The sequence below is a fragment of the Dendropsophus ebraccatus genome, chromosome 3 (genome assembly GCF_027789765.1).
Source record: "Dendropsophus ebraccatus isolate aDenEbr1 chromosome 3, aDenEbr1.pat, whole genome shotgun sequence".
NCBI classification, from domain to species: Eukaryota; Metazoa; Chordata; class Amphibia; order Anura; family Hylidae; genus Dendropsophus; species Dendropsophus ebraccatus.
This window is the reverse complement of record NC_091456.1, coordinates 131,770,350-131,831,297: the sequence shown is the minus strand read 5'-3', so window position 1 is coordinate 131,831,297 and position 60,948 is coordinate 131,770,350. Positions and strand designations below refer to the sequence as shown.

General features: G+C 42.4%; 1 long non-coding RNA gene across 1 annotated transcript; it reads right to left on the bottom strand.

The window, feature by feature from the left end:
• Positions 1–3,833: 3,833 nt before the first annotated feature.
• LOC138787331 (uncharacterized) lies at positions 3,834–38,110 on the bottom strand. The gene is made up of 4 exons (XR_011362343.1): positions 37,975–38,110; positions 34,024–34,087; positions 5,001–5,123; positions 3,834–4,101 (listed from the first exon to the last, which is right to left on the bottom strand). It is a non-coding gene; the product is annotated as an uncharacterized lncRNA (long non-coding RNA).
• Between the last annotated feature and the right edge of the window lie 22,838 nt (positions 38,111–60,948).

The following is a 60,948-nucleotide window of genomic DNA, read 5'->3' as shown; positions in this document are numbered from 1 at the left end:
TCCAGCACTTTCATTTTTCTATCTACAAGGCCATGTAAGGGCTTGTTTTTTACAGGAGTAGTTGTACTTTGTAATGGCGTCTTTTATTCTGCCGTAACATATAAATTGGTGTAATCGTAAAAAAAATGCAATATGGTAACTTTTAGGGGTGTTCCTGTGTCTACGTTATACACTATACGGTAAAAGCGACATGATATCATTATTCTATAGGTTTGTCCGAACACAACCATATGCAGGTTTACACATATTCTCTAATGTTATTTATTTTTTTTTTTTATGAAATCCTTTTTTCTTTTGCAACTAATTATCAATAAAATGGCCCTATTGAGAACGCTTATAACGGTTTTAGTTTTTCACCGACGGGGCTGTATGGAGTGTCATTTTTTTGCGCCATGATCTCTACTTTTTATTAATACCATATTTGTGTAGATCAGACGTTTTGATCACTTTTTATTACATTTTTTATATATATAATGTAACAAAAATCGGTAATCCTGGTGCTTTTTTCCCTCTTCGTTTACGCTGTTCGCGATGATGATTGTTATATTTTAATAGATTGGACAATTACGCATGCTACGTTATATGATATGTTTATTTATTGAATTTTATATGTTTTATTTAAATAATGGGAAAGGGGGATGATTTTAACTTTTATTGGGGGAGGGGCTTTGGGGTATTTTTAAAAACATTTTAACTTTTTTTTTAACACATTTTAAGTCCCCCTGGGGGACTTTTACATTCAATTATTAGATTGCATATACTGTACAATGCTATGCCATAGGCATAGAATTGATCAGTGTTATAGGCGTTATGCTGATTGAGCCCGCCTGTGGCAGACTTAAACAACGCGCTGATCGAACTGCACAGACGGAGGTAAGAGACCTCCAGCGGTCCAGATCGGTAAGTGACAGGGGACGGCCCCTGTCGCTTACATCTAAACGCCGCAAATGTGGTGTTTAAGGGGTTAATGACTGCCTCACTGCAGCCGGCCCCCACCTCATATGAAGCTTCATAGCACAGGACGTACCAGTACGCCCAGGGTTATCTGGGGACAGGCACCCAAGGTGTACCGGTACGTCCTAGGACGTCTAGGGGTTAATAAAAAAAAATATATCAACAAGGGAGCATAGTCTGTGGTTAGTTGGGGGGAAAAGAAAAATAACCAATGTTTTTTGGACGGAGCCATGAGTAAGGACGTTCTGTCTAAAACACATCGGTTATTTTTCTTGTGAACAATGATGTTTTTAAGAATATTTTTTAACATGTTCTAATAAAGACTTTGGATACATACACATAGTATACACTTCAGCCAGGATCCCTAGTGGCACCACAAAAAACATTTTTCTGCGGCCACTATTCACTGAAGCCCCCAAGCCTTGTGTGAGCTGACATGTACAACATTACTTAGGTAAACTTACTATCACTGTATATGCACAACTTTTACAAATAGTCTTTTTCTGTATGTTTCATTTTTGGAAGTCTTGTGTTTGCACATTCATGTACTGTTATACTGTACATAGGGAAACAGATATCCAAACAGATTTAGGTTGCATCTACTAAGAACTCATAAACAAGGAAACATAAGACGTCTAGCTTGCATCAATACGAACACCAAAGAGTTCCTATTTGCACTTCTTGGTAGAACACATCCAGTTGAGGATGTAAATGTAACCCAGTGACAGCATGGCTGAATAATCCTAGCTCCTGTTATGAGGATTTAAAGATTTATGCCTAAAACAGCTGTCTCTGCAGGTGGTGAGTGCTTGGCAAAATCATGTTTTCTCATGAAGTTGGGTTCATCTCCTGCATAGATATATAAATAGAAAAGGCACCATTTCTAACTATGACATTACCATATGAAATGCAATGTAAAGGGCCGGATAAAGCCTCAAATGCTATAAAGCAGCAAGAATTGCTTCCTGCAGATTATCAGAAATGCGCTTACTCCTCATGTAAGGATTATAATACATTCTGTGAAGTGTAATAACTCCTGATAATACCAAATTCTACAAAAGTGGATAAACTCATTTCATGATGATTGTTATCATTTGTGCTATTAAAATTTTCAGTCATTGACATAAAATGTGCAGATAAAAAAAGATAAATAGGTTACATATGAAAACACAGTAGCACCACCTCAACCCATGTAAGGGCAGATACAAGGGTACTGACTACTGTATTTCCCAGTTTCATAAGCATCCAATGTACAGAAAAGACGAGCCGACTGCTTCACCCCATATTTAAAATCGCTTGATGCTTTGAACAAATTTCCAGCAGATGTGGTAGGTAAATCTGCAATATCTGAATGTAAACCTGCCTGTCTGGGATAAACATATATCTATCCTAAGATAATAAGAAAGGAAATACTAAATTGGAAAACTAGATGGTCTTTTCTGCCCTAAATCTTCTGTAGTTTAATCTTTTATTCACATCATTTTGATGATAGAGGAAGACCCAATAACTATTTGTTACGATTCCAAACTTTGCAGACCAAGTATTCCCATTAAATCTGTACACCTTACCACATAGACATCAGGCCATAGAACAGACCAGTTTGGCAGATTGTGATTTTTTTTTCCCTGTTCCCTACCAGTTGTGGGCAAAAGCACCTTGGCCCAGATTGATTAATACTGTCTAATAATCGTACAAGACAGTCTAAAGAAGCACCACATTTATCATTTTATAAAGATGTTTTATGAACATAGTATATCATATTTTTAGTCTGTCTAGTCTAAGTTGATAATAGTAGTTGTGCAAGAATTCGAGAGGATTTTTAACTTTGAGGCAATGTTCCCACTACAGGAACGTGTTGTTATTTAGTGGTAAAAAAGCCATAATGATCCCGATAATTATTTCTGGCCATCATTATGAATAGATGGCGGCATTTTGCCGTTAAATGATGGTACATTCCCGTAGTGGGAAAATAGCCTGAAAGTGTCATTCATCTACCCGGTGCTTACTTTCTGTACACACACACTTACCTTCCTTGCCTTTTATCACCCATGGTATCAGAGAGCTACAGTCTATGTGATTGGCTACATTGGGTCTAGGGTGTCACTAGAAGAGGTGGGCATATCTTCAGGGAAAGTAAACAGAGGGAGCTGGGAGATGGTAGTTTATTATTTTGCAGCAGGCGGTCTGATCATACAATATTTGAATACCGGTGGTTGAAGTATGAGGCAGCCCTAGGGAGTCCAAAAAAACATGTTTACAGCCATAGGCTATGTTCGCACTACGTAAAACTACAGCCGTTGTTGCCGATGGCAAAAACGGCCGTAGTTTTTGCGGGGTGGTACAATGCCTTAGTTTCAATGGGATCCCGGCCAGAGCGTATACACGCCGTATATGCTCCGGCCGGGATCCCATGCAGCCCCGCAAATAACTGACAAGTCAGTTTTCTGCGGCCGCAATTCAATGAATCGCTTCATTGTGTGCAGGGGGAAGCTCTGATGCGGACACGCGCTGATGCCCCCGCATCAGAGCTCTGCGGCCGGACAGATCATCCGGCCGGTACTTAAGTACCGGCCGCGATGATCCGGGCAGAGACCGGCTGTTCCGTGACCCGGCCGGGGTCGCGGAACGGCTGGTCTTTTACTGTGTGTGAACATAGCCCTAAACTGTGTCCATGTGTTCCCGGAAGCTCTAGGGCTGCATTCAACTTCATCAGCCACTGGTATTCAAATGATCGGACTCGAGCATACTCAAGTTGCACTCATCTCTAGCAGGGAGCAGTTAGTGGTTTCTTTATTAAGTCGGAAAACCCCTTTAATGGTGAAGGTTTAATCTATGTCACTAAAGAGAAAACTGAGAAAACTGATATTCTGCTCCATTAATTGTATTAAATTGTAGCTTAGCTGGAAGAAAGACTGAACAAATAGATGAACATTAATACATCAACTGGTATATCAAAGGATTTTCAAAAATAGTTACCTATCACCAATATGTTGATAAATCATTCAGTCCAATTTTGATTTTTCAACAACAAAGAACTCAAGCATATTAGAACAAATCCAATCAGGTTGCCGCATGGTATCCAGTTTTCCTTGCCTTTTTGTTGCTAGGTATTTGTTACTTGTCATGGTATTAGGTTATGTTCACACACTGTAAATATAAGAAAGTACTACAGTAAAATACATCAGTATATTGATCAGTATTTTTTCAACGAAAGTCAAAAAGACTATAGGGGAGATTTATCAAACATGGTGTAAAGTGAAACTGGCTCGGTTACCCCTAGCAACCAAATTTCATCTTTCATTTTCCAAAGAGTCTGTGAGGAATGAAAGGTGGAATCTGATTGGTTGCTAGGGGCAACTGAGCCAGTTTCACTTTACACCATGTTTGATAAATCTCCCCCTATGTGTTCATGCAACGTGTTTTTTTGGCCATTGTGGCCATTTTGGCAGCTGTGAAATAAAAAAAAAATCCTTGAATTTAGGAATAATTTACGCTAGAGTCTTCACTTGTCCATGAGTTACCTACATATGGTGCTGACAGCAATCTCATTTTTTCTTTGGTGGCTTCTTACATCCCCCTCTCTGTACATCAATGCTCTACAGAATTTTACACCAGCAGGAGACTGCAGTAATTGACATTATGTTCTTTTTTAATTAACTTGACAGGATTTAATCTAAGCTATAAAGAGTAAAATGGCCTTATTTATTTTACTTTAAAACTGTGATTCAATAAATCAAGATGCTACTTTGCATCCCTTAATTAGACTGGTTAAAAATAAAATAAAAACATTAACATTTTTTAATGACTTGACTTCTAAAGTATATATTTATTTATTTTTATTAAGTAATACTTGATGCCGGTCGTAGTCTAATGAAACAGCTGATTGTTCTTTTCAACAGAGAGTCAGCAATGCAATTATTTATCTGCCATTCAGTGTCTCTGAAAGCCTGTATGACAAACCCTATGTATTTATTAACATTTACCACCCTGCGGTTTGAGACTCACCTAATTCTAAATCTGCCTAAATGGATAGTAAGAGACCTTACCCTAGAGTTGAACTAGAAGTCTTTAACAGTGTTCTGTTTAGACTGTTGATTGTTGCCTGTGTACTGGTTCCATTTGTGATAGATTCCTTCTCCATCTTAATGTCTGGCTTGAGATGCTCTACCCTACCATTGAAAAAAAAGACACTGCAACAAATAAGCCAAGTCAGGGCCCGTTCACACTACAGAAAATAGGCGGAAATTAAGAGCAGAACCCCTGCCTGCAGACTCCGCACATGTCAATTCTTTGAGTGGACAGGCGCGGAGAGTGGAGGCATGCGAGGCATCCCATTGAAGCAAATAGCAGGCATGATTCACCACGGAGTCCACTTGCAGGGGTTTTGCTTGGAATTTCCACCTGTTTTCCTTAGTGTAAATGGGCCCTTAGGGTTATTGGAATCTATAGTGTTTAAACACAGACTTTGGGTCCTATTACACTGGCCGATATTAAAGAGGTGAGCTCTTGCTTGCTCCTTGTTCCCCGCTCACCGCCTGTGCTATTACATGTGCAGACATCGATCAGGGAGAAGCGGGGGGAGCAGTGGAAAGGGCTGCCCGGATGATCTTTAGATTGTCCGGGTGGCCCATAGAAAACCATCAGACCACCGATCCTATTACATGGAGCAATGTGCAACAGACCGTCGCTATTGTTGTTGTTTTAATAGAAAATGTTTTAAAGCGACTCTGTACCCACAATCTGTCCCCCCCAAACCACTTGTACCTTCGGATAGCTGCTTTTAATCCAAGACCTGTCCTGGGGTCCGTTCGGCAGGGGATGCAGTTATTGTCCTAAAAACAACTTTTAATCCTGAAAGCTGTGTCTAACGGCCGGGGCCTACATTTGAATATGCATTAGGCTGGCACCACCTCTCCGTCCTTCCTCCCCACCCTCCTCATCATTAGGAATGATCCAGGAACATTTACTGCTGTTTGAGCTTCGCACAGGTGTGTAATGGCCCAGAACGGTATTTATTGTCAGGCGTCTGGAGATGTATTGTTGCTATTGGCAACCTTAGACAGTCTGTATTAGGGCCTATGTATTTGCTGCTCTTCCTTAGCTCTCTTGTAGTGGTATTGTTTTCTGCTATGTATTTATTTAATATGTTGTTATGTATTAATTGCTAATAATACAAGTGTTGAGCTTGATCAGTGCTCCTCCCCTGCAACCTATCACACTCTAGTGATTAGAAAGGGGGAAGTTAGCTCCGCCCACCTTTTACCCAGAAGGGCTGTGCGGTCTAGTCAGTGACATTTGGTAGTCTGGCATTGCCAGAGTCACATCTAACCTCCCTACGTCACCTCACTAATCCTGTCAGACTCCATCTTCAACCTCCTAACCTGTTTCCAGTCAGCCATAAGGACTAATACGTGTCTTCAAAGTCTCAGCAGGACATCCTCTGTATTTATTAGTGCCTGCTGTTGGATTGGTGAAGTGATAGAGGGTCTCCCATTCACCGTTCACATCTTCCTGGCTTCCAAGTCAGTGTGTCCATGCGTCTTCCCCCTACATGATAGCGAGTGTTCACACGTACCTTATAAAGGCTGGAAAACCGCAAAGTCTCTGGAACAGGTCTGTCTACTGGAAACCCTATTTATCCACCAAGTCTAAGCTTTAGTAGCCAAGGTAACCCTCCCCCTGAAGCTAAGGATTCTGATCAAGCCAACAGTTTACCGTCATCAGATGCCCCTGTATTGGATTGTACATAGTTATCCTTCAAGTAAAGTCTTAATATACTTTCACCGCTATTGTGTGAAGACTTTTATTAAAAATTTTATGTCCCTGTGTGTATGCTGAAGAAGACAAGGGCCCCAACACCCTCGGACCCCACCATGACAGGAAGGTTTCAGATAGTGAGCCTTAAGGTTGCACTACACCACCCTGCAACACAACCCCTCAGCCTATCTCACTACATAATACCAAAGGGACATTATAGGTGTATTTCTGATCCAGTTTATGTCCATTATGCACACAGGTGGGGAATAGGAAGCAATCTGCCTGGAGCATTCCTAATGATGAGGAGGGTGGGGAGGAAGGACAGAGAGGGTGTGCCAGCCTAATGCATAAAAAAATGTAAGCCCCGGCCGTCAGACACAGCTTTCAGGAACCGGACAGCAGGACAAGACAAGACAGTGAGCCCTAAGCTCAGCCCCGCCCACTGTCCTCTACCTACTTGCCACAATCTGCCCTAAGATGGTGGCGAGCAACTTGGCGGTGGTCCCTGCACTAGCTAGGTGGAACACAAATACAAGACAGACAGACAAAACACAATGAAGAATAGTAAACAGTCCGGGTCACAACAATCGGGCAGCAAAAGTACAAAATCACAATCCTATAAACGTAGTCAAAGTCCAGGCAATATAGTCAATGGCAGGCGGCAAGCAAGGGAGGTCAAGGAATAAGGCAAAGATCAGGGATAGCAAAAACACAGAAGATACAAGCGGGCAGAGACAAGTCAATAACCAGCAATAAGTGCACAGACTGAGGTTTGTTATATAGGAGGCCAGGATTCTGGTCCAGAACGTAATTGGACCATCCCCCTGATCTCCAAGCACAGACACCTGAGAACAAGACAGATCCACTGGCAGAATGACCTGTCAGTCACAGCAGAACCAGAGCACAGATTAACCATGACATGGCCAGACAGAACTCAGCAGGTGAAGTCGGGTGTGTCTCCCAACCCAGGTGAGCAATAAACCAGAGTTCACACACAGCAAAACAAAACACAGAAACAGGATACAAGAAAATCACTACCTTCTCGACCGAACAGCACGAGCAGAGGGGCGCATAATGCTTTGCAGAGATACCATCCTGACAACAGCGCTGCAGGTTTAAAAGTTGTTTTTATGACAATAACTGCATCCCCTGCCGAACAGACCCCAGGACAGATCTTGGATTAAAAGCAGCTATCCGAAGGTACAAGTGGTCTGGGGGTCAGATTGTGGGTACGGAGTCGCTTTAAGATGTTGATCAGCTGACATCGTTGCTTTTTAACATGACCCATTATAGCAAACGATTATCAGCCATTATGCAGGCAGCTATATGCTGTTACTCCAATGACAATCGAGAGAAAAACAGTCTAAATATTAGGAAACACCCAGTACAATTTCTACCTCCTAACTTAATTTGCCTATTAGTTATTTCCTAAACTTTGCCGGTATTTTTCTGACAACTTTAAAAATGTCCAAAAGCTATTTTTTTTACTGACTCATTGTAATGTTCTATTAAATATGACAGAATTTGTAATTAATTGAATATGCTAGAGGAAATAAATTAAAGCTATGTAGAAAGGGAACAGCTAACATTGCACAATTCAGGGCTGATGGTCTACTTGGCCTCCTTATAGCAGATAACAAAAAATAAAAAGCCTTAAAGTCAATGACCGACCATACTACATTTCAACTGTATTGCAGTTCATGTGACCAGTTTAGATAAACTACAAATACTATATATGTAAGCATTCCTGAATAGTCTCTAAAATAGTATATAGACTGTAAAAATCAAAACGGGAAGTCAAAATACTCTTCCGTAAGTAAAATACCTGTTAAAGGTTCCTTACATGACGGAGCCTTTTATTTATTGCATTGCTAGTAAACTAAAAACAGAAGTATATAAAAGAGACTGCATATAAGAGAAATTTAACCTGTTTACAATCCATAAATATAGAGCAGACATTATTTCACTTATCACAGATTCCGGTGCCCAAATGCAGGCATGTACAGTATATGGAGACGGTATCATTAACGTCCAGGACTGCAGAAAAAAGACTTTATTTATATTGTAACTATTTACTATATTGGGCGTCAGAAACCAGTGCACAGCAGCAATCAATGGTAGAAGCTACTGTATTAAGATATTGAATAGTCAGCAGCTGACAGCAATAAACTATGCATTTATTGTACAGAGAGGAACATATTCATAAGAGATTGGTTTACCAAAAAAAATACACAGTACTAAACCTGGGGAAGTATTGAAAAAAATTACCTTTTAATATTTTGTTGACTGTATAAGAACAGAAATAACATAATTTTATAGGACAGATAGTTACATATGTGACAAAGCCAATTATTTATGGGTTTTAATTTATTTATTTTAATAACAATGGGCTTTATATCGAAATGAACTATTTTTTTTAAAGGAGAAGTCCGGCCAGACCCATTTTTTAGCAAGTGCTGCGGAGGATAAAAGAAATAACATGCTCTTACCTCCCCCGCTCCAGCCCTGGTGGCCACAAACCGCCGCTCCGCTCCCTGGGTTCCTGGCCACGTCCTGGTCTGACTGGGGACCCGGGTCATGACGTGTGAAGTCCATTCAGCCAGTCAGTCACAGTAGTGGGATCTTGCCTCAGCCACCGACTATCTGAGCGGACCTCACACATTACAACCTGCGTCTTCTCTAAGACCAGGAAGCGGTCGGGGGCCGAGGGACAAAAGCAGCGGTATGCGGCCACCAGTGCTGGAGTGGGAGAGGTAAGAGTATGTTATTTATTTTATACTCCATCTCCCTAGCACTTGCCACAAAAAAAAATGTACACACTGTTTGTCACTTTTTTTTCACTATTTTTGCACTTTGATTTTTCCCACTTTTTTCATTGTAATAGCAACTGCAACTAAACAAAACTATACCCTATCAGACTCCCACTATTGTAGCTGCAATTATTCAGTCGTTATAGCAAAGTTCGTTTTAGGTTTGATTCGTACGAATCCGAATTTCACGAAAGTTCGCCGGATCGAACCAAACCGAACTTTTTAAAAGTTCGCTCATCCCTACTACTGACCCATTAATCTATTTGATTAAACTAATAACACCATAGCAAGCATTCAAACCCATATGATGCCAGTGCTGTTTATATTCATCCAAGTCTGATGGTGGAATATGGAAGAACAAACAAAAAAAAATAGTCAGCTTATTCTTGTTGGTAGTGGAGATAGTATGCCTCCGGAGGAGCACGGTAGTAAATGGGTCAACTCCCATGCAAAAAGATGTCCAGCTCCAGCAGGTGCATTAAAAGTTGTTTTTTTATTCCAAAAACAGAATTAAAAAACATGGATATCCAGGTATATTGCTGATGTATTTCAGAGCATAAGCTCCTTAGTTATGGCTGAGATCCAATCCTTGTCAAGGGTACCTCACACATCACCCTCTTCTTACATACAGGGGCTCCAGACCCTGTAACAAGGCAGGTTACCCCGAATCCTAGATCTTCCTGGCGATTTAAGAGTAGAAGTTTCAGTTTTAGTTAATCTGTGGAACTGTCTCGTCTGAGGAGGAGAGAGTATAGACTAGTCAGACTCTGGAGAGTGAGTTATCTGGTGATTCCCATAAGAGTTCCAGAGCTGCCTAGAATACGTTTAGGGGAGTAAAAGACATGGGGACAACTTATCCACACAGAAGGACTATTGATGGCATAAGAAGGAGGATTTTCTACAATTAAGTCAAGCCAGCAGTTAGCTAAGTGCACTATTCAAGCTGAGACTCTGCTGCAAGCCACTAATGTTCCTAGAGGGTCTCCCAGATAACTAGCTCATTCCGGTGTGGGGCCTGCATCCCTGATCATGTGTCACTCAGTATCCACAAGATAGCCCAGGTTGACGTCCAACACTGTGGAAGCAGGTACTTTTCTATCACCACTTCCAAAGTGGTCAGAGTCCCTCTTGTTGAGAGCCTTTGGGTATATATAAACCGTTTCCCTCGAGTAACCACCCTGTATCAAACGAAAGTTCTACTTATACACTTCTCAAGCCTGTTACAGATAAACCTTATACAAAAGGATCTTGGATAGCAGGTCACATCTACTGTACTGCTCACACTACTTTGCAAGAACCACTTAGGTTGTACTGTTTACTGGGTTTCTTCAATAAAAGCTTTAATTGTTTAAGAACTGGGGTGTGTCTTCAATACTGCACAATGTACAACACTCACTACTTTACCTTACCGCAATGACTACAACTCCTAAGAAGTGGTGGTGCTGAGTCAGTGTATCCAGGGGTGGTTACAGATTGTCCCACTCCTGGCCACCGTGACAAGTGTGGTCACCGCAACAAGAACTGTATAGATTCCATAGATTAAACTAAAGTAGGTGGATTCTCTCTCATCAATCCAGAACAGTTTAGGATAGTGGTCCCATAGATGTCTGTGATATCATCATATCATCATAAGTAGAAATTGAGAAGCCAAATTGACCAAAGAACCAATGAAACATAAATGATGTAATTCACTTTGAATAAATATAATGTAAAAATACTGAATTTTTTAAGGTCTTTTTAGTTTAAACTTGCTTTACAGTTTGCAGTGTTCCTAGGTATAATGTCTAGTGAAGTACATAGTGTTAAAATGGCCTGAGCATGAAGGTGTGTTAAATAAGTGATGCATGTTCATAGTGTAAGTGTAGCTTAATAAACACATTTTACTGCATATGTTAAGTGATCAAATATTTGTTCAACTACCCTTGTACTATACTAAACTTGTACATTTCTTCTTTTAGGAGGCTATTATAAGTAATCACTTGATTGCTTAGATAAATCTGTTTACTACAAAGGCATTACGGTCATTTATTAGATCAGCACTCCGCTGGTGCAGCCTTCCACAGCCAAACTGTACCAGCAGATCAGTCACCTAGCAGTCCTTATTACTCATGGCATTTAAAAAGTTATAGAGAAACTGATCGCACGGATATGAATATGAACACTACACTACACTACACTAGTGTTGCATTTATGCCTTTAGCGATGCTGTGTGATCCGCAATCGTCAGTAAAAACATCATTTATTTCAGTCTAACGGTGTCACAGAGGTGGGTCTATGACACTTTCAGCACATGCCCTGCTCTCCGGCCTCCTCTAGATCCAGCTGTCAATCATTCTGGAGTCTTCCCAAAATAAAGAACATCTTTACCGAAGATGTTAGATTACACAGCATCACTAAAGGTATATATGTGATGATCGTTTGATTGGCATCTGGAAACTGGCAGCACAAGTATATACATCTGTGCTGTCAGTTTTCCTTTAATTGACCAGCATTAGAGTGATCTCCAATGTTGGTCATTACAGATGGGTGTTGGCTACAGATAGGAGCCAACAGCTACCAGATATGGTGTAAGGTCAGCTACTGGGACTTTGTTTCACTTACCCCCTGGGAGCTGTATATGACCATGTGGTTGATTTTTTTTATTATTGCTGTTTTAGCAATTTTCTTCATTTTTTGCATATTTTTTCATCTCCTTGATTTGATGTCTTTCATATTACAGGATATTCATTATTTCACATTGTTTGGTGGCATCTCTATAGACAGCTCTCAGTGCCATTAGGCTATGTTCGCACAACATATTTTTCGTAATTCTACGGCTGTTTTATACCGATTGCAACAACAGCCGTAGTTAATACGAGAAAATACGTTGGCCGGATGTCTATGGGATCCCGGCCGGAGCGTATACACATCGTATGGGCTCCCGTCGGGATCCCTCGTGGCGCCGCAAAGAACTGACATGTCAGTTTTCTGCGGCCGCTATTCAGTGAATAGTGGCCGTAAAAAACCATGTCAGTGCACACTATGAAGCGAGCGGCTGTGGCTGCAAGCTTCATAGGGTGCTGTGGGGAGTTCTGGGAGCTCTGAACTCTGTGGCGTGAAAGATCATTTGGCCAGTACTGCAGTATTGGCCGGGACGATCTTTTTAGAGACCTGCCGCTCTGTGACCCGGCCAGGTCACGGAACGGCCGGTCTCTTACGCCATGTGAACATAGCCTTATTCTGGTTGGAGGGGGTGTGGTTGCACATTGAACCTCACCAGGTTCTATGCTTGTTTTTTATGTATGGTTTTAAGTGTTTTTAAATGTTTGTATTCAGCAGTTATGCTAAATAAAATTCCTATGTGTATTTTTTTCTATGTTGTGGTGTGCAGCCTGTTGTTTTTTAGCTCCCCTTTGGTTTTGTTTCTATGTCTCGTAGTTTGAGCTAGGGGCTAGCACTCAGCTTTATTTCATTTTTAAATGGTGCCCGCAAGGTCTTTTGTCTATAGCTAAGCTACTGAGCCCACACCATACTCCCCCACCTGGCCCATATCATAATTGTAAGCCATGGGTTGGGAGAAGATTTAAACATGCTAACTTTTAGCATTGTTAAGTACAGCTCAATACAGTATTATAATAACAAACCCACAAGTGCAAGGTTAATGTGCACAGATCAATAGTTTCATATGTCCATAGCATCATTGCTTTAGTGTCCAGAACCTCGAACAGCGTATTATACATAGGAAGAAACCCAGGGTATATTACAACAAGTATATTATCAAGAATTTTTTAGGAAACAATTTGTATAAATCATTATGGACTGTGACGGACTGGCTGAACTCTACAACCATTGATCATCATTATTTAAGATAAGAAAACATGATAATTAATTGTTGGAGATCTCCTTATGTAAAGTACTGCCTTTGTCCTGGCTCATTTCTACAACCTAATGGCATAATCATTCTCAAGTGCAGTCATGCTGTACAAAACACAGCAAAGAGCCAAGAAGAGATATTTTCTTTCTATTAATCAAACAGGTTAGCTGATCGATGATGGACACATGATCCAGCTGAGGTAAATTCGGGAGGTTTCTGTAGACATGGAAGTCATAATGCAGACAAAAAAACTCATAAATCTTTTAAATGAAGTGGCTAAAAGTGTAGCATTACTTTTGCTTCTGATAAGTTATATGAACTCATATCAGTCATAATGCTGGTAAGGACAGTGTTAAAACAAGATGACTGTAACTTGCTGCTACTGTAACTGGCTCCACTTTTTGCATTGTTACAGCTAAGTATATTCATTGGCTTACTGTTCTTTAGTGATAACATATTGTCAACAAAGACCATCATGCGCTCAAAGTACTGCTTTAAAAGGAATCTGTCAGCTCTATATACATATATACAGTAACTGAAAACAAGGGCAAATAACTGATAGGGGCATTAAACAAATGATATGTTTGCAAAGTTATAATATCATGTTTTCCCTTTTCACCCATGACAGCACCCATGGAGAGCGTCCACCTCCTTCTCGTCAGACAGGAAACAGTCACCAGGAAATTTCCATAAGTAGGCCGGACTTCCCATCCTCCCCAGTTTAGTTTCCTGTCTGGCGAGCAGGAGGTGGCAGTGCAGGAGCACCGCTACAAGCACCAGGTATTTATATTAAGGGCTGAGGTTCCCCCGGCGGTCAGCTTACCATGTTTCCGGGGATTCGTGATGGCTTAAGTCCTTTAGATGAAGGCCGCTTTAAAAAGACTGCTGGCCAGCTTTCCGGTCACTCTGCTCAGCTCCCCCGTTGTTGCCTTCGACAGGGCTGGGACGAGGACGGCTTCCTGGCGCGCCGGCAGTGGAGATCGGGCCTATTCCGGGAGGCGGCAAGGCCGAGGCCTGCTCTCGATGGGGGTGGGCGGCCACCGTGAGGTCGGGGGCGGAGTCACCTCTGTTGGCTGAATGAGGACCATTCAAAAAGGGCGCCAAAGGGAGAAGACAGCAGCCAGCTCATTGTGTCGGCAGTGCTTCGGGTGGTTGTCTTTGACTGCTACCCTTCCTGCTGTCTGGTCGGGTAAGAGGGGATTTTCCCCATCAATTTTTCTTTATATATATATATATATATATATATATACGTTATTTCTTAGGGGGAATCTTCCCGTAGATCAAAGAAGAAAGGATGTTTGATGTGTAGGAAGCCCCTTCAGTCTCATTACTCAAAGTCCTTATGTAACCTATGTTTAACTAAAGCGATGCAAGAAGAATCTCCATCCTTTATGAAGAACATTAAGGGGATTATTCAGGACGAAATTAAGGCTAATAGCAAGCCCAAGAAGTCCTCTTCTAGATCTAGTGCTTCCTCTAGATCTACTGATCTGACTCCGGCTTCTGATTCAGAGGTGGAAGAAGAGGGCGAATGTGAAGGTTCAGCTGAATCTTCTCCAGAGGATTTAGCTGGGAAACCCTTATGTGCTTTTGAATCGGTAGACTCATTAGTAAAAGCAGTCAGAACCACCATGGGTATAGAAGAGACTAGAGTAATATTATCTGTTGAAGATAAGATGTTTGAAGCATTAGATCCTAAACGGAAAATAGTATTCCCAATACATAAGAATGTTTCTGCATTGATTGAAAGTGAATGCAAAAAACCTGATCGCAAATCTTTTGTCCCTAAGCTGTTAAAACGTAAATATCCGTTTGATGAAGAGAAGACGGCTTGTTGGGATAAAGCCCCGAGTGTGGATCCCCCTGTATCTAAAATATCTAAGGGTATGTTCACATGACATTTTTGGCCTCACGTCTGGCTACACGGCACAAATCAGTGATAAAAGTATGCTGCTGTGCAGCCCGACGTGCAGCCCGAAGTGCGGCCGGCGGCCACATTGACTTAAAGTGTCACTGTCATTATAACATAAAAAATCTAACTCTCTCAGTTAACAGCCTGTCTCCTGTAGAGTGTACACCTCAAATTTGGCGCCATTCCGATGTTCCTAAGTGGAGATATAGCCCTGTTTGTGCTGCTCACCTATCTGCATTTGGTCTTTCTGGAGGGGGCGTGTCAGTCCTCTGATGACATCACCTGTCAGCTGATGCTGAGGAGGAGTCTGGGAGTGAGCACAGCCAGCCAGCCTCCAGTCCACACCCCTATACAGCTCCTCAGCCAATCAGCTTTCAGCACATTCTCTGTGTGTGTTAGTGATTTTCTATAGAAGAGAACGGCTCTCCAGGTCTTCTTAAATCTGAAACCAACGTCCCTGAATCCTTCCTCCCCCAGTCTTCCCTGAATAAAGCTATACACATCTCCTCTACCTGCCCGTGCTGTCTTGCTCTATATACAGCATTCTTCACAGCCTCCCCATCCAGTGTCATGTAAGCCTGCTGTACAGCCCTGTCTTTCTGTGCTGTCTGTAAGCAATAAGCAAGGCTGCACAGCATTGGAGAGCGCGCTCCTGTAGGCTGTCAATCAAATGACAGGGGGGAGGGACGGGGAGGGACTGTCAGGAATCTGACTATTTTTTCTAAATCAGTCTGTCAGGAATTTTAGATTTCAACCAGTGAAGGCTAAAATAGGAAAAAAACGCCCCCTGGTGGAGAAAATGTATAGCCATGAATTACAGGGTGTTAACATGAAAATAAAAAAAGGAAATATATCAGAAAAAGGCTTATAATTAATTTATCCATTAGTTAAAAAAAAAAATTTAACGACAGTGACACTTTAAATGAGCAGGACGGAGTACACGGCTTTTGTGCAGGACTCAAAAGCGTAGTCGTAATTGCAAATGAGTAGAATGTTGTCACATAATGACTCCGTCCTGCACATTTAAGTCAATGTGGCTGCTGGCCGCACTTTGGGCTGCATGTCAGGCTGCACGGCAGCATCCTTTTATCACTGATTTGTAGCCCGACGTGCGGCCAAAAACGTCATGTGAACATACCCTAAGAAGGCTGCGCTTCCCTTTGAAGACACAGGGCTATTAAAAGACCCTATGGATAGAAGGGCAGAGGGTTTCCTTAAGAAGGGATGGGAGTCATCAGCAGCCATACTTAAACCCACTGTAGCTGCCACTTCTGTAACAAGATCTTTTAGAGTATGGGTAGAGGAGTTAGAGGAACATATTAAAGATGGCACCCGCAGAGAACAACTATTGGAAGCTTTCTCTACCTTTTACAATGCTGTGGATTTTCTTGCTGACGCTTCTGTTGATGCTGTTAGACTAGCTGCCAGAACCTCTGCCCTTACTAATTCTGCACGCAGAGCTATCTGGTTGAGAGATTGAAAGGGAGGAGATGCTACTTCCAAATCTAAATGTTGTGCCTTACCCTGTCAAGGACTTTTACTGTTTGGACCCGCCCTGGACGAAATATTGAAGAAGGCTTCAGACAAAAAGAAATTCCCCAATATTAACCCTCCTCCTAAACGGCCCTTTCAGAGCAAGGGTAGGGGGAGGTTCCAGGAGAGTAGTGGGTCAAAGAGCAGAAACTGGAAACCGCAGGGGAAGGGCAAGGGCTTCCTTTTCTCCTCCAAAGTGGCTGACAAGAAGGAAGCTAAACAATGACATCAGGGGTCCAGTGGGGGGTCGGCTGTCTCGGTATCACCACGAATGGGAAAAAAAATCCCCACAAGTTCTTGGTTAAAGGAGAAGGCCGGAGAAAATCTTTATTAAAGTATTTTATTGCCCCTCAAAAGTTATACAAATCCCCAATATACACTTATTACGGGAAATGCTTATAAAGTGCTTTTTTCCCTGCACTTACTACTTCATTAAGGCTTCACTTCCTGGATAAAATGGTGATGTCACGACCCGACTCCCAGAGCTGTGTGGGCTCTCATCCTCTCCAACAGACAGGGCATTTGTTATTCTGGTGGCTCCCTTCTGGCCCAAAAGGGTATGGTTTTCTTGGCTCCAGAGACTGTCAATAGCCAGGCCTTGGGTGCTTCTGTATGTTCCGGACCTTCTCTCCCAGGGCCCAGTTCTTCATCCCCAGTGTGTCAATCTACACCTGACGGCATGGTTATTGAGAGGGGGTTGATGTTGGAACGTGGTTTGTCGGAGCAGGTCATTTCTACCCTCCTAGCTAGTAGGAAGAAGGTTACATCTCAGATTTACCTACGCACCTGGAAAGCCTTTTGTAAATTCCTTGGGTCTCCGGTTGATGTCTTAGGTCCCCCAGACATTCCTAAGATACTAGATTTTTTGCAAGAAGGGCTAAATAAAAATCTTAGGCCCAGTGCACTTAAAGTTCAGATTTCGGCCCTAAGTGCTTTGTTCGACTATAAGATTGCGGATCATCCTTGGATAAAAAGATTTATTAGATCAGCTTCCAGGTTGCATCCCACCTTAAGGTCAAGACTCCCTCCGTGGGATTTAAATCTAGTCCTCAACGCACTTACTCTCCCTCCCTTTGAACCTCTAAATGAGGCTTCTGACAAAATTCTGTCCCTGAAGTTATCCTTCCACCTGGCGGTTACTTCTGCCAGAAGGGTGGGAGAAATTTCAGCTTTTTCAATAAATGCTCCATACATGTCAGTCATGCAGGATAGAATTGTTTTATCTATGGACCCTGCCTTCCTTCCTAAAGTGGTGACGGATTTCCACCGTTCTCAGGAAGTTGTCCTCCCCTCGTTCTGTCCAGATCCCAAGAACGAGGGGGAGGATAAATTTCATTGTTGAGATGTGAGACGTTGTTTTCTTCTTTATTTGGATAGATGTGCAGAATGGAGAAAGTCTCAGCAGCTTCTGTTATTGTTTCAGGGAGCTGGTAAGGGTAAAGCAGCATCATCAAACACTATAGCTAGGTGGATAAAAGAATGTATTGCCTTAGCCTATTCTTCCTCTAATCTTCCAGTGCCAGGGGGGTTCGGGGCCCATTCCACTAGGTCAGTGGCTACTTCGTGGGCAGAGAGAGCTTCGGCCTCTATAGATCAGACCTGCATGGAGTTCGCCACATACTTTTTTCAAGCATTACAGAAAAGTTCTGCAGGCAGTGGTCCCTCCCTAATATCAGCTATTCTAGTCTCCATGGGTGCTGTCATGGGTGAAAAGGGAAAACTTAAATTACGTACGGTAATTGTCTTTCTTTGAGCCCATGACAGCACCCATCTAATACCCTCCCTTGTATATATGTAATTAGACTCACTGTAAAAAATAAAAAATAAATAAAAATAAAAATAAAGATGAATAAAAATAAAAAAATATATATAGATATATGAAAGTAGATGTATATAGATTATATTCATATACAAAAATAAAAATAGTAGGTTAGTTTATTGGCCCAAAGGCCATCAGTTCTGCTAGGCAGCAGAGTGTGTTCTTTCCTAGGCTCTAGGGGTGCCATGAAAGTGTCCCACACCTTCAAGAGTGTTCCCCTGATGGCTGTGGATTTCCTGGATGTCCCCAAACTCTGCCCAGAACTTTCCTCTCTGCTGCCAGCGATGTTAGATGGGAAGATTACCATCATGTTCTGAAGCTTTACCTTTTGTATTACGTTAAGTGATTGATCCTCTCTTCTACAGGAATAAGGGAAGATACGTTATCCTTATACTAGGGGTCGAGGATTGCGAAGATCCAGTATGTTTTGATCTCCATGATGTGGGAAACGTGTTTGTCACCTGAAAAGCAGACCAACATGAAGTCCGACATATGTGCCAGACTCTGAATCAGGATCATTTTGCTTTCCACACCAGAAGGATGACTCTCCATCACCTCCGCCTTCTCTTTGCTCCATCCGGCTGAACCAATTGAATGGACCCAACGTGAGTGCTCCCGTCTGCTGTATGTAATACTGCCTCCTTCTCTTCCCGCAATTGCCGCTGAGAAGCTGCCACGAGTGTGCTGTGAGTGTTAGGCTCTGTTACACCTTCTTTTATCCCATGTGTACTGTTTTGAGGTTTTTAATAGTTTTAGATTTGATCATGTTATTTTTGAAGTTCAATACATTGTTTTTTATCTTGTTAATTGTTTCTGTTTGGTTTTTTTTCAGGTCATTTGTGCTTGGACTTCAAATTTTGCATGTTTCAAGCCCTGAGATTTCACCAGATAACAATAGCGTCATCACAGCTAACCATCCTGGTCGACTCCTCAAATATGCATAACGAATAGCATATGTCAGCCATCCATGGGCCACTCATGGGTAGAGAACTGCGGAAGCTTAGTGGGAGGCACACGGGTGTTTTTGACGCTGTCTGCTGCTCCCAAACCCTGTTCAATATAAACTTTCTTCATGGTAGTAGCGGCTACAGCTGACTTATGAAAGTGTGTGTACTTTTAACAGTAGCTTTGGTAGCCTGGAGGAAGTTTTATAAAGACACGGTTTAATCCTAAGTTACAAAACAATGGCCGGGCATGGTATGTGTGTGAGTTCTCTAAGCACCAGAGCCACTAACAGGTCTGCTGCGTTGCATGCAGCACCTCAAAGGCATGGTGCTTGAGTTAATTGTTTTGCATCTTGCTTATTGTTTTTGTTTCTCTTTTTAAGGTCACTCTTGCTTGGACTGAATTCGAAAATTTGTATCTTTCCAGCCCAGGGATTTCAGAAGACCACAACACCACAAGGAGGAGGGGTTGTTAGACCTGTCTGTAATGGTTGCAGAAATCCTGACAGAACCAGCGCCTAAAATATTCAGTGGGGGTAGCAGGTAGCCTGTCCCTGGGTGCCACCTGGTTTCCACCTCCACAATGTTGACCCAGTGTACTGTCAGGGACATGTAGCTTATCCACGTTTGGTGGTCAAGTGGAGTTTTGCGCTAACCACGTAACTCAGGGCCTGCCCGATGTTAGGGCGGGTTCACACTACGGAATTCTTGCGGACAATGTTCGTGGAATTCCGTCAGCTGTCCGCCCGCACATCTGTGCGTCTTTCCGCCGGCCCCATAGACACCATTCTATGGGCCGGCGTATTACGCTATACGCTGAAAGAAGTGTCATGTCACTTCTTTCAGCGGATCGCGGAATACGCCGGCCCATAGAATGGTGTCTATGGAGCCGGCGGAAAAGCGGGTGCCCGTGCGGGCGGACAGCTGACGGAATTCCGCTGACATTGTCCGCGAGAATTCCGTAGTGAACCCGCCCTTACAGTACACGACACAATGGGAAAAGTAGTGATGGCTAGGGAAGGAATAGCAAGGTGCTGCGGCCACCATCTGGTTACGGAAGGATTCATTCTCCACTGCTTGAGTTAATTGTTTTTCATCTTGCTAATTGTTTCTGTTTCTCTTTTTTAGGTCATTCGTGGTTGGGAGGAAGAAGGGTCATAGTGAGTTTACCGCAGTCCAGACTCTTGGCTAGCGATGAAACTAGACTGTGGGTGGATTACCTGGATGGTGGACAAGTGACTGGAAATGTTATCGTCTATCCATTTTACCTCCTGTTCCCGCTGCATGGGCCACAACAACGTTGTACCCCCCCCGCTTTACTGTCCAATGAAGCCAGGGATGCTGGATAAGCAGAATAAAAGCCCGGGGCTCATGGTACCCTTAATACCCCCCCTCCGTAACAACATGTGCAGACAGTTTGTATGTATCCTCCATCTTTGCATGGGGGCAGGGCTAGAAGGGGCATGGTTAGCAGGGGGCCCACAATTTCTGAACAGCCTGGGGCCCAAGGTACCCTTAATCCGCCCCTTTTGCTAATTTTTTCTCTTTATGTCTTTTTCAGGTCACTTGTACTTGGACTGTTTTCAGAGCCCCTACTCAATTTGGAATGGCACAGAGTGCAAACCGCGGTCAATTTGTCGTTTGCACATGTTAAAATATCTGCAGACCAAAGAAGAACGAGCCCTCGATGGGGGAGCTTTGCCGCTGGTTCGAGCCTGCCTTTTCACTACGGACTGTCCTCTGATTCTGGCCCCCCGCTGCCTCTTCCTGCCTTTTGCGGTGCTACACATGCCTCAACATCCCCACAGCTCTAACCACTAGACATGACACCGGGCCAGGTCGGGTCACTCACCTCGTCACAAGACAATTTTAAAGAGAACGTGTCTGACCACATACACACTAACACACAATGACAGTTAGGGAGTGGGTGCTGTTTGATTTCCCCCTTGCCTATGCCATCTGTGGTTGTCATGGGCAACGTGATTTAAAGGGGTGCATGAAAATGTTTCTTTTGCTTAAAATTTGGCTTTATGTCCATGCTAATGTAGAGGAAAGAAGGTTTCCTGTTTTTTTAAACTTTACATAGAGGGTATATTGTGTTTGGAGTTTATTGTTGAGAGGCTGTGATAGTGGCATAATACTGCGACTTTGGCGTGTTAGATGCACCCAGGCATGCTTCCCCTGTTGTCTTAGTTGCATTCCAGAGGTGTTGGCATCATTTCCTGAGGTGTCATTGTGGACCTGGTGACCTCTAAGTGGTCGAATTTTGATTTCCAAGTGTCGAGCATTTTTCTTCAATAGACTTTAATGGGATTCAATGTTCGATTGAATAGTCGAGTATTGGGGTCTACTCGACTCGATATTCAAAAATTCTAATATTTCACTACTCGCTCATCACTACTAAGACACAAACACATGTAACTTCAATTACCTTTATATATTTAATGCCTCTTCAGCCTTTTGCCTTATCCAGTTTGTCTTCAAACTACACTACTATAAGATTCATTGTCACATGTCAAATTTAAATAGCATTTACTGTAGATGTAATAGCACAAGCGAAACAAATGTGCCTAATGTGGACAGTCTGTGTGTAGCTCTATTCATAATTCCATTACACAACTCCTGTAGGAAATAAAAATGTGTTTAAATCACTTTAATGCGTGAGCAGTAAATGCCATCTAATTGCTGGGATCCAATAGTTGCTGAAAGTAATTTTGCTTTTAGATTTGTAAAATATGCATGTCAACCATTTATTTTTAGCTCAGGTTGTAAATTATGCAGGTTCATTTTGAATAAGCATTTTGCTGTAATATCAAAGGACATCCACATGTATGGATGAGCTGCTGTGTCTAAGTAAACTGTCAGGGTGGTGGTGGTCTGGGGTGGGGGTCCAGGGTTGTTTTGCTATCCAAGGATAAACCATTAATATTTTACTCTTTGAAAACTTCTTTAAGGCTATGTTTACATGTTCCTCCCTGTTTAAAATGACATCAGTCTGGCCTCCACTTCACAGCTGTACATTATTCTAATTTGGGTTACTAATTGGCCTTTGGTGTGTCTTTAAATGAAAAGCCATTTAATTTTATAGCAAAAAGAAAAAAGAAAAACTGTGTGTGAACAACTAAAAAATAACATCCACTGTTTGCAATAGACGTCCGAAAATGATCATTATTTTGACGTCCGCGCAAAGTCCGTCATTTTACACATTAAGTGCATTGAACGTCCACCATTCCATTGACTTCAATGCATTGCATTGAACTCATTTACATGTCAGCAATAACGGACATCTTTTTAAATACAAAAGGCGTCCGACTTTTCTCTTTTTTAGATGTTTTGGGTAAACATTGCCAAACAATAATATGCAACTTCCTCTCATCTCTAGTTTTTACACATAACCCCCTCTGACTTCTCTTCAATAATGAACCAACAGAATAAATGAGCTCATCTTTGTACAAAATGTTTGTACACTTTATATTATTCCAGTTATGTCAAGTATAATTGTAAATTCCTTTTTAAAATGAAATTTAGCAAGACAGAGGGCAGCTTTCCTTTGCCAGAAACGCATTCTATTTTATTACAGAGGAGGCATGATTCACATTTTAGCAGCGTGTACTGTATATCTTTACTTATAATGAGAAGAAGCACATTGCTGAATGATGCAGGTCATTATACAAGTCCCAATCATGTTACTGTGCTAATCAGTGACAAGATTGTGGTGACACCATGGGGTAAAAATGTTAATTTGAAGTTATGCTCCGAGAAAAAATAAACTGTGAAAACATCTGTCACATAGTAGCAAATCACACGATCATCTGAGCAGATCCTGTCAGTACATATCAGATCTGGACAGAGCCTTCTCATAGATGCTGAACTCACTGTTACTACAATGACAAAGGAGCAGATTGCTTGGCACTGGCAATAGATATGAGACAGATAATGACCTCTACTTATTTTATCTATTATTAGAAATCCAATACATGTGACCCTTGATAGATTTACTGGAGCTCAGAATGTATTTAACTCCGTGGACACTGTATACAGCAGTTTCTAAATCATTGGACAAGATGCAATGTTATACTGGTATATAAAGCTTTATGTCACCCACACCACCAACTCTCCAAAACGCCATACGCACCAGGTTCTACCCTCCAGCAAAACAAGATGATGAATGCATTGGCATTAGCAATGTCTATTCTTAGCTTTCCTCCCAATGTGAATATTAAGTGACATCTTTACAGTTATCATTGGATAGGGTGCTATGCAATGTACCTGTGTATACTAAGCCTTGGGTCTATTGCGTATTTCATAATACTAGTGTATATATATGACACTAAGGTCAAACTTCAAATATATATTTTACGTTGTCTATTAAAGTACAACAAATGTTGGCACATACCCATTTTAAAGGAACAGTCCTATACACAGGTCAGGAAAGGTGTTAGAACATTACATGACTAAGAAAAACACTGCTGAATGTCCTGACTACAGCAAATGCTGAGGAGTAGAGATGAGCGAACTGAACCTGTCGAACCTGGTTTTGTTTGGAAGTTCACCATAAGTTTGGTTCTAAAATGAACCAAACTTTTGGCTGAGTTCGATAGAACCTTTAACAAAATGGCGGATGTAAACAAAAAAATTTTCAGGTGTTTTAGGACAGTGGCTTGAGCAAGGGATTATTCTTAGCCCCTTTTGTTAGTGTAATTTCTGCTCAAAGTCTCCCCTTATTGATTGTCTCTCCCCTTCTATATAATGTAGCAGGGAAAAGGAAGTCGCTATTTAATTGCTGGACTCGGGCAGAGAAGCATCTGTATAGAATAGGGAGGGACAGAGAGAGAGAGAAAAAGAGAGAGAGAGAGAGAGATTATAGTTTTAGACATGGCAATTTAGAGTTAGAAAGTGAGGCAGGACTGCTTTAGAATAGGAGCTGTCAATCAGTGCGACAGTAAACCCACTGAAGCACTTGCAGGTTACATCAGTTCAATGTGTTTAGCATGTGACACTGTGCTAATTGTGTCACTGTTTCGAACAATATTTTTTATGGCTATTTTGGATTAATTTAATCCACTGAAGCATATTATGTCCATTCCCTGTTTTGGATATATTTTGGCACCAGTTTCTTACTACCAAATAAAGTCCTTTCTGGCTATATTGGCTGTATGCCGGTTTGTGGTAAATTGATATATCTGATGGTCTTTAATGCGTATGGTGGTGTCCAAAAAAAAAAATGGATTTCACGATCTAAATATCTCAGTTTGAGGTTGATGGCTGGGTGAAAGTTGTTGAAGTTGCCATAAAACTTAATTAGGGCTTCCTCACCTGCAGTCCATATTACCAGGAAAGCATCAAAGTAGCGAAGCTTAGTCATTGATTTGGTGGTGCATGTTGATAGCTATGCTCCTTCCAGTTCTTCCCTGAAAAAGTTTGCGTACTGAGGTAAACATCTTGAACCCATTGATGTTCCCATTAGCTAGAGGTATAGGTCCTCTCCAAAAGCAAAATAATTATGGGTTAGCAAGAGGTGAAGTCAGTAAGAAATGACCCACAGGCCGTAATATTTGCACTTTTTTGTACCAGTATTATGGCCATACCACCCAGATGTCTCATGAGTAATCGTAACTGGAGTTACAGTGCTCTAACGCTGGTACTCATGACTCCCACAAGGTTTGGGTTTTGTTTCCATAATACTGGAACAATAAAGCCTCCATAATAATTTACCTACAAATCACCTTTCCTACAAATCATTTTATGCTTGACAGCTTTGAACATTTTCCCTTTGTAGAGATGGCAGAAAATCCAAACCCTAAACATGATGCATGATGCAAACAACTAAGTTAAGAACTAAGCCAAGACTAATTTGACATTGCTGCTGTATGTTCCTTCTTCAGAACTGTTTGCTTTGTTTGAAGCCAAGATGCATACCATTTATCAAATAATTGCACCATCTGTTTCCCTGCCCATGAATTTAGACATGACATACTTATACTTATTACATGTATCTGTTTTCTTTCTTTTAGAGTATTTGGAAAAGATATTAGTTGACATGACGGAAAATGGATGCCATATTTAATTAGTTATTTTTGGAAATTGTATTAAAGGAGAAGTCTGGGAACTTCTAAAATGGAGTAGCCAGCAGAGGGAGAATGATATTTATTATAAGTAGGAACTTACCTCTCCCCATGTCCGCGGTGGCTGCTCAGTCAATCAGAAGCAGCACCCCACCCCAGTCACTGGGCCGGCGGGGGTCCCGAGGCCGGTCCTGCAGCTCACTACAGCGACATTGGCTAGCTATTGGACTTAGTGTGGTTTTGCTTGCACACCATGCCCTCTACATGCTTCAGCCCCCTCTCTATTATCATCTGAGATGATCAGAGGGACCAAGTGCATTCCTAGAGAGCAGAATAGAACCTTTTCTGATCTCTAGATAATCCATTTAATGCAATCAGGAGGTCATGTACAGTAATAAAATATTCACAAAGTTTAATAATAGAGATGAGCGAAGCAAATCCAGAGAATTCGGATTCGCAGCAAATTTAGCAAATTTTGATTGCTTGATGAAGCAAACTTTCGGTAATACACGACATGGAAAGAGAGGAGCGGCTGCACATCACACCTATGGCTGATACTAGTGCTGCTAAGCCTATTTTAAAAACCAACGTCAGGATGTTGGCATATAATTTGATCAAACCATACCGCCCTGTGTACCACGTGCAGGTTTCCTGGCAATCACTGAGTTTGGTCCTGTGACATTGGGGTTGCAGGGCCATTCCATGGTCTCCCTTCCCTGCAGGTGCGCGCTTTGCGGGGTTGGCGGCCAACGACCGACACAGGGTGGAGTTAGCGTAGGGACCCGTGTAAACCAGGAGACCTGCACGTGGTACACAGGGCTTAGCAGCACTAGTATCAGCCATAGGTGTGATGTGCAGCCGCTTCTCTCTCTCCATGTCGTGTCAAACTTTAGGTAATATTGTTAACAAAATTCACTTAAAAAGGATTATTCATCTGTCTGCACTCCCCTAGTGTTGTCTTCCATGCGTTCAGCCGCCTCCAGCCTCAGTGATTGACTGAGCGGAGAGTAACAGCCCACTCAGCCAATTACTGACTGACTGAGAAGGGACAGCACCACAGCAAGTGATTGGCTGAGTGGGCTGTCACTCGCGAGACACAAGACTGACAGCTCACTCAGCCAATCACTAGCCGTGGTGCTGTCCGTTCTCTATTAGTCAGTGATTGGCTGAGAGGAGAGTGACAGTCCACTCTCTGACTGACTGAGAATGGCCTGCACCACGGCCAGTGATTGGCTGAGCGGGCTGTCACTCTTGTATCTCGAGAGTGACAGTCCACTCAGCCGATCACTAGTCATGGCTCTGCTCCTCAGTCAGTGATTGCCAGAGCGGGCTGGAGGTAGCTGAAGACACAGAAGAGGACACTGGTGGAGTGAGGACAGGTATGTATAGAAATGTTAAGTTCGATTTGCGTTAAATGTTAAGTTCGAGAATTTCGCAGTAAAATTTAGCGAATGTTGCAAAACAAATTTTTAAATGATATGCTCATCTTTACTTAATATTAAGCCAGATGATCGCCATGGCTCCACATTCTCCAAACCTAGTTGATCATCTGTTATTGCCATGGAAAGCTGTTTCCTACCATACCTTTTTGAATGTAGCATTACTGGCAGGCCATTATTCTGGAATTCTACACAGGGAATCTCTTACAGCCCAAAGCGGCATTCACTATTCTGTTGCCATCTCCAACTAAAATTCCCCAACGTTCCCTCTTTGTTGAATGTTAATGTTATGACTTATTAAGAACCTTGTAACATGTATCTTGAAGAATCTAATACGCTGCTAGCTGTAAGTGAATTATGACAAACAACTTCATATACTATTCATTATTTACAGTTAATTTCCCAGTCACTGGAGCCTGTTTGCTTTGCATTGCACGCACCTATAGCTATGACATTAATCTGCTTTTAAGATTACAATCCCCTGGACTATAGTAATATGATTGTCTTTCATGTCCTTTTTTTTTTTTTTTAGAAACACTGTCTCCTAATTAGTCTCCGGAGATGTATGTGTTAATAATAGGGTTAAGATAAATAAGAAAGATTATCAGTGCTGTCATTTATATCTCTCTGCAAACAGATGGAAAGTTATAACAGATCCTCTTCTGAAATTATCCTAATAAAGATTAAATAATTGAGATCATACACACAATCACAGAGATCTAGGTAGCAGGGATCTGGGAAAAATTCTCATTGTGCATTTGATTTTACAATCACTTATTTACATGTTTAAAAAAGACCACACTAGAGCTGATCGAACTTACAGTAACTTTGGGTTCACATGTACCCGATGGCTTGGTATGGATGGATGCTCCTCCAAAGGTACCTGGTAAATGTGGACACAATCTATGGATATGTTTATACACTGTTTTTTAATGTGAAAAAAAATGTCTTTTAAAAAAAAAAAATAATAATAATAATAAGGGCTGCTCTTTGATAAATATGGCTGTAAATAATGATCATGATAAATTTTTATGGCCGTTTTTACTTTTAAAGATGGTGTGTCATCATAGCCTGTTTTCCAGGCAGCCCTGAAGCTGCCTGGATAGCGGGATTTAACCCCTTCACGTCAGTAACATGTATATATACGTTCCTATTGCATATACCCCGTGCAGTAGGAATGTATATATACGTTCCTGCTCTGACGGGATTTTATGATGAGAGCGGGATCGCTGCAGAGATAGCGATCCCGCTCTCATCTGAGTACAGCACCGGAGATAATGAGAATCAGCTGCGATCCCGCAGCCGACCCTCATTAACCCCTTAGTGACCGCCGATACAGCGGTCACCAATGGGCCAGTGCCGCCGCTGTTTTTCATCTCCCCCCACCGTGAATTCATGGTGGGGGGAGATGAAATAAGTAAAATCAGACCCCAGATCAGCCCCCCTAGTGCCCCAGTCACTAACCCCCCTCCCAGCGGCGGCTATCAGATCCAAGATGGCCACCGCCATCACTGTGAACAGACTAATGTCTGTTCACAGTGATCTAACAGTAAAAATTAATGAAAACCCCATGCTCTCCGCCACCGGAGGTAGCGGTGAGCATGGGGCAGTGATCGGGGACCCCCCTGTGGGGTCCCAGTACAAGCAATCAGCGGTATATACTATATACCGCTGATCGCTTGTGCCATGTGCCGCCGACACTTTTTATCCCCTGTCACCATAAATGATTGGTGACAGGGGATAAAAAGTGATGTGTCCATCCCCACCAAGTCGCCCCCCACCTCCCAGTTACCCCCGTCCCCCAGTTACCCACTCTACCCCATATACTCACCTGATCCTGGGAGGTCCTTCCTCCTCGGCGTCCTGGCTGTTTATGAAGTGCGCATGCGCTCCACAACCAGCCAACTCTGAAAATGTAAAGTGAAAAATTTGGTCTCTGTCACTGAACTATGATTACTGTTATAGAAAATATCACAGTAATCATAGTAATATAGTGAAAATGTATAAAGTACAAAAAGTGACAAACATACAAAAAAATAAAACACACACTTTTTTTTTATAGTAATAATTGCAGTTTACTCCCAAATTACCCGTACCCCCCACCCCCCAGATTAACCGGAACCACCGCAGGTTGCCCGTAACCACCTCAGGTTGTCTGTAATCATGACAGATTGCACGTAACCCCCAGATTACACGTATCCACCGCACGTTGCCTGTAACCACCGCACGTTGCCTGTAACCACCGCACGTTGCCCGTAACCACTGCACGTTTCCCGTAACCACTGCACGTTGCCTCTAACCACCGCACGTTGCCTCTAACCACCGCACGTTGCCTCTAACCACCGAACGTTGCATCTAACCACCGCTCGTTGCCTCTACCACCGCACGTTGCCAGTGACCCCCTCCAGATTGCCTGTAAGCACCCAAAATTACATGTACCCACCCCAGATTACCTATAAACACTTCAGTTTATCCGTAACAATCCTAGATTGTCTGCAACCCCCCCAGGTTGCCCGTAACCACTGCGGGTTGCGCATAACCACCCCAGCTTGCCCGTAATCATGCCAGATTACATGTAACCCCCCAGATTGCACGCAACCACCGCAGGTTGCCTCTGACCACCGCACGTCGCCTCTGACCACCGCACCTTGCCTCTGACCACAGCACCTTGCCACTGACAACCGCACCTTGCCTTTAACCACCCCAAATTGCAAATGACCCCCTCCAGATTGCCCGTAGCCATGCCAGATTACAGGTACCCACCGCAGATTACCTATAAGGACTTTAGTTTATCCGTAACCACCCCAGATTGTCTGTAACCACCCCAGATTGTCTGTAACCACCCCAGATTGTCCGTAACCACCCCACGTTGCCCGTAACCACCCCATGTTTCCCGTAACCACAGCAGGTTGCCTGTAACCACCCTAGATTGTCTGTAACCACAGCAGGTTGTCAGTATCCACCCCACATTGCCCGTAACCAGCCCAGGTTGCCTCTAACCACCCCAGGTTGCCTGTAACTAACCCAGGTTGCCTATAACCACCCCAGATTGTCCGTAACCACCCCACGTTGCCCGTAACCACCCCATGTTTCCCGTAACCACAGCAGGTTGCCTGTAACCACCCTAGATTGTCTGTAACCACAGCAGGTAGTCCGTATTCACCCCACATTGCCCGTAACCACCCCAGGTTGCCTGTAACTAACCCAAGTTTCTTGTAACCACCCCAGGTTGCCTCTAACCACCCTAGGTTGCCTCTAACCACCCCAGGTTGCTTGTAACTACCCCAGGTTGCCGTAACCACAGCAGGTTGCCCGTGACCAGCCCATGTTGACCATAACCACCTCCAGATTACCCGTAACCACCCCAGACTGTCCGTAACCACCCCGCATTACCTGTAGTCTTATTTTTTTATTTTATTTTAGTAACTGCGCTATTCTAATAACTATTACTAGCTGCGGTTTTGCTCCAGCAAATTGGCACTCCTTCCCTTCTGAGCCCTGCTGTGTGCCCATACAGTGGTTTATACCATATATTATTACTGGCCAATTTTGAATACTTTCCTCTAATACCTGTGGGGTCAAAATGCTCATCCTACCCCAAGATGAATTCTTTGAGAGGTGTACTTTCCAAAATGGGGTGACCTTTGGGGGGGTTCTATTCTGTAGACATTACAGGGGCACTGCAAACGCACCCGCCGCTCAGAAACTTCTTCAGAAAAATCTGCACGGAAAATGCTAATTGGCGCTCTTTCCCTTCTGAGCCCGGCTGTGTGCCCATACAGTGGTTTATGCCCACATCTGGGGTACCGTTCTACTCAGGAGAACCTGCGTTACATATATTGGGGTGAGTTTTCTCCCCTGTTCCTCGTGAAATTGAGAAATTTCTAACTAAAGGAACATATTATTGGAAAAAATTTTACTGTCTACTTTTGAATACTTTCCTCTAATACCAGTGGGGTCAAAATGTTCACCACACTCCAAAATAAATTCCTTGAGGGGTGCAATTTACAAAATGGGGTGACATATGGGGGTTTTTCTCTCTGCTGACACTACAGGGGCACTGCAAACGCACCTGGCGCTCAGAAACTTCTTCAGCAAAATCTGCAATGGAAAAGCTAATTGGCGTTCCCATCCTTCTGAGCCCTGTTGTGTGCCCATACAGTGGTTTACGCCCACATATGGGGTACCGTTGTACTCAAGAGAACCTGCGTTACAAATTTTGGTGTGCTTTTTCTCTCATGTTTCTTTTGAAAATGAGAAACTTTAAACGTATATATTATTGGAAAATTTTAATTTTCAATTTTTTACGGCCTGAGGCTATGTTCACACTATGTATGTGTGCGGCTGTATTTTTTATGCGGCTGGAAATGTGCGGCTGAAACTACGGCCGTGGGAAAAAATAGACATGCGGCTGAAAACATACGGTCATTTACTTGGAAATCTGGTTCAACTAAAAATAACAAATAAAATCTTTAGAAAGTGATGCAAACACCTCTGGAATGCATCTGGGAAAGCAGGGAAACAGTTTACATGAATTGCTATTACCGGGGTTTGCGATCCTCTGCAGTAATGCCGATGCCGATGCCTCTCATGGTTAATATATTTAATTAATAAAACACATTTTCATTGTAATAAAGTCCCTTTCATTGTTCAATAATTACATTTAAACGAATCCATCATTTTGCAATTAAATATACTGTTAAAATAAATATATATATAAATAAATGTATATTTATATATATATTTATTTTTTGACAGTATATTTAATTGCACAATAATGGATTCGTTTAAATTAAATTATTGAACAACGAAACTGATTTTATTACAACGAAAATGTGTTTTATTAATTAAATATTAATTAGTACAGGAAGCTCCATTAAGCCGTTAATTCATATTGCCAGCAATAGAGCATTCTGTACTAATCATCACTTTACTTTAATTAAAACATCAAATGTTTCTTCTAATTATGTTATCACAATAGCATTATTAAAAGAAACATTTAGAATTATATATGCGCTCAGCTGATTGGCTGATCGGCTGAGCGCACATATAAAGAGCCGGTCCGCAGTACAGTGACTTCATTGTGCTGCGGACCAGCGAAGAGGCAACATCGGGGTGAGTATAGAGCTCTCCCCACCCCCTCCCCAGCACTGCACCCCTCCCAGGAAAGGAAGGGGGGTCACTTAACCCCTTCCTTGCTGGGATGGGTGCAGTCTGACATCAGTCTGGCCCCCAAGGGGTTAAGGGGGATGCAATACATCCTCCCTTAACCCCTTGGGGGCCAGACTAAGCAGCGATCTGTAAAGATGCTGCATACTGTAAGGAGCACAACACCGCTCACAATGATGGGTGTTGTGCTCCTGTTTGTGTGTTTTTTGTGTGTTTCTCCCTTTTTGTTTTTCAGATATCGGTATCCAGTGGATTACGTCGGATTCCGTGGACTACGTCGATCAGCGGTTATTTGTTTGTTTTTTTAATAAAATGGTCAATGAGGGGTGTGGGGGTGTTTTTATTTGAATAAAAAAAAAATTTCACTTGTGTGTTGTCTTTATTTCTTTACTTTATAGACTTAGTAGTGGAAGCCGTCTAATAGACGGAATCCATTACTAAGTCGGGGCCTAGTGTTAGCCGGTATAAAATGGCTAACACTAACCCCCTATTATTACCCCAGTACCCAATGCCACCAGGGGTACTAGGAAGAGCCGGGTGCCAGTGGTCCCGGAGCGTCAAAATTGGCGCTCCTGGACCGGGCGGCAGCAAGCTGGTAAGATTTAGGCTGGGGAGGGCCTAAAACAATGGCTCTTCCCACCCTGGTGTTACCAGGCTGCTGTCGCTTGGTTTTTAACCCGGCTGGTTATAAAAATAGGGGGGACCCTATGCGGTTTTTTTTAATTATTTATGGAATATGGAATTGATGGAATCGTTTAAATTAAATTATTGAACAATGAAAGGGACTTTATTACAACGAAAATGTGTTTTATTAATTCAATATATTAAACTTGAGAGGCATCGGCATACTGCAGAGGATCGCAAACCCCGGTAATAGCGATTCATGTAAACTGTTTCCCTGCTTTCCCAGATGCATCCAGAGGTGTTTGCATCACTTTCTTAAGATTTTATTTGTTATTTTTAGTTGAACCAGATTTCCAAGTAAATGACCGTATGTTTTCAGCCGCATGTCTATTTTTTCCCACGGCCGTAGTTTCATCCGCACATTTACAGCCGCATAAAAATACAGCCGCACAGTTGCATAGTGTGAACCTAGCCTCAGGCTGTATCCATATTTTCCAGGACTCCCTAGGGCTTCATCCAACTAATTTAACCCTATGAGTAAAACAAAAGCCAAAAATATAAACAAAACATCTACCAAATACATGCCAACTTCAACATTTGTCACAACATAAAATAAAGAAACACAATAAACCAATAATTATACATTTAGGCCAACATGTTTGTATGCTTGTGCCCCATACACACAGCTCATATAGTGATGTCACACAGTTTGTGACCTGCAGGTTATTTATCACTTTCCTCCATGTTGTTATGTGACTGCTTGCAGTCACTAAATAAAATACTTTGCTTTGTCAAATACTGTAGTTTCAGACACAATGATTCAGTTAAATAAGAAAAAACACATTGTAAATAGCAACATATATCCTCAGCCTTTTTCATACTTGTATCTCAGTTTAAATTCCAAATGTACCTAACTTTTTATGTAGCATTAGCTTTATTTTCATAAGAATACATTCTATGTATATAAAAATGAGAATAGGAGATAGTTTGTATTGTTGTATGTTTATTTGTAATCCAGAAAATCAATAACATGTCTGTAATTTGCATTCCGTCAATAGTGTGGAATTGAATATTGTTCAATGTAAAACTATATATATATTATTCTCTTCCTACACATTAGTCAAAATGACATTTTAATTGTTACCTGATATGACTGAGAAGATGTCTCTTTTGTAAGACTTCTTTTTGCAGTTTCTGTAATTTTCCAGCTAAAGCCAAAAATAATTAAATTACATAAACTTGCATAACATTGGACTTAAGAACACGCAGGGTTTGTGTAATGTTATTTCATGACCAGTGGTTATTATTGCTGTATGCAAATTTGTCTACGCAATACTCTTTAGTGGTGGTTGCATATCCAAGATCAGGGAAACCGTAAAAATATACTAAATGCTAAATTTTATTACTTTAAGGCTATGTTCACACACCGTGAACAACCGGCCGTTCCGTGACCCCGGTCAGGTCACGGAACGGCCGGTCTCTGCCCGGATCATCGCAGCCAATACTTAAGTACCGGCCAGATGATCTGTTCGGCCGCAGAGCTCTGATGCGGGTGCATCAGCACGCGCCCGCCCGCATCAGAGCTTCCCCCTGGAGCCGCTCGCTTCATAGTGTGAACTGACTGACGTTCATAGTGTGAACTGCAATTCATTGAATTGAGGCCGCAGAAAACTGACATGTCAGTTATTTGCGGGGCCGCACGGGATCCCGGCCTGAGCGTATACGATATGTATACGCTAGGGCCGGGATCCCATTGAAACTAAGGCATTGTTCCACCTCGCGAAAACTACGTCCGTTGTTGCCATCGGCAACAACGGCCGTAGTTTTACCTAGTGTGAACATAGCCTAAGGCTGTAATCACACATAGTATTTCTGTTAGTCTTTTCGACAGTATTTTTTCCACAACTAGAATTGTATTTTACCAAAACCAGAATTGTGTTGAAAACACAAAGACTGTGCAAATAAAAATGCTGACAGAAATACTATGTTTGAACATATCCTTGTAATGCACCATCATAATCCACATATTTTCCCAAGAAACATTTTTGAGATCTTTGAATACCCGTGCAAACCAAGTTCTCAGGTCTTAGTGAGTCTGTACTTGACCCATATCATTATCAAGGGCTGCAACACTATTTTTAAATACATTTTTGTCAACTACATTTAAAGGGGTTGGCCACTTTATAGTAAAATTGTTCAGTATACAGCATTAGTAACTGACAGTAGTGCATTTACTGACAGCAGCTTCATAGAGCTAAAATCACACTCCCTCGCTTCTCCAGGCTGGGCTGTCCTGCTCTGTGGTAAGTCTGTCCATAAGATAGCCAACATAGATTAGCATATGAACTTTCCCCACCCACCCCCCACTGAGCCTGTATAAGCCTATGGAGGACATTGGGGGTGGGGCATGGTGACATGCTCCTCCATGTCGGCCATCTTATGGAAAGACTCACCACAGAGCAGGGCAGCACAGCCTGGAGGAGGGGATACTGAATTTAGTACACAGGGGGCTGCTGTCAGTAAATACAGTGATTACACTAATACTGTACACTGAGCAATTTTACTTTTAAAGTGGTCAACACCTTTGTTTTGCTGTTGGTCAACTCTCCACATATTTGCTCCTGCGGAATTCCGCCCGTGTAAATGCAACATTGCTCCTTTCCATAGAGAACAATGGGATTTCCGACTGCCTGTGCACACAGAGTAAATTTCCATCCGGAATTCCACGCAGAATCTGCGTTTCCGCCCAAAGAATTGGCATGTCAATTCCGCTAGAGGAATTTTATAGAAGTCAATGGGACTTGAAATTCAGCTTGAAATTCTGCTTGAAATCCGCTTGTATTCCGCTCGATTTCCGCTTAACCCTTTGAGGACCAGGCCCAAAATGACCCAGTGGACCGCGCAAATTTTGATCTTAGTGTTTCCGTTTTTCCCTCCTCCCCTTCTAAGAGCTCCAGCACTTTCAGTTTTCTATCTATAAGCCATGTAAGGGCTTATTTTTTACAGGAATAGTTGTACTTTGTAATGGCGTCATTCATTCTACCATAACATGTATGATGGAATTCCAAATATATTATTTATGAAGATATAAATTGGTGAAATCGCAAAAAAGAATGCAATATGGTAACGTTTGGGGGGTTCCTGTGTCTATGTAATGCACTATATGGTAACAGCGACATGATACAATTATTCTATAGGTCAGCCCGAACACAACCACATGCAGGTTTACACAGATTCTCTAATGTTATATATATTTTTTAAATGAAATCCTTTTTTTTGGCAATTAATTATAAATAAAATGGGACTATTGTGACGCTTATAACGGTTTTATTTTTTCACCTATGGGGCTGTATGGGGTGTCATTTTTTCCGCCATGATCTCTAGTTTTTATTAATACCATATGTGTAAAGATCGGACGTTTTGATCACTTTTTATTAATTTTTTTATATATATAATGTAACATAAAATCGGTAATCCGCGCACTTTTTCTCCTCTTTTCGTGTACGCCGTTCACCGTTCGCAATGACGCTTGTTATATTTTAATAGATCGGACAATTACGCACGCTACGGTATATTATATGTTTATCTATTTATTTATTTTTATATGTTCTATTTATATAATGGGAAAGGGGGGTGATTTCAACTTTTATTGGGGGAGGGGTTTTGGGGTAGTGTAATAGTGTTTTTAACTTTTTTTTTTTTACACATTTGAAGTCCCTTTGGGGGACTTTTACATAGATTGGTTTGATTTCTACACTGATGAATGCTATGCCATAGGCATAGCATTGATCAGTGTTATCGGCGATCTGCTCATTGAGCCTGCCTGTGCAGGCTTAGAGTAGCAGAGCGCCGATCGGACCGCATGGAGGCAGGTAAGAGACCTCCAGCAGTCCGTTTTACCGATCGGGACCCCCGCAGTCACACTGCGGGGGTCCCGATCGGTAAGTGACAGGGGACTCCCCCTGTCACTTACACTTAAACGCCGCGGTCGCGCCGCGATCGCGGCGTTTAAGGGGTTAATGACACGCGGCAGCGCGATCGCTGCAGCGTGTCATTGCCGGTGAGGTCCCGGCTGCTCACTGCAGCCGGCCCCCACCTCCTATGAAGCGCGCTCCGCTCCGGAGCGCGCTTCATAGCGGGAGAAACACCCAGGACGTACAGTTACGCCCTAGGTCGTCTGGGGACAGACTTCCATGGCGTAACTATACGCCCTGGGTCGTCTAAGGGTTAAATTCAGCTCAAATTCCGTTCCTATTCTGCCAGAGCAGAATAGGCAAGGAATTTCAAGCAAAAATCTTTCATCTACAATTCCTCGAGAATTGCTCAGTGTGCACAAACCCAAAGAGAAGAAAGTGCAAGGACAAGGAGGTGTTTTATTAGTGGAGCTCTATGGCTGACAATGTTGTGTGCCTACTTGTCTGTATGGGCTTTCATGTGGTACATTTGCCAGTTCTCTGGTTTGCACTATTGTAGAGTACATTTGTGAAAGTAGGTACTCTGTCAACTCAGCGTGATATGGACTTATGTTATGGACAGTGCTAGGTAGTTTTTGCAAAGTATGCACTATGCCATAGGATATCTAACAGTGCTGGAAATGATCTGCATGGTGGCACTGTGTAAGCATACCATGCAGACACAGGCTCCAGAATGACAGCCTGCTGAGAATGCCAACACACATCCCATCAATCTCTTTTCCATTCCAGAGCATCTCTACACTATACACCAGACCGCCCTCTGTTACTCATTCAGGGAAGGAGGCCAGGGATGCAGAATTCTGAACGTGTCAACTAAATGACAGACACAGCTACATTGGTATTTTCAATTTATTTGACTATAACTTATTGTGCCAATTGTTCTACTATGCTTATGACGTTTATGAGATGTTAGGGAAAGGCCTCATCTCTGTTTCTACATCTAGCTGCCATGTCTGCAATTTCCTTTATTATCAATCATCATTATTGACTTACATTACAGAAAATTATATCCCATCCACTTAAAGTTACAGAAAAAGGCCATATTTAGTAAAATAGGACGAGGTTTACACCGGCGAGGCAAAGGCTCTGCCGACTGACAAGTGATTATGGTATAGGTATACCTGGTGACTCCTAGGTGACTTCTTCTTTGGGTGACTCATAGGTAATGTCTTCTCTGATCAGAGTTGTCCACTTTTTAATTTCTTCTCCACTAGGCCCCCACTGCTATGACAGTGTCTTTCAGCCATGAGCCATGACTCCTCTCTGAAAAATATGCCAAATAACATTCGCTTCTCATTTTTTCCAACACCCATCCCACATCTTTACAAAAACCCTATCTATAGTCCCTCAAATGGTACAAATGCCCCCTAGGTGACCTGCACAGTATAGGTGGGTAAATAAGTAGGCTCCTCAGTTAGTTAGATAGGTCCTGCATTATTCAAATTTATCCCCCACAGTAGGCATGTAGTTTCCCCCTTAGTCTCTCCAATAGGTAGGTACATTAGGTAGGTCATTAGGCAGGTATGTAGACCCAGTAGACAGGTAGTTCTCCTTTTAGACACAGAGGTCCTCTCAGTAGTTAGGGATTTCCCCAATCAGGGAGGTGTATTAAGGGAGGTGTATATATATATATATATATATATATATATATATATATATATATATATATCTATATCATAAAAATCAAAGTCTGTCTGTCTGTCCTTCTGTCTGTCTGTCTGTCTGTCCTCTATAGACTTTCAAACGCCTGAATCGTTTGACCCCAAATTTGGCACACATATACATTGGGTGCCCGGGAAGGTTATTGCGAAGGTCCCGTCCCCGCCAGATGTACAGGAGGGGAGGGGGAGGGGAAAGAGCGCCCCATAGAGATGACTGGGAAAATCTCCTCACTGCAAACACAGGTGATATAATTAGCTGCAGCAGACACGGCAGTTGGAGCCTTAGCAACCAATAGGATTACTGCTTTCATTTTCACAGGGAGCAATGGTTGCTAGGGAAGCTGCCTCACAACATCCACAGTAATAACTGGTAGACCCCCTACTCCATCTATACAGTACATGTATACAGGACCCCCTACTCCATCTATACAGTACATGTATATACAGGACCCCCTACTCCACCTATACAGTACATGTATATACAGGACCCCCTACTCCATCCATACAGTACATGTATATACAGGACCCTCTACTCCATCTATACAGTATATGTATATACAGGACCCGCTACTCCATCTATACAGTACATGTATATACAGGACCCCCTACTCCATCTATACAGTACATGTATATACAGGACCCCCTACTCCATCTATACAGTACATGTATATACAGGACCCCCTACTCCATCCATACAGTACATGTATATACAGGACCCCCTACTCCATCTATACAGTACATGTATATACAGGACCCCCTACTCCATCCATACAGTACATGTATATACAGGACCCCCTACTCCATCTATACAGTACATGTATATACAGGGCCCCCTACTCTATCTATACAGTACATGTATATACAGGACCTCCTACTCCATCTATACAGTACATATATACAGGACCCCCTACTCCATCTATATAGTACATGTATATACAGGACCCCCTACTCCATTTATACAGTACATGTATATACAGGGCCCCCTACTCCATCTATACAGTACATATATACAGGACCCCCTACTCCATCTATACAGTACATGTATATACAGGACCCCCTACTCCATCTATACAGTACATGTATATACAGGGCACTACAGGTATACCAAACTGTGACTGGGTAACACTGCCACACCAGACCTGACCAATACCGCCATACAGTGCTGGATAACACTGTCATACCAGACCTGACCAATACCGCCATACTGTGACTGGATAACACTGCCATACCAAACCTGACCAATACCGCCATACTGTGATGGATAACACTGCCATACCAGACCTGACCAATACCGCCATACTGTGCTGGATAACACTGTCATACCAGACCTGACCAATACCACCATACTGTGCTGGATAGCACTGCCATACCAGACCTGACCAATACCGCCAAACTGTGACTGGGTAACACCGCCACACCAGACCTGACCAATACCGTCATACTGTGACTGGATAACACCATCATATCAGACCTGACCAATACCGCCATACTGTGACTGGATAACACCGCTATACCAGACCTGACCAATACAACCATACTGTGACTGGGTAACACTGTCATAAGACACCTGACCAATACCACCATACTGTGACTGGATAACACTGCCATACCAGACCTGACCAATACCGCCATACTATGACTGGATAACACTGCCATACCAGACCTTACCAATACTGCCATACTGTGACTGGATAACACTGCCATACCACACCTGACCAATACCGCCATACTGTGACTGGATAACACCACTATACCAGACCTGACCAATACCGACACACTGTGACTGAATAACACTGCCATAAGGGTAAATACGACCCTGCAGGTATACAGGACACTACAGGTATACAGGACCCCAAAACTATACACTACAGGTGCACGGGACCTCCACAAACTATATACTACAGGTATACAGGACCCCAAACTTTACACTACAGGTATACAGGACCCCAAAACTATACACTACAGGTATACAGGACCTCCACCAACTATATACTTCAGGTACACAGGACCTCCACCAACTATATACTACAGGTATATAGGACCCCAAACTATACACTACAGGTATACAGGACCTCAAAACTATACACTACAGGTATACAGGACCTACACCAACTCTATAATACAGATATACAGCACCTTCACCAACTCTATACTACAGGTATACAGGAACCCAAAGCTATATACTACAGGTATACAGGAACTCCACCAACTATATACTTACTACAGGTATATAGGACCCCAAACTATACACTACAGGTATACAGGACCTCCACCAACTCTATACTACAGTTATACAGGACCCTCAAACTATGCACTACAGCTATACTGGACCCCCGAACTATATACTACAGGTATACAAAACCTCCACCAATTATACACTACAGGTATCCAGGACCCTCAAACTATAAACTACAGGTATACAAGACCTCCACCAACTATACATTACAGGTATACAGGACCCCCGAACTATACAGTACAGGTATACAGGACCTTCACCAACTGTACACTGCAGGTATACAGGACCTCCCTCAACTATACACTACAGGTATACAGCCCCCCCAACTACACACTACAGGTATACAGGACCCCCCCCCCCAACTATACACTTTAAGTATACAGCCCCCCCAACTATGCACTACAGATATGGGAGACCCCTAAAAACTATACATTGTGGGTATACAGAACCCCTCCAACTATGCACTACAGGTATACACTAATTCCACTGATTAACTCAGATGAAACAATACCTTTAGCTTGGCCTCTTGGGCACCTTAGAACAAATCTAATTAAAACACTGACACTTTATACCCGGGCAGCGCCGGGTACATTTTCTAGTTATATATATATTCACGGCGGCCACTAATGGGCTTTATTCCGATGCGTACGCCTTTTAACGGTGGGCGCATTGGAATAAATTACTGCCCGGCAGTGGCAGCAGAGCGGGTGATCAGTGGTCAGTGTGACCGCTGACACCCTCCTGTAACTGCCCGGAGCGGAGGATTCTCCGTTGTGGCCAGTTTAACCCGTTAAATGCCCCTGTCAAACCATGACAGCGGCATCTAACGGGTGCCGGTGTGTCCCGGTCGGCGCCGCGGGTCACTTACACGATCGCGATGTCCTGCGGCGCCATCCGGTGTCCTGGTGGTCTCCATGGTAATCCGGGGTCCTAATGAAGGTCCCCGGGGTCACCATGGAGATGCCTCATGTTGACAGGGGTGGCCGTGGCTATTGCCTGTCAGCATGAGGCATGATACAATACATTGCAGTACATTAGGTACTGCAGTGTATTGTATCAGTGATCTAAGTATTTTACACTAGTGTACAGTAATGTACACTAGTGTAAAAGTAAAAAAAAAGTGAAAAAAGTGTGCACCAAACACAACACAGCCCCCCCCCAATAATAAAAATGCATTACATTCCCCATACACAATAAAAGTTGACATAAAAGTGATCAAAAACACAAATCATATACATATTTGGTATTGTTACGTCCATAACGACCCAATCTATAAAAATATATCAATAATTACACCGCACGACACACGCTGTAAAAAAAAATTAAAATAACAGTACCAGAATAGCAGTATTTTATCAATCTGCTTTGGAAAATACGTTATAAAAGAGATCAAAAAGTCATATACATATAAAACTTGGTATCAATAGAAACTACAGATCTTCCCGCAAAAAATAAGCCCAAAACCAGCTCTGTCGCGCAAAAGATAAGAACGCTATGGATCTTGCAATGTGGCGACAGTTTTTGTGGGTTTTTTCTAGGAAGATAGTTTCTATTGTGCCAAAGTGGTAATAGTTAAAAAAAAACCTACACAAATGTGGTATGGCCGTAACCGTAGCGACCCAGAGAATACATGTATTATGTTATTAGTGACCGCCGATACGGATTTTTACCGCAATCACTAATGGGCTCTATTCTGCTGCCATCAGCTCTTTATGGCGATGGCGCAGAATAGTGCAGCAGCGCCGGTAATGCCCCCAGCCCCCTCTTCTCAGCTATCTGAGGTAGCTGAGGGGTTGGGGTAGAATGTGGGGTCAGTCCCAGCCAGTCCCCTCACCGGCGATATTACCAGTATAACGGCGGCCACCGGTAACGGGCATTGCCAACGCAGCTGAACACTTTCATCTCTTCTCACAGTGAATCCACAGTGAGAGGAGATGAAAACATGTCCCCCCCCTGTCCCCAGAATTAACTCTAGTGACCTGGTCACTGACCCTCCCCTCACTGGGCGGCCATCTGATCCAAGATGGCTGCCGCCATCACTGTGAACAGACTCTGTTCACAGTGATGGATTCCTAAAAATGATCAAAGCTCCATTCTCTCCACCACCAGAGGTGGCAGAGAGCATGGGGCAATGATCGGGGACCACCCTTGTTCCAAATGGTGCCGGCACTTTTTTACCCATGTCACCAAAGTCAAAAGCCGCCCCGGATTAGCTGTAACCACCCCAGATTACCCGTAACCACCCCAGATTACCTGTAACCACCCCAGATTACCTGTAACCATCCCAGATTACCTGTGACCAACCCAGATTGCCCGTCACCTCCCCAGATTGCCTGTAACCACCCAGATTGCCCGTAACCCCCCCAGATTGCCCGTAATCCCCCCAGATTGCCCGTAACCCCCCCCCCCCAGACAGTCCGTAACCATTGCAGACAGCCCGTAACCACCACAGATTGCCCGTAACCATCGCAGGCAGCCCGTCACCACCCCAGATTGCCCGTCGCCACCTCAGATTGCCGGTCACCACCCCAGGTCACCAGTGAACACCACCAGATTGCCCGTCACCACCCCAGATAGCCAGTGAACACTCCCAGATAGCCAGTAAACACCCCCAGATAGCCAGTAAACACCCCCAGATTGCCCGTATCTACCCCAGATAGCCAGTAAACACCCCAGATATCCCGTACCCCCCATATAGCCAGTAAACACCCCCAGATTGCCCGTTACCACCACAGATTGCCCGTAACCTACCCAGATTGGCACAGACTGCTTGTAACCACCCCAGATTGCCCATAACCACACCAGATTCCCTTTCGCAACCTCAGATAGCCAGTAAACACCCCGAGATTGTCCATTACCACCCCAGATAGCCAGTAAACACCCACATATTGCCTGTAACTAAAATGACACTCCTTCCCTTCTGAGCCCTGCTGTGTGCCCATACAGTGGTTTATGCCCACGTATGGGGTACCGTTCTACTCAGGAGAACCTGCCTTACATATATTGGGGTGAGTTTTCTCCCCTGTTCATAGTGAAATTGAGAAATTTCAAACTAAACAAACAAACAAACAAATTCATTTTTTTTTTCATTTTTACGGTTTAGTTTTGAATACTTTCCTCCAATACCTGTGGGGTCAAACTGGTCACCACACCCCAAGATGTATTCTTTGAGGGGTGTACTTTCCAAAATGGGATGAGTTTTGGGGGGGTTCTATTCTGCTGACACTACAGGGGTACTGCAAACGCACCTGGCGCTCAGAAACTTCTTCAGCAAAATCATGCACTGAAAATGCTAATTGGCGCTCCCTTCCTTCTGAGGCCCGCTGTGTGCCTATACAGTGGTTTATGCCCACATATGGGGTACCATTCTACTCAGGAGAACCTGCGTTACATATATTGGGGTGAGTTTTTTCCCCTGTTCCTCGTGAAATTGAAAAATTTCAAACTAAAGGAACATATTATTGGGAAAATTCTATTTTTTTCATTTTTACTGTCTTTTTTTTGAATACTTTCCTCCAATACCTGTTGGGTCAAAATGGTCACCACACCCCAAAATGAATTCTTTGAGGGGTGTACTTTCCTAAATGGGGGGACTTTTTTTGGGGGGGGGGGATTATTCTGCTGACACTACAGGGGCTCTGCAAACGCACCTGGCACTCAGAAACTTCTTCAGAAAAATCATGCACTGAAAATGCTAATTGGCGCTCCCTTCCTTCTGAGGCCTGCTGTGTGCCCATACAGTGGTTTATGCCCACATATGGGGTACTGTTCTACTCAGGAGAACCTGCGTTACATATATTGGGGTGAGTTTTTTTCCCATGTTCCTCGTGAAATTGACAAATTTCAAACTAAACAAACATATTATTGGAAAAATTCTATTTTTTAATTCTTACCGTCTTACTTTGAATACTTTCCTCTAATACCTATGGGGTCAAAATGGTCACCACACCCCAAGATGTATTCTTTGAGGGGTGAACTTTCCAAAATGGGGTGACTTTTGCGGGGGTTCTATTCTCCTGACACTACAGGGGAGCTACAAACGCACCTGGTGCTCAGAAAATTCTTCAGCAAAATCTGAACTGGAAATGCTAATTGTCGCTCCTTCCCTTCTGAGCCACATCTGTGTGCCCATACAGTGGTTTACACCGACATATGGGGTACCATTGTACTCAGGAGAACCTGCATTACAAAATTTGTGGTGCATTTTCTCTCATGTTGCTTACTAAAATGAGATACTTTAATCTTAACAATATATATTATTGCAAAATTTCTATTTTCTATTTTTTTCCGGCCTAATTGTGAATACTTTCTTCCAGCCCCTGTAGAGTTAAAATGCTCATTATACCCCTAGATTAATTCTTTAAGGTGTCTAGTTTCCAAAATGGGGTCACTCATGGGGGTTTACAATAAACAAGCCTCCTAAATCAACTTAAAAAAAGAACTGGTGCCTAAAAAAATCAGTTTTGGAAATTTCATGAAAATTTCATAATTTGCTGATACATTTCTAAGCCCCATAACACCCTATAAAAGTGAAATATGTTTATGAAATGAAGCCAGAATAAAGAGGACATATTCATAATGTAACTTACTAACTAATTTTTGTCGTGTGACTTTCTTTTTTTAGGAGCAAAGAATTTCAAAGTTCGTAAAGTTCAAATTTTTCATGATATTTTGATGTTTTTTACAACAAAAAAACACAAGACAGTGACCAAATTTTGCCAGTAGCATAAAGTACTATATGTTACGAAAAAACATTCTCAGAATCGCTAGCATACATTAAAGCATCCCTGAGCTATAAGCGCATAAAGTGAGACAGGTCAGATTTTGAAAAATGAGCCTGGTCATTAAGGCCCAAATAGGCTTGGTCCCTAAGGGGTTAAGAAGGTATATCCCCCTTATAGGCAGGTATTTTCACTTTGATAAAAGGAGTAGCTACATTCAGCTGCCCTAAATTACTCCACCTAACCTCCTCATATTAAATAATAATTTTAATAATACATTTTATTTATATAGCTCCAACAGATTTCACAGCACTTTACAATACAATAAACAAAATCAGACTTTACAGAGATAGACTGTAATTAAAGGGAGCCTTTAACCCCGGGCAGCTCCCCCAAACCCACTCCCCCCTCGACAGGGCCCCGCATACATAACGGCTCCTGCGTGTCCCACTCCCAGTGCCGGTCCCGCCAGAAGAGGTCTAGCTATCAGCTGCACTCTCAATAGGCAGATGAACGGAGAAGATGGCCATAGGAAATCACTGGAGCTAAGACTTAAGTTAAAGGGGTTGGCCACTTTATAGTAAAATAGGTCAGTACAAAGGTCAGTACAAAGTATTAGAAGTCCTTGTGTACCTCATAGAGCTAAAATCAGACTCCCCTCCTCCAGGCTGGGCTGCCCTGCTCTGTTTTGTTTTAGTCCATAAAATGGCTGACATGGAGGAGCTTGTGACCATGCCCTGTCCCCTGTGTCCTCCATAGACATATACAGGCTCAGTGGTGGACACTGGGGGGCGGGGCCTGGTCACATGCTCCTCCATGTCAGCAATCTTATGGACCAAAACACCACAGAGCAGGGCATCCCAGCCTGGAGGAGGGGAGTCTGATGTAAGCTCTGTAAGTACTGTATATACAGTGAGTACACTTACTAATACTGTACACTGACACTACAGGGGATCTGCAAACGCACCTGGCGCTCAGAAAATTCTTCAGCAAAATCTGAACTGGAAATGCTAATTGTCGCTCCTTCCCTTCTGAGCCACGCTGTGTGCCCATACAGTGGTTTACTCCCACATATGGGGTACCATTGTACTCAGGAGAACCTGCATTACAAAATTTGTGGTGCATTTTCTCTCATGTTGCTTACTAAAATGAGATACTTTAATCTTAACAAATATATTATTGGAAAATTTCTATTTTCCATTTTTTCCGGCCTAATTGTGAATACTTTCTTCCAGCCCCTGTAGAGTTAAAATGCTCATTATACCCCTAGATTAATTCTTTAAGGTGTCTAGTTTCCAAAATGGGGTCACTCATGGGGGTTTACAATAAACAAGCCTCCTAAATCAACTTAAAAAAAGAACTGGTGCCTAAAAATAATCAGTTTTGGAAATTTCATGAAAATTTCATAATTTGCTGATACATTTCTAAGCCCCATAACATTTCTAAGCCCCATAACACCCTATAAAAGTGAAATATGTTTACGAAATGAAGCCAGAATAAAGAGGACATATTCATAATGTAACTTACTAACTAATTTTTGTCATGTGACTTTTTTTTTTAGAAGCAAAGAATTTCAAAGTTCGTAAAGTGCAAATTTTTCAAATTTTTCATGATATTTTGATGTTTTTTACAAAAAAAAACACAAGACAGTGACCAAATTTTGCCACTAGCATAAAGTACTATATGTTACGAAAAAACAGTCTCAGAATCGCTAGCATACATTAAAGCATCCCTGAGCTATAAGCGCATAAAGTGAGACAGGTCAGATTTTGAAAAATGAGCCTGGTCATTAAGGCCCAAATAGGCTTTGTCCCTAAGGGGTTAAGAAGGAATATCCCCCTTATAGGCAGTTGAAATAGAAGAAATCTTGAGAGTGCACTCACCATAAAAAACTTTCTTTATTAGATCCTTAAAATCGCAGACTTGTAGCAGACGACGGCATAGCACGCCAGCTCCCTCCACTAATCGTAACAGCTGTTTCGTGCTAATCACAGCACTTCCTCTGTGATTAGGAGGAAGTGCTGTGATTAGCACGAAACAGCTGTAATGATTAGTGGAGGGTGCTGGCGTGCTATGCCGTCGTCTGCTACAAGTCTGCGATTTTAAGGATCTAATAAAGAAAGTTTTTTATGGTGAGTGCACTCTCAAGATTTTTTTTCTATTTCAAGTGTTGGATGGACTTGTATATTCGAGGTGTTTGCACCACTTAAACTGCGTTCACACTCCGCTCCCCCATAGCCTGCAAAAAAATCCCGTCCCAGGTGTCCTGTAGTGCCGACCGCTTTGCCTATATATTTTTTCCCCTTATAGGCAGGTATTTTCCCTTTGATAGAGGAGTAGCTACATTCAGCTGCCCTAAATTACTCCACCTAACCTCCTCATATTAAATAATAATTTTAATAATACATTTTTTTTATATAGCTGCAACAGATTTCACAGCACTTTACAATACAATAAACAAAATCAGACTTTACAGAGATAGACTGTTATTAAAGGGAACCTTTAACCCCGGGCAGCTCCCCCAAACCCACTCCCCCCTCGACAGGGCCCCGCATACATAACGGCTCCTGCATGTCCCACTCCCAGTGCCGGTCCCGCCAGAAGAGGTCTAGCTATCAGCTGCACTCTCAATAGGCAGATGAACGGAGAAGATGGCCATAGGAAATCACTGGAGCTGAGCTTTAAGTTAAAGGGGTTGGCCACTTTATAGTAAAATAGGTCAGTACAAAGTCTTAGTAAGTGTGCTCAATGTATATACTGACAGCAACTCCCTGTGTACCTCATAGAGCTAAAATCAGACTCCCCTCCTCCAGGCTGGGCTGCCCTGCTCTGTTTTGTTTCAGTCCATAAAATGGCTGACATGGAGGAGCATGTGACCATGTCCTGCCCCCTGTGTCTTCCATAGAATTATACAGGCTCAGTGGTGGACACTGGGGGGCGGGGCATGGTCACATGCTCCTCCATGTCAGCAATCTTATGGACCAAAACAAAACAGAGCAGGGCATCCCAGCCTGGAGGAGGGAAGTCTGATGTAAGCTCTGTCAGTACTGTATATACAGTGAGTTCACTTACTAATACTGTACACTGAGCAATTTTACTATAAAGTGGCCAACCATTTTAAGGGTGCCTTCACACGTACCGTATCGCTGCGTTTTTAACGCTGCATTTTATCGCTGCGTGTTTGTGCGATTTTTACATGCGAGTTTTGTTTTTCACAGGATTTTCATGTGAAAATCAAAACTCGCATGTAAAAATTGCACCAAATACGCAGCGATAAAAACGCAGCGTTAAAAAACGCAGCGATACGTACCTTGTATGTCATGGTGCCGCAGGGGGTATTCAGAGCGGGGTCCCGCCGGGACCCCACTCTGAACAGCACCGATCCCGGCTGCAATCTGCAGCCGGGCAGTGCCTCTATTAGCCGGCGCAGGTCCCGTTGCCGTGCCGGCTAATTAAGCACTTCAATGCAGCTGTCAAACCTGACAGCTGCATTGAAGTGCTTTGTACTGCACGTCCCTGGTGTCTAGTGGCACGGATCTCCCCCCCATGATCGCATCGCGGGGGGGAGATCCGTTCTTCTGGCCGGCCCGGGTCTCAGCGTCAGAATGACGCTGATCCCGGCTCGGCAATAGTTTGCCATGGCCTGCAGCAGGCCATAGCAATCTATCACCGATTACAATGATCTTTGCTGTGTATATACACAGCATTGATCTCTATGAGAGATCAGTGCTGTCTATATACAAGTCCCCCAGGGGGGCTTCTAGTTTATGTAAAAAAAAAAAAGTAAAAATGTGTTTTAATTAATAAAAAATCCCCTCCCCTAATAAAAGTCCAAATCACCTCCCTTTTCCCATTTTATAAATATAAATTAATAAATAAACAAATAAATAAACATATTTGGTATCGCCGCGCACGTAATCGCCCGAACTATTAATTAATCACATTCCTGATCTCGCACGGTAAACAGCGTCAGCGCAAAAAAATTCCAAAGTGCAAAATTGCGCATTTTTGGTCGCATCAAATCCAGAAAAAATGTAATAATAAATAATAATAAATAATAAAAAGCGATCAAAAAGTCGTATTTGCGCAACCAAGGTACCAATAGAAAGAACGCATCATGGCGCAAAAAATGACACCTGACACAGCCCCATAGACCAAAAGATAAAAGCGCTATAAGCATGGGAATGGAGCGATTTTAAGGAACATATACACTCACTGGCCACTTTATTAGGTACACCATGCTAGTAACGGGTGGTCTTCTGCTGCTGTAGCCCATCTGCCTCAAAGTTCGACGTACTGTGCGTTCAGAGATGCTCTTCTGCCTACCTTGGTTGTAACGGTTGGCTATTTGAGTCACTGTTGCCTTTCTATCAGCTCGAACCAGTCTGCCCATTCTCCTCTGACCTCTGGCATCAACAAGGCATTTCCGCCCACAGAACTGCCGCTCACTGGATGTTTTTTCTTTTTCGGACCATTCTCTGTAAACCCTAGAGATGGTTGTGCATGAAAATCCCAGTAGATCAGCAGTTTCTGAAATACTCAGACCAGCCCTTCTGGCACCAACAACCATGCCACGTTCAAAGCCCTTCTGGCACCAACAACCATGCCACGTTCAAAGGCACTCAAATCACCTTTCTTCCCCATACTGATGCTCGGTTTGAACTGCAGGAGATTGTCTTGACCATGTCTACATGCCTAAATGCACTGAGTTGCCGCCATGTGATTGGCTGATTAGAAATTAAGTGGTAACGTGCAGTTGGACAGGTGTACCTAATAAAGTAGCCGGTGAGTGTATTTGTTAACAATGGTTTGAATTTTTTACAGGCCATCACATAATATAAAAGTTATACATGTTACATATCATTGTAATCGTAACAACTTGAGGATAACATGCATAACAAGTCAGTTTTACCATAGGGCGAACGGCGTAAATGCAAAACTCCCCGAAATCAAAATAAATTCGTTTTTTTTTCCATTTGACAGCGCAAATGATTTTTTTCCGGTTTCGCAGCATATTTTATGGTTAAATAATGCCTGTCATTACAAAGTACAATTGGTTTCGCAAACAATAAGCGCTCATATAAGTCTCTAGGTGAAAAAATGCAAGCGCTATGGACTTTTAAACATAAAATGGAAAAAGCAAAAGAGCAAACACGAAAATTGGCTTTGACCTTAAGGGGTTAATATAGTCATATTCACCTATACAGATGTTAGTCTAGCTGTCCATAGAAATCCATTACCAATATTGTCATTATTTTCACTGTTAAATAAATTCCTGGTATTGCACAGTCACAGCGGATGGGGAGTTGATCTTGCAATTTCGACATACAATCCCTAGATCGTTATCTGCTTTGAAAACCAATATGCCTGCAATTAAATTATGACAGTAATTATTTTATTCTTAATTAATATAATTATTTTATGTCTCTGTTTTGACGGTGCCTTTATTTTTACTCAAAAGCTTTAGTGTTCTGGCAATTCTTGTGACCAAAATTAGACATTGCTTTCATATATGTTCTGTATTTTTTTGTCTCTTCAGGAATATTGGGGGAGATTTATCAAACATGGTGTAAAGTGAAACTGGCTCAGTTGCCCCTAGCAACCTATCAGATTCCACTCTTCATTCCTCACAGACTCTTTGGAAAATGAAAGGTGTAATCTGATTGGTTGCTAGGGGCAACTGAGCCAGTTTCACTTTACACCATGTTTGATAAATCTCCCCCCATATGTTTAACCCTTTGAGGACCAGGCCCAAAATGACCCAGTGGACCGCGCAAATTTTGATCTTAGTGTTTCCGTTTTTCCCTCCTCCCCTTCTAAGAGCTCTAGCACTTTGTTTTTTATCTACAAGCCATGTAAGGGCTTATTTGTTACAGGAATAGTTGTACTTTGTAATGGCGTCATTCATTTTACCATAACATGTATGATGGAATTCCAAATATATTATTTATGAAGATATAAATTGGTGAAATCGCAAAAAAGAATGCAATATGGTAACGTATGAGGGGTTCCTGTGTCTACGTAATGCACTATATGGTAACAGCGACATGATACTATTATTCTATAGGTCAGTCCGAACACAACCATATGCAGGTTTACACAGATTCTCTAATGTTATATATTTTTTTTTAATGAAATCCTTTTTTTGGCAATTAATTATAAATAAAATGGGACTATTGTGACGCTTCTAACGGTTTTATTTTTTCACCTACGGGCTGTATGGGGTGTCATTTTTTCCGCCATGATCTCTAGTTTTTATTAATACCATATTTGTGAAGATCGGACGTTTTGATCACTTTTTATTACTTTTTTTTATATATAATGTAACATAAAATCGGTAATCCGCGCACTTTTTTCCCTCTTTTCGTGTACGCCGTTTACCGTTCGCAATGACGCTTGTTATATTTTAATAGATCGGACAATTACGCACGCTACGGTATATTATATGTTTATTTGTTTATTTATTTTTATATGTTTTATTTATATAATGGGAAAGGGGGGTGATTTCAACTTTTATTGGGGGAGGGGTTTTGGGGTTGTGTGTTAGTGTTTTTAACTTTTTTTTTTTTACACATTTGAAGTCCCTTTGGGGGACTTGTACATATATTAGTTTGATTTCTACACTGATGAATGCTATGCCATAGGCATAGCATTGATCAGTGTTATCGGCGATCTGCTCATTGAGCCTGCCTGTGCAGGCTCAGTGTAGCAGATCGCCGATCGGACCGCACGGAGGCAGGTGAGAGACCTCCGGCAGTCCGTTTCAACGATCGGGACCCCCGCAGTCACACTGCGGGGGTCCCGATCGGTAAGTGACAGGGGACTCCCCCTGTCACTCACACTTAAACGCCGCGGTCGCGCCGCGGTCGCGGCGTTTAAGGAGTTAATGACACGCGGCAGCGCGATCGCTGCAGCGTGTCATTACCGGTGAGGTCCCGGCTGCTGATTGCAGCCGGCTCCCACCTGCTATGAAGCGCGCTCCGCTCCGGAGCACGCTTCATAGCGGGAGAAACACCCAGGGCGTACAGTTACGCCCTAGGTCGTCTGGGGACAGACTTCCATGGCGTAACTATACGCCCTGGGTCGTCTAAGGGTTAAAAGAGATGTTAGTGGTAGTATCACAAAAGTTATGCAGGTATCCAAGTGAGACCAGGGGTGCAGAGGTGACGTTGCCAGAACTTTCCAGTGTTTTAACATTCAGACTTTGTTGATGCAAATGTATCTGTATTGCACCTGAATACTCAATTTGTTTTAATGCTTTTACGACATTACCAAAATGAATTATTCATATTAAAGAGAAGCTTTGCTGAAAAAGCAAGTGCCACTTGGAGTATCGAACAGTAGGTTATGAATTGTGGCTGAGTGATTTTCAAGTGGTATATTGTAGCTAAGCACCATACAAAATCCAGTCCTAAAGAGTAGTTGAGGGGGTGAATTAAATAAATGCCGTTTTTAATGTAAAGCGATAAAGTTGTGATAATCAATCTCTTCTAGCAATCTCTAAATAAATCACTTAAGTTAAGGATGAACATAAAATATGCTTCGATGGCATTTATTCAGGGGGAATTTCATGCCATTGTTGTACATTAAATCAGAATCTATTTATGTTGTCAACCCATCATCTTGTATCCTGGAGTCTGTGCGATATGAAGTTAATGGGAGTTATAATTTTTTTGAAAACTGTATAGAATGACCACTGTTCCAATGTTTGCATAATGCATTTTGGTAAGCGGTAAACATACAGCTAGCAAAAAAAGTATTAGAAAATTGATTTAAGTAAATGTATTTCCAAAGGTGCTATTGACATGAAATTCTCACCAGATGTTGGCAGCAACACATCCCATCCACACAGGTAAAGAAATCAAACCATAGATGTCCATAAATTATGTTATGTGTAAGGCCGGGTTCACAGGTTCCATATATGCAGCGGATTTTACGTTGTGAGTTTGCAGCGAAATCCGCTAAGGATACCTGCCCATTCACTTCAATGGGATGACTTGCTCGAAGCGGGATGACCGCTTTGAGTATGTAATAGTCAACGTTATTAACCCCCGCCGCTCGGGTACATACTTTACCAGGTGCCCGCTCTGGCTTGCTTCGTCAGCTCCCGGTGTCTCCTGGCACTCAGCCAATCAGCGCACTGCCACGGGGCTGAGCGCTGGGAGCCCCCCAAGCAAGCCAGAGTGGAGGCCCAGTAAAGCATGTACCCGGCACACCGGCTTAAGGACCCGGACTTTGACATACTTGCAGCAAGATGACAATCCGACTGCGAGTATGTCATCCCATTGAAGGGAATGTGCAGGTATCCGCAGCAGATGTCTCTGCGGACTCGCAGCGTTAAATCCGCTGTGTATACGGTACGCGTGAATCCGGCTTAATAATTAGTAATAAGTATTGAATACATGAAGAAAGGGAGGTGCAAAAAGTCATGGAAAGTCATGACACCAGCTGAAGTCAATAATTAGAATGCCATTCTGCCATTTACTAACAAATATATCAGCTGGTTCAACTGATGGCTTCTAAAAGGGAGTCTCATTACCAAGATGCCACACAAGAAACATCTCATGATAGGTAGAACCAGTAACCTGTCTTAAGGCCTTTGCAACCTTTTTGTGGCAAAACATACTGATATCATTTGTTACAGAAGAATTTCTACGGTTCTAGTGACCACTGTTGGGGCCATAATCTGACAGAGAAAGAACATGATTTCGCCATTAACCAGCTGAGCTATGTAGTAAAATAGAAAAGGAGTAGCAATCACCTTTGTAGTCTTCATAAAAATTTTTATTGCTTACGTCATGACAAAAAACATATTGACATAGTATGGACTATGTGAGCAGACGCCAGCGATAATTACAGACTCTCACACATAATGGCGCTTTAACAGTGACTTTCCATAGACGTCGGACTCCTTGTCGGACTGGGCTATCTGGGGCCCACCAGAGAAAATGATCCTGAGGGCCCACCAATGAAGAACCCGTGAGAAATAACATGTCAGTCAGTTTCTGTCAGTACAGGTTCTAAAGCTGGGGGCCTTCCGGAGGACTGGCCCTCCTCTGGTGGGCCAGTCCGACACTGGTCAGACTCCTCTCTGCTCATTTGTAAATTGAGCACACAGATGAGCGGGTGGCCATATCTCTGCGGCGGGACCAGCATCAAAAACGGGACTGGTAGGATGGGGTAAGTATAGGGGCCATATCCAGGGTTAGGGTGGGTTTGGCGGACCATTAAGGGGTGACAGGTTCCCTTTAAAAAACATTGTTGAACACATCTACACCTTTTGAAGAACATTTTGTGCAAATTTACATAATTTACCAGGCAATTAATAAAAAAAAATCAAAAGAATGTGTTTTTCTTTCAGGCTTATTTATGATGTCTATAACTGCAGCATATGGGAAATGGTGACCCCTGAAGATTAACTCATCAACAACATTAATGCTATTAGTGCTTTTTAATGGACTGCTTAGTTCCAATTACAACCTTCTTAGTACAAACCATTATAAGGTATTTACAAGAAATTATGCAATGTATATAGGATGTTCAAATGAGCATTGTTACTAACTTGACTTAAAATGTAGAATTTTATTGCATTTGCACTTTCTGTTATGTATGCATCACCTAATGTTGTGTTGGTCCACCTAGGGAATACAAAAGTGCTCTGACATATCAGGCGTAGACTTCACAAGATATCTGATAGTGTATTGTGACATCTAACATTGAGACATTAGCAGTAGATCCTTTAACCCCCATAATGACAGAGTAAATTTTCATTTTTGTACTTCTGCTTTTCCTCCTTGCATTTAAAAGGCCATACCGCTCTCTTTTATCATCTACAGACCATATGAGATCCTTTTTTTTTTCCAACACCAATTGTACATAAAATATGCTGTAAAACCCCCCCAAAAAATTATTTGGGAAGTAATTTTTTTAAATACTATTTTTCAGTGGAGGGGGGTATCTTTATGCTAGTAGAATTGTGATGTTCTTTTATATACCTTATATATTGTTCAACTATATTAAAAAAAATGTAAACTTTTTTTTTTTAAATAAATCTGCTTATAATTGCTCCATTCTGACTATTCTCTAGTTTTTAATCAATGGCATATTTGTATATATGTGAATTTTTCATCACTCTATCAATCATTTATTCTATTTTCTTCTGGTAAATCAAGAATTTTGCACTTAGGCATTTACCATGCAAGATCAGGGACCCTGCTATGGCCGCTGAGTGGCTGAGCAGGGGCTGACACATCAGGACCCAGGTCCCCGCTCAGACCAGAATGTGGTCGGGGGAGAGGCAAACCACTGCGCAGGAGCCAGGGAGGTAGGTGCAGGTTGTTATGTGCAGCCACCTCCTCCTTGGCTCTTTAAAAAAAATGGCCAATGCCAGACTTCCCCTTTAAGTCTGGTTAGTTAAGGAATGCCACCATTAATAATAATGACATGTTTTTTCAACATGTAAGATGCTTTATTAAATCAAGACCTGGGGAATTAGGGGACAAGTTACAACTTTGAACTCTTTGTCATGTTCTTTCTTTCTTTCTTTCTTTCTTTCACAATTCTCATACGACCTCTGTAGTGTTACAGACCACTGTTATCAGCAAGTGCTGTTGTCATCAAGAGGTGTGCTTTGTGTACAGCAATATTTATATAGGTGTATACATGCCAGAACCCAACATATCATAGCAGAACATTGCTTCATCACACTGCTGGTTTGCCATCTTCCTATAAGGATTCCTTGTCCCGTTTTTCCCCCAGGTAAGTGATACCCATGCGACTTCTCCATCAGTGCACACTTTATACTGAAGCTGCCTGTAAGAGTATTGTGTGTATGGCAAATTCACAACAATGTTAACCCTTGCACTTATAATATATCTGTCACGACCAGTCACACCAAACACAAAGAGACAGTGAGCCCTGAGCTCAGCCCCTCCCACTGTCCCTACCTAATTGCCGCAATCTGCCCTAAAATGGCAGCGGACAACTTGGCGGCGATCCCTGGCCTGGATACGTGATACAATAGACAAGACAAAACGAACAAACACAATAAGAATAGTCAACAATTAGGGTCACAACGGTCTGGCAGCAAAGGTACAAAATCAGGATCCAAAAGAGTAGTCAAATAACAGGCAATAAGGTCGGGGGCAGGCAGCAAGCAAGCGAGGTCAAAAGAAACTAAGCAGGAGTCAGGAGAAACCAGAAAACAGAACACACAAGCAGGCAGAGACAAGCTCAATATCCGGCCAGGTCCAGGCGGAAAAACAGAAATCTTAAATAGGACACCAGGAACCAAGTCCAGAAGATGATAGGAGGGACCAGCTGTCAATCACTGAGGCAAAGGCAGGTTAACCATCACATGACCAGAGGAAACTTAGCAGCACAGACATGGGTGGGGCAGGGAAAACAATTAGCAGACCAGAAGGAATAAGACACAGTTCAGACAGGGCAAAAACAAGGCAAACTAAACACAGAATAAATGGAAGATTATGGCCAAAATCGCAGTCTTTGGCGCAGAGGTCTAATCTTCGCAGCAGAGGGTGGCACTGATGCCTTTTCAGGCGTGATCATGACAATATCTCAGTGAATGCTGTTTAGCAGGCCTTAGCAGTGTGACAAATAAAAGGACAATGACATGCATACAAGGAACTTATGATATTCAGACCCAGTTTAAGATCCTTAGCAAAATATCCCTCAGCCATACAACAATTTTAGGCTAGGATACTGGGACACTGCATCAGTCCTGTGTTTTTATTGGGAAAACAAACAAATACATTGATGTAGCATAGTAACAGTGGCAATTTATAGCTCACATTGTGGTATTGAAATCTAATAGAGTTACCACCATACTGAAAGCCAGACAGATACAGTACACAGAATGCAATCCCATAAGCTTCCAGCTGCATCACTGCCCTCACTGTACAATGACCCATGAGGTGACAGCAGATTCCAGCTCTCCTAAGCTTTCGCCCTCATGTGACACACTGTTTTCTCCCTTCACCTAGTCAAGGACAAATCATTCTTGCTAGTGGCATATAAATCATTCATGTCAAAGATCATGAAATAAAAGGGCTGCAGTCAAGTCTATGACAGTCTGGATGCTTGAGACTTCCCTAGTCGCACATGACACAAGCTAAGAAGGAGAGGAAATTGAGTTAGAGAGAAAGTGACACACTGCAGGACAATCGAAGACAATGTCAAAATTACTCGAAGCATCTGGAAATAGCAGCAGTATACAGGTGTACTCAGCTGTCCAATGACTATGCTACAGATATCAAATTAGCAGTCTGGGAATAATAAAACCAGACTAGGATTTTTTTACAGCTGATTTTGAGAACTAGGTAGCAGTAAGATGGGAAATCAAATCCTAACCTTTTCTTTTGAATGTCTGCTTTGAACAAGGACACTAAAACGGCTTTAGAGCTTGCACATTGCTAGGACAGTATCTCATGAAATGAAGCACAGCCATGGCCACCTAACTAGGTAGTAGCATAAATTGCAATTCTTGCACATAATGTTCATAATTGGAATAACTTGAGTCATAAGAACCTTTTACTAAGATCCTTCCTCTCTGTAGAAAAATAAGAAATAAAAATAAAATATTTTATTAATCCACAAACATATTTGCATATTTAGTCAGTATTATGCCGCTTTTTTTTTTTTTGTTATCACAAACTATGGTGTGGAGACAAAAAGAGATGTATAAAAGCTTCTGTTATTTTTTCTCAGTTCTTTATTTATTCCTGGTTTTGTCTTTAAAGGTAAACTAATAGCTGGTTAGAAAAATCTAATTTACTGTTATGTTCCTATAGTGAAAGGAGATACTGAGTATGAACGCAATTCTCTTACCTTCATCATCAGTCCAGTTTTCATGCAATCCTTAACTTTTTTTAATTTGCTAATTAGTCGGTTTGGTGCACCGATACACCTGACCTACTTAATGAATAGTCACATGGCACTCTGCAGTGACACCACTCCGGCTCTTTATTACTGCAGAGCTCCAGATTGGTATTTATGAAGAAGGGTGGGCAGACAGGTGGTTCAGTTCACCAAGTGCCGTATGCGGGGGTAGCTATGCTGTGCTATGGCTGCTTCGTGGTTGTAGGGTCATTTGGGAACTTATCACGGTGGCCAGGAGTGGTGTTGGAACCCATCCCCAGGCAAATGGGCTCTGCGCTTGAGGTTTGGATAACCCAAGTGTGAACAGGTGTATAGGTGCAGGTGCAACAAAATAGACCAAAATAACTGCAGATGCAGGCAAAAGGAAGTAGTAAGAGTTGTAACAGCAGGGCATGTAGAGAAACATATTTAGGGCCTTGTCCAATGTATCAATGTACTGTGCCGGGATAGCGGAGTGGAGAACAGAAGTAGAAGAAGAAGATACTCATACTCACATATGGATTCCCTAATCTGCCTGCCTTTTACCCTACAGTATCGGCTTCCCATCCTAATAGGGTAGTACAAGGTCCCAGGACCCTGGGTTGGGGTGAGCAGACTTTTCAAACTTTCCAGAATAGCCATGCGTTACAGTAGGATACGTCATCTTCCTTAACCCCTTAAGGACCGGGCCTGAAATGGCCTTAAGGACCGGAGTAAATTTTATGAATATGACCAGTGTCACTTTATTCATTAATAACTTCGGGATGCTTTTACCTATCCGGCTGATTCTGAGATTGTTTTCTCGTGACATATTGTACTTCACATTTCTAGTAAATTGGAGTCGATACTTATAACAAATCTTTATGAAAAAAAACAAAATAGCGTGAAAAATTGTGAAAAAATGCATTTTTCCAACTTTAAAACTTTTCTGCTTATACAGAAAATGGTTATATCACATAAATTATATATTAAACAGCATTAGCAACATGTCTATTTTATGTTGGCGGCATTTATTAAACTATCTTTCATTTTTTTTAAACAATAGAAAGCGTAAAACATTAGCAGCAAATTTCCAAATTTTCGGTAAAATTTCAAAATCAGATATTTTTAGGGACCTGTTCAGGTTTAAAGTGTATTTGAGGGGCCTGTATGTTAGAAAGCCCCACAAAGCACCCCATTTCAGAAACTGCACCCCCCAAACTCTGCAAAAGCACATCCAGAAAGTTTTTTAACCCTTTAGGGGAGTCACAGAAATAAAAGCTAAGTGTGTAAGAAATTTGAAAATTTTTATTTTCTGTGCAGAGATTTTATTGTAATCCAATATTTTTCATAATTATGACCCTATTACCAGAGAAATGCACCCCAATAATTATTGCCCCGTTTCTGCAGTTTATAGAAATACCCCATATGTGGCCCTATAGCGCTATTTGACGCAACCACAAGCCTCAGATACAAAGGAGCGCCTAGTGAATTTCAATGGCTCCATTATATTTGGTCATTTCTGACTGTACCACTTCAGGTTGGCAGAGGCTCTGGGGTGCCAAAACCTAAAAAACACCCCTAAAGGGACACCATTTAGAAAACTACACCCCTCAAGGAATGTAACAAGGGGTGCAGTGAGCATTTGGACCCCACAGGTGCTTCACAGATTTTCCGAACAATGTGGCGTGAAAAAAGACAAAAGTATTTTTTACACTAAAACGTTGTTCTAGCCTTCAATTTTTCATTTTCACAAAGGGATAAGAGGAAAAAAAAGACACAAAATGTGTAGCGCAGTTTCTCCCGAGTACGGAAATACCCCACATGTGGACATAAAGTGCCAAGCGGGCGCAGGACGAGCCTCCAAAGGGAAGGAGCGTTTGGAAGCTGGATTTCACTGGAATGGATTTCAATGGCCACATCGCATTTACAGAGCCCTCGTGCTGCCAAAACACTGGAAACCCCCCACAAGTGACCCCATTCTGGAAACTACACCCCTCAAGGAATCTAACAAGGGGGGCAGTGAGCATATGGACCCCACTGGTGACGGGCACAAATGTGGAACAATGTGACGTGAAAGTGAAAAATTTCATTTTTTCACTTTCACGGCACAAATGTGCCCGTCATCAAGGGGTCCATTTGCTCACTACACCCCTTGTTAGATTCCTTGAGGGGTGTAGTTTCCATAATGGGGTCACTTGTGGGGGGTTTCCACTGTCTTGGCAGCACGAGGGCTCTGTAAATGCGACATGGCGTTCATAATCCATTCTAGCCAAATCCAACCTCCAAAATCCAAATGGCGCTCCTTCCCTTCGGATGCTTGCCCTGCGCCCACATGGCGCTTTATGTCCACATGTGGGGTATTTACGGACTCGGGGGAAATTGCTCTACACATTTTGTGTTTTTTTCCTCTTTTAACCCCTTGTGAAAATGATAAATTCAATGCTAGACCAACATTATAGTGTAAAAAATTTAATATTTCATTTTCACGCCACATTGTTCCACATTTGTGCCCGTCACCAGTGGGGTCCATATGCTCACTACACCCCTTGTTACATTCCTTGAGGGGTGTAGTTTCCATAATGGGGTCACTTGTGGGGGGTTTCAACTGTCTTGGCAACA